The 71,520-nt window shown below is 45.6% G+C and overlaps 4 protein-coding genes across 4 annotated transcripts; 3 read left to right on the top strand and 1 right to left on the bottom strand.

Moving 5' to 3' along the window:
- The first annotated feature begins 31,870 nt into the window (after positions 1-31,870).
- Positions 31,871-33,556, top strand: LOC133915828 (CBL-interacting protein kinase 7-like). The gene has a single exon (XM_062359166.1). It carries the CDS (start codon positions 32,027-32,029, stop codon positions 33,320-33,322), a length of 1,296 nt encoding a protein of 431 aa, XP_062215150.1. The 5' UTR covers positions 31,871-32,026; the 3' UTR covers positions 33,323-33,556.
- A 13,283-nt stretch (positions 33,557-46,839) lies between these two features.
- On the top strand, positions 46,840-50,221 carry LOC133915831 (sec-independent protein translocase protein TATA, chloroplastic-like). Its single transcript, XM_062359169.1, has 2 exons — positions 46,840-47,280; positions 49,846-50,221. Exons 1-2 carry the CDS (start codon positions 46,912-46,914, stop codon positions 49,984-49,986), a joined length of 510 nt encoding a protein of 169 aa, XP_062215153.1. The 5' UTR covers positions 46,840-46,911; the 3' UTR covers positions 49,987-50,221.
- A 218-nt stretch (positions 50,222-50,439) lies between these two features.
- LOC133915829 (protein OSB2, chloroplastic-like) lies at positions 50,440-55,748 on the top strand. The gene is made up of 5 exons (XM_062359167.1): positions 50,440-50,877; positions 51,450-51,588; positions 51,702-51,783; positions 53,219-53,370; positions 55,299-55,748. Exons 1-5 carry the CDS (start codon positions 50,522-50,524, stop codon positions 55,503-55,505), a joined length of 936 nt encoding a protein of 311 aa, XP_062215151.1. The 5' UTR covers positions 50,440-50,521; the 3' UTR covers positions 55,506-55,748.
- Positions 55,749-57,059: 1,311 nt separating this feature from the next.
- On the bottom strand, positions 57,060-58,244 carry LOC133915830 (auxin-responsive protein IAA12-like). The gene is made up of 3 exons (XM_062359168.1): positions 57,895-58,244; positions 57,475-57,807; positions 57,060-57,382 (listed from the first exon to the last, which is right to left on the bottom strand). Exons 1-3 carry the CDS (start codon positions 58,104-58,106, stop codon positions 57,295-57,297), a joined length of 633 nt encoding a protein of 210 aa, XP_062215152.1. The 5' UTR covers positions 58,107-58,244; the 3' UTR covers positions 57,060-57,294.
- Positions 58,245-71,520: the final 13,276 nt, after the last annotated feature.

Consider the following 71,520-nt stretch of genomic DNA (forward strand, 5'->3'; position numbering starts at 1 on the left):
CCATAGCTTCGGTTATTATTTATTCCTGTGCTATAGTCTCCATCAAACTAGTTTGATTGGCCATTACAGCCACAAGATCATTGGCCGGTTGTGGAGGTAGTTGAGTATGCGGGCCACTATGGGCACTGTATTGTACTACTTGATCGGCCATATTTTCGCGAAAATACTCAACATCCATTTCTTCTGGTTCGTGATTATGCGGATTATTGGTGGCTTTGTGTTTTTAGTCGTATGGCCTTGTTGGTTAACTTGGACTCCACGGCCTGGTTGGCTTCTTCATTTTGTCTTTCTGACATTTTCTGTCTCCGCTTCAGCCTCACGGATAGCATTAATGAGGTTTGCGTTGTTGGATGTGGGATGATTGTCTTGCTTGATTCATCTGTTCTCCAAGGTAAGGGGAAAGACAGAGTTGAGCTAAAGATTTTAAACAAAGATCTATAAGAAAGGATATGCAGGTGATCTTGTTAAATTACCAAAAAGTAATTAAAAAGAAACAACAGGGATATATTTCACAATTTATTTTACAAGGTTATTTAACAAAGGTTAAGACACAAACTACTCTATCTATAGCAATCTTCTAAGATTGTGCCATCTTCAGGTGTTGACTGCAGGTTCGTTAATGGCATTGGTGGTGACAAATTCTTGTGAAGCAAGAGATCGATCGTGGTCGTTGACAGGTTCACGTTCGCTAGAATCTTCTTCTTCCTTTTCTTCGATCAGACGTAGGTCTTCATCATCTAATAGTGCGGTGGGTCCAATTCCTCCGGCAACTGCTTGCACCGGTGCTGGACCAATTCTGCCTTCGACTATAGCGGCAGCGATATTAGCAGGAAGGAGAGGTACCCCTGCCAAGGCCAAATGACTAATCTTACTTGGGGGTAGTTGGAATGTATTTTTCCTAGCTGATTGTCTGCTACTGGAACCATATCGGGCGACCAACTTGTTACATTCCATGTTATGTTTCTTACTGACTGCTGCCATCCGCGGCTTGTTCTTTCAATCTTATCTTCTACCCTAGCGGCCTGGTGTCTGACTTGATCTAACATCATTCTTAAGGCATTTTCACATGTTTCAGTGTCTTCGGCTCTTTGAAGGTTTGCTGAACATTGTTGATGATAAAACTCATATAGATGCTCTAATGCATGAATATATAGTGTGCAATTGTAACCAAAGTGGAATCATCCTCTTTCTGTGTTAGGCCAACCATGGTATTCGTACGTTGGCACCAGGCTTCACGTGGTTCATTAGGGCTTGTTTGATTAGTTGCACGGGTGTCGGCCTGGCTCTGCATGTGCAGGTCCGACGTGTTTGGTTGCCTGCGCACATGGGCTGGCCAGGCCACTCGTGTAAAACCGTTGTGTCGGCCAGGCTCGTGGGAAACGGATTCCGATCGTGTTTCTTGCGGGCCTGGCTCGCTCGGTGCAGTCAGTGTACATGTATATTTTTTCAATTAACTTTTAATTTTATTTAGGTACAAGAGTAGTTTAAAAATTGTAAATGTTTTCATAAATAAATTAGAGCTCACTAGCAACTTATTTTAATTAGTTTGATCTAAAAATCTAAGCCAATAATTAATTAAAATTATCTAAATAAGTCTACTTTTATAACTTCTAGCAATATTTGATACCTCAAATAAATTCCTAAAAATCAGGAAACATTCACTAATATTCTTAGCATGTGATGTACTAATTTATAAAAATATTTCCAACCCTATAATATTTAGTGAAAAAGTGAGTTCTTTTATAATACAACATATACTCATGTGGGCAACTAAACATAATCTTTTCTTATCCAGGCTGAGCACATACAGCCAACCAAACAGACCTTGTTGTATCTTCCTATGAAGGGATCTGTAACGTTCTAAGAGAGGGTAAATTATGACACTTAGAATCTTCTCAGCTCCAAAAACTACACAAAATAAATATATATTAATTTATATCTAAATGTGCTCTAGATTTATTTAGTGTATCTATTCTACCGATCAAAACACTTGCAACCTATTTAAGAAGGTAAATTGTAAGAATGTAAATGCGGAAACATAAATAAGGTCGAGAGAGAAAACTTGGCAGAAATGATTTTTATCCTGTGGTATCAATTATATGAATGCCACCCCTAATCCACGTTAGAGCTCTACAAAGGATATGCTCCCGGTCAGTAGCTGGTCACGGCTGTTGAGCCACCAAGTCACAAAGACAAGGCTTTCACCCGGATGAGCCATCAAACCACCAGCGCAAGGTCTCACCACTAGTTTCTCTTCCGGTTCCTTGCCGCCGTGATCACTTCGGAGCTTGAGTTATGAAGGCAAGGGTCTTCGCGTCTCCATACATACTTCTCTTCGCCACTCTACACCAAGTCGGAGGGTTAACAAGCGTGCTGACGAGTCACCAAGACTCTAAGGTGCCAGCATAACGCTTAGTACAAGATTGGATCACTCCTTGATCCACTCTCTAGGTAGCAATCACCTAGCAACACTCTCTCTGAGCCTATAAGCACTAAGCACTCACTAATCTTGTGCTTAATTGCCTTGAATAATCACATTAAGTACTTTGGTGGCTTTGATGTCTTCTAAAATATCTATGAGCTTCCTCTAGACTCCAGCAGCATGCCACTTCTTCAAATAACTAAGTGGAGAGGTATTTATAGCCTCAAACCCGCGCACTAGCCGTTAACCCAACAGCTCAGAAAAATTATTAACACCGGATGATCCGGTGAGAACAATAGTACTAACACCGAAACATCCGATGAGTACGCTCTCACAAACTAGCCGTTGGAACCCCATTCAAGCCTCTGTGAACACCAGACACTCTGGTGTATACTTCATCTCCATAATTGGACTATCCGGTGAGTTATCTTGAACCATCCGAGCCAACTGCATCATCTCTATGTAAATTGCTCCGGTGTAGCATCCGGTGCACATCACTTCATCACTGGACTATAAGATGTCTTGAACTTCGTTCTGCCTCTTTGCACTATTTATCGTCCGGTGTATTATTCGGTGTAGCCTTGCTTCATCACCAGACCTTCCGGCATGTTGATATGGCTGCAACCTTCTCTGGTGGAAATACACCGATGTGTATCTTCCTCTGATCACCGTACTTTTCGATGGGTGTTCCATTCAGCCTTTTGGACAGAAACACTCTGGTGTTGCCATGCTTTGATCACCAGACTATCCAGTGAGGCTTAGCCTTCATTTTTCAGCAGGACACCCTTCTCTGGAAGAATTGCTCTAGTAAGCACACTTGCTAATCACCGGACCTTCCAGTGAGGTCTTCAGGTTTCTCTCTCCCTTTGCCAAATATGCTTCGGCGAGTTCAACATCCAGAGCATTAGACCATCTAGTGAGGCAAATCTTCCTAGGACTTCTTCAATTCGGTCCAACTTTGTCCCGGCTATGGTGGCTTCTTCATGTATTACATCTATGAGATCTACTAACATATATTCTTAACAAACATGTTAGTCCCATTGATTATGTTGTTATTAATCACCAAAATAACAATCATAGCCTAATAGAGCCATTTTCGCTACACCCTTGCCTGGCTCAACTCAGCCTAACTCAGTAGATACGAGCCAGGCTAAGCCATGCAAGCAACCAAATGGGTCTTTAGTGGCTCGGAAGGATCGTCTAGGTGTTTGAGCCATTTCTCTCTCATGTTTTCCACATAGGACACGCAATCCCTCATATGCTGCTAATTGGCAAGTGTCAGCTGACTATACTCTAGAAACTTCTATGAGGAATGGTGATGTTCTAAGAGGGAGATTGAATTATGACACTGAGAAATCTAAAAAAAATTGGCTCCAAAAACTTCACAAGATAAACCTGTATCAATTTCTATCCAAATATGCTTATATATATGCAAGGTCAAATTGGTGTTCCTGTGAAACAGAATGACTAGAGTACCCACGTAAGAGTAGTTGTCCGAAGAATCAGTCATTACATGTTCTGGTGCAGTCTCCACTAGGGATATCAATAAGGACCCGATCTGCGATTCCCCATAGAGAATTCCCCTATTAGGGGACGAGGATGGAGAGATTTTATCCCCTATAGGGATACAAATAGTAGAAATCGTATCCCTGTCAGGTCTAGTGGGGATGGGTATGGGGAAGCATTCCCCGTCTCTGTTTCCCCGCAGGGACCCGTTTCAGCCCGATGGTGACAGCCCAGGCATGCGCGACCGGCCCAGGCGGAAGCTAGGCGCGTGGCCCAGCCTAGGTGGGTGTGCGCGAAGGAACTTGGCGGGGTGGCCCTGGCCGGGGCACTACGGCCCAGCGGCTAGGTGAGCTGACGGATGTGAGAAAGGCCTAGGTAGATAGCTGGCTCTTCAATTGTTAGTGGGGACGGATTCCCGATAGAATCCCTATTTTCCGTGTGAGGATAGGGATGAAGAGAAAATAGTCCCCGTGAATGAGGCCGGATATGGGGACGAAGAATTTTCCTTTATTTAGAGATGAGGATAGGGTACCATTTCCCGATGGGTAATTTCCCGTTGACATCTCTAGTCTCCACTTGATATTTGCTTTCCTTGACAGTCCCTACTCCCTAATAACATTTGTCTTTGTTTAACTGAAATTCAGTCATGTGTAGGCCCAAACACAAATACTGATGAGATACAAAACAACATAGAATTTTTGCAAGAAACAAAGAACAATTGACCCCATTTGCCCGCGATCGAGCTGCGATCGTTTGGGCTCGTCCTTCCTGTAGCAGATCTTTGTCCTTTAGGCATAAGCTAATTAAGTGCGTTCATTAGCAAACAAATCGTAATGGGCTCCACTAGTGGGTCGTGCTAGAATCCTAGATTCAGATATTAGAACAGTTCCTGAGACGATGCGAATCACAAAAATGGCATGATTCTTGCTGTGCAGTGCGTGGACAGTGACTGCATATTGCTACCAAACTATTTTCCAGCTCAAGGGAATTGAAGATTCTACGGGAAATTCTGCTCTTCATAACCATCAAATAGTTAAATCCGAATGTGTCATCTCAACCGTCATTTGTACTAAAAGCTAAACTTAAAATTGAACTGAGTTGGAACAAACAAAAACAGCTCAACAAAACAAGACAAAGACTAGCTTGTTCAGTACAAATCTAAACATAACAGCACATCTACCGGAATGCATCACCCTTCAACAACCCTGAACTAGTTAATCCGGGTGGGGGAATTAATTGAATTTTCATCAGTTGTTAACTGCCATCAGGTCAGTTCCGTTCAATTACAATATCAATTATCACATCAAGTAATACACCCATTGCCCATCGACTTGACTATATATTAAACTAGCATCTTGACAACGAATGGCGAATCTAAAGGTGGATTTTCGTTTCATTGGCGATCATTAGCTGGTGAATGGATGACTTTTACAGAGGTGCTGTTTATGCTTATTCGGGAAACATATTATTTTTACCGATTATCGCTATCTGGCATTAGATTATATCTAGCTATATATGCTGTTTTGCCGTTTGTTGATTTAATTTTATCGTTAAATATAGAAAAGTGGTCGTTTCGAAAAGGCGTATATACAAGAATATGGTGTTTGGTCGACAATGTTTGATCAAATGTGTTCCTGTGAAACAGAACGGCTGGAGTATAGAACGATCGAGAGTACCCAAGTAAGACTAGTTGTCTGAAAACTCAGTCTTTAGGTGATCAGGTTTAGTCTCCAGTTGATCTTTGCTTTCCTTGACAGTCCCTACTCCCTAATAACATTTGTCTTTCTTTAACTGAAATTCGGTCCTGTGTAGGCCCAAAAACAAATGCTGATGACACAAAACAACATCCGATTGACCCCATTTGCATGCGATCGAGCTGCTATCATTTGGGCTCATTCTTCCTGGAGTAGATGTCTGTGCTTTAAGCAAGAAAAAGTGCGTTCATTACACAAGCATAGGAGATGGTGCCGCCGCCAAAAGCCGTGGCGAGGACCCCTCCCGAAGCCGCGGATCTCGCCGCCGAATACGCGGGGCGATTCTGTTGCCCACGATCTCCGCTCGAGGGACCGTGGCTGGATCTTCTGGCCGGGAAGAACGTTAAGGCTAAGTCTAACGGATTCCCTTTAGGGATGAAAATCCTGTCGTGAAGGGATTTTCGTTCCCTTCAGCGTTCCAACGGTTTTCTTTCACGGTTCTCTTCACGACGGGAGTCTCAAGTCATTCCCTTCAGGACGGGATTCTCTCTCCTGTCCTTTCGCGATTTCTCTCGAAAGAAAACTGTTAGAGATAAGAGAAAATAAAGGGAATAGAAACGGGGAAGAGAACGAAATGAAAGGAATATGGTTGGAGATGGTCTGGGGCTATCGTAGTCTTCTCCAAAAGCTTCCATCCTAGAAATCAAGGAACCAAACAAGCTCAGGGGCAGAGACGGGGGGCTGGGGGAGAGGAGGGGGCGATTTTCAGGGTAATTAAATGCTTACTCAAGTATTTAATGTGTTGCACTTCTAAGCTTCCTAAGAAAATTAATCTAATTAAACAAGTCTTTTTTCATCGACACTAATTTATGCTAGTTTCGCACCGAATGTTTGATTTCCTCTATTTCTTTGAGACATCGTCGCCCACAGATCGTCCGTCATGTGCTCCACTCACTACGGTATGCTTTGGTAGCTTTTACATGTTGACTTATTTAGCTATGATGAAGAGGCTAAGGACGATCCATAATTTTTGTAAGCCAATTATTTTAAGTTTTAGTTGTGCTAAAAATCTTAATATGATCATTGATCAAATTATTGAACCGGTTGATATACAAATACCTAATTAATATAATTATGCACCACCATAAGAACATTAAGTAAGAATTATAACAACTACATTTGAGTCAATAGATATACAGTACTTATTATCAGATAACTGTTGTTAATATTTACTTAATATGCTATCTTTGAATCCTGGCTCCACCCCTGGTAATTTAGGTATATTCAATAATTTAGTACAAATCTAAACATAACAGCACATCCACCGGAATGCATCACCCTTCAACAACCCTTCAACTTCCGAATTCTGTGATTGCAAGTGATCAAGCAAAAGGAAACCAAGAAGAGTGCCGTGGTGCTCCAGATGGAAAGCAGCACCGGCCGGGTGGAAAACGCTGGTTGGGTATTTTCGGCCGGTTCTGGACTATCTTTCAGCACAATCCCCGCCTCCCAAAGTTGTCGGTGGCTTCAAACAGTATTTCATCCCATCATCATCGGCGTACCTACGCTGAGGTGCTCATGGCCAGCGGCACCAGCTCCAGCGGCCTAGGTGCTTCAGAAAACGACCAAGGGTATGGCGCTAGGGTTACTACTGCAGAAAGGCACATCAGTACCGGTTCAAAAACACCAACAGTATCAGTTTTTGAACCAACACTGATTACTCTGTACTGATACGGAACTCGTATCAGTGCCGGTTGTGCACCGGACACAATTAACATTTTCAACGAATAAAAAAAGGAAAATTGGCGGTGGCGGGCCGGCTCGGATGCTGCTCTAGTCGTCGCCACCGATTCCCATCGCTCAACATCACACAAAGAACTAGATTCAACATCATACAAAACAATTGATTCACATCACACAAAAGAATCGATTCACATCACACAAAAGAACTCCCTCAACGGTAGCATCTACTACAACTACAACCTCCTCCTGCGCCACCGGCCGCCTCCACATCATCGGCGAGGTCCAGCTCCCCATTCACCACTGCCTCCTCGCGCTCACGGGGGTGTGCAAGGAGCTGCTCACCCACGTCATCTCCAACCCGCAGGCGCTCACGCAGTGCAAGCTCACACTCAACCCCATGGGCCTCAACGTGGCGCACGAGGCCTTCGACGATGATGCCGCGGGAGCCGCTGAGTACGTCGCTGCAGCTGAGCTGTAGGGCCTCTCGGCGAGCAGCCGAGCTGTAGAGCCTCCAGGTGCTCATCGACGGCATCCAGGACGTGAGAGAAGGAGCTAAGTGAGAGAGAGACAAAATATGAGAGAGAGAGAGAGAGCCAACCTAAGTGAAAGAGAGAGAGAGAGAAAGAGAGAGCCGAGCTGTAGAGTTGTAGGGCCTCTAGGGATTGGAGGGCACCTCCATTTGCTTCGTGTTCGCGCTTGACAGAGAGAGACGAGATAATTGAGTGAGAGAGAGAGAGAGAGAACGAGTGTTGTACGAGTGGATGAGGACAAGCGGCGAGGAGATAAGAGCGAGTGGACTGGATGAGCCGCACGTGATCGAACGAGCCAAAACGGTCGACTACTAAAATTTCAGGTCCGGAGCGTTTCAATGCTGGTTACGGGATGGAACCGGCACTGATAGTCTTTATCAGTGTCGGTCCGTGGCTGGAACCGGCACTAATACTTTAGTGTCGGTTCCAGCCACGGACCAGTACTGATAAAGACTATCAGTGCTGGTTTTTAGTGCCTCAGTCATTTTTCGTGTACGGGAGTTTAAGAACCGTCACTGATACGTCTTCTGTAGCGGTTATAGATGAACCAGCACAGATGAGGCGCTACATATGACCCGTTTTGTAGTAGTGGGTGAACACAGGAGGGTCCGTACTCCGCTATCGAACCACCTCCTCCACGGGGGCTTTGATCCCTAGGCTGTCGGCTTCATCAACCACGACGACTTAGCAACTGGTCCTCCGGGATCACCTTCGGCCCCAACAACCTCACCAAGATGAATTATGGAGGAACAACTCAACCAGAGGATTTGCGGCTAACCCCATGTTCTGGTGTTCCATTCCTTCGGCAAGGTTGGCCTCCTTGGTGGGTTCAATGCATCATCGAAATTGGGACAAACCCACGGTTCCGCCTTCTCATTCGGAATGTCGGAGCAGCGTCTTCCAACCTCCAGAGCTCGAGGTGGCCAGCACGGTCATTGGTCTAGGGGTCACGGTAAAGGCCGTGGCCTTCGCACAGACTGGCCGACTTCGCAGCACTCCAACACTGGACCATGGCCACCCTCTTCAGCTCATGCTCATGCTCAACATCCCTCCTCTGACAACAATGCCTCAAAACAGAAGGTGCCAAAAACTCCATACTGCTTTAGGTGTAAAACAAAGGGCCATACAAAGGACGTGTGTTATGTGGTGCTTTACTGTGAAATTCGGGATAAGAGAGATGGTCATTTGCCAGCGAGCTGCCCTATTCTCAAGTGACCCAGGTCGAATGCTTTGCTATTCGAATTCAGGATGAGTAAATAGGGGTTCCTGCATATCCCACCTGTCGAAGGATGAACTTCACAAGCGAGGGATTCGGCCGGGGGGATGATTCTGAATCTACCTCGTATATAAAATAAATAGGAGTAAATGAGATGTAGGTGGGAAGGATGATCAGATGCAGGAGGAAATAAATGCTCTGGGGATTTTAGACAGGTTCGGGCCGCACGGAGCGTAATACCCTACTCATGTGTGTATGCTATAAATGCTTTGGAAATGCCTCTCTGAGGATCTCTCGTGTTACAAGGGTTTTTGTCTAAGTCTAGAGCTTCATGCTTCTTGTTCTTCGTCAGCCTATCTCGGCCCTGAAGAAGCTGTTGTCTTCTGTGTGGTCTGCAATGAGCTCGATCGTTCGATCTAGTCTGCTTTACCTCTCCGGGGAGCCCGCCCCCCTTTTATACCCCGTCGAGGTGGGTAGCGTGCCCAGAAAGGATGGCGCGAGTTCCAAAGCACCATAAATGAAAAGCAACCATCATGGGCTGCAGTTTGATGTTACGGGGGGTTAAAAACATGCCCCCGTCCGATCCTATCGTCATCATCCCCCTTTTTCAGCGGGTGCTGCGGGGAGGGCTCACTTGGCAGCCACTGAGCACCCCGCGTGCCCGCTCGGTCAGAGCGAGCCTGACATAGCAGAGCGGCAGGCGATACACCTCGAGCCCTGCGTCATTATCCCGAGGCGCGCCGGATGATGCGCGATGGGACCTGCCGCATTAAATGTCCCCACGCCTCCATGCTAGGGAGTGGCAGGGGATGACAACAGGCATGGGGGAGTGGTTGGAAGTGACAGGCCACGCGCCCTCTTAAATACAGCATCATGCCTCTCACCAATTGACAACTCACCGCTGAGCCCTTGTGGGGACCACCGGCGAAGGACTTCTCGGGTCCTCGAGGAACCGTGAGTGCTCGGGGACTACTGTTCATAGCCCCGAGCACTCTCTCCCGGATATGCCCTTTCTTGGTCCTCGGGGAACTCGAGTACTCGGGGACCACTGTTCATGGCCCCGAACGCCCTCTCCCGGAACTGTGTCTGCTCAGGTCATAGGGGAACTCGGGTGCTCAGGGACCACTGTTCATAGCCCCGAGCACCCTCTCCCGGAACTTGGTCTTCTCGGGTCATTGGGGAACTCAGGTGCTCAGGGACCACTGTTCATGGCCCCGAGCACCCTCTCCCGGGACTTGGTCTTCTCGGACCTCGGAGAGATAATCCCCGAGGGAGGGCGCTACGTGGCACTCTGCTGTCCTGGCCTCGGGACTTAGGGACCGCCGGTTCCCATGTCACCAACACCACCCCTCTTAGAAAAGCAAGTTACGCCGCCAATAGCTTAGACGGCCTCTATAAAAATCTCAGGTGGGAGGCTGATGGCTAAGGTTGTACAGTCAAAACTGCAATGTCTCACCCATCTCAATCAGAAATGGGAGGCGATTCCAAAAGGAGACGATTGCTTTCTTATGTCCTTTCCATCCATGGAAGAACTTCGCAAGATTTCTGATATCAATTTCCATTTAAAAGGCCACGGAGCATCAATCTCGATTGTGAATGGACTACGTCTAAGGATCTGGCACCTTCATTCCAACTGGATAAATGCGGGTGCATGTATCTAGCATTCCTTCTGTCCTTCATCACTTCATGGGCATTTGAGCAATTGGCACAATTCTTGGTGCTCCTCAAGAGATAGATATGCGGTGCCTTCATCGAAGAGGTATTGTTCGACTCCAAGTTGCCATGATGGATACATCATTACTTCCTCTCAAACCGAATGTTGTTTATGATGTCTCAAGGTATGATACCACTTTCACCCTTGAAGGCACAGACTTGCGAGCTGACGATGGTCATTCCCCCCTCCACCAAATATGGACCGTGATTTCGATGAGGATGACCTTCTTGAGGAGGGAGATAATCAAGGGCAACAAGATGATCAAATTAACAAGAGACCAAACAGTACCGCTCAAAATGTAGCTCGCAAACAACAACAAAATTCTGACTCCATGTAGGTGGATGATTCACCACTGTTGGCTCAAGAGGATGTCTTGTGCGAACAGAGTCCGGCGGGAGCCTCTTCTAACGAGGAAGCTCAAGCTTAGGGACAGTAGTGAGCTAAGAGGAGAGAGCGAGAGAAGGGGTGTGTCTGTGATGGACCTAAGAACACAAGAGATTTTACCAGGTTCGGGCCTCCTAGTTGGATAACAGCCCTATATCCTGTGCTTTTGCTTATGGTGTGTATCAACTGGTTACAAGAGGAGTTTCTACATCTAATCAGAGGAGAAAAATCCTTCCCCAGGGGTCTTTCCTTCCCAGATGACCATGACCCCTATTTATAGGGTGTACGTAGCTTAGTGTATAAGTCATCACGATGTACAAATATCTAGGACATGGCCAAATTACCAGGCCAAATCCTGAATAACTACTTTTTACCCTACATAGAAGATAAATATCTACTGTGGTAACTATGGCAGTGCCTGCCTCCTGAGGGGTGAGTCAGTTGCTAATTACGGCCCAACGCCGCTCTGCCAGGGGTGTCAAGTTGACTTTCATCGCGCTGGAGTTTTAGGATAAGCACCACTTGCACCGGCATTAATCACCCGTCACCTCACGTCAGGTCGGCTGCATGGGGTGTCCTTTCTTCCTTGATATTATCTCCGGAGGCTAGCTTCATATTTAGGCTTTGGAAGGTTACACGGGCACCGAAGAGGTGGCCTGAAGGGGTCTGCAACCTCCGGGGGCCCGACCTCCTGCTAGGAGTCCGGAGGCCGAAGGATCTGTAGGGACTTGCTGTAGCTTCGAGTCTTCAAAAGGCCACGTATGTGCCGGAGGAGTGTCCTGAAGGGGTCCGCAGCCTCCAGGGGCCAGGCCTCCTGCTGGGAGTCCAAAGACTGAAGACTCCGAAGGGACCTTTGATAGCGATCGTCAACCAGTATCCTCAGGTTGGTCTATTTTCCCCAATAGTACCCCCTCATATGCTAGTTCCGAGGTTTTGAGGGGTGAGCAGATTCACGATGAATTAGCTCCAGTCTCTTTGAAGTCTGGATGTCCCGAACGGCCCCCATCCTCGAAAAACCTCTCAGTAATAACCACACGTGGTGGCGGCAAGGTTCGATGGAGGAGAGGCATAACAGAGAGTCATCTGGAGCCTGCGGTGATGGAGCCAGAGATGGAGTTGACGACAGGGTTGATGACAAGGCTGAGGTGGCGATGTCGACGATGGGGATGCAGGAGGTAGCCCGCTACCCCTCAGGGGTAGATGCGGAAGCGAAGTCATCGGCAAAGTTAAGGGGCATAACAGAGGTGGAGCCGATGACGAGACTGCGGGAGGTATCCCGTTACACCCTCATCGGTAGATGCTGGAAGTGGAGTCATCGGCGAAGCTGAGGGGTGTGGCGAAGGCGGATCCGTCCAGAGCCCCCGGCGGCGGAGAGCCGGAGGCGAAGTCGATGACAGGGCTGCGGGAAGCAGCCTGTTACCCCCTCAGTGGTAGATGCTAGAAGTGAAATCATTGGCAAAGCTGAGGGGTGTGGTGAAGGTAGATCCGTCTGGAGCCCCTAGCAACGGAGAACCGGAGATGAAGTCGATGACGGGGTGATGTGAGGTGGCCCGTTACCCCCTCAGTGGTAGATGCTGGAAGTAGAGTCATTGGCGAAGCAAAGGGGTGTAACGGAGGTCGAGCCGATGATGAGGCTACGGGAGGCAGCCCGTTACACCCTCAGCAGTAGATGCCAAACGTGGAGTCATCGGCGAAGCTGAGGGGCGTGACAAAGGTAGATCTGTCTAGAGCCCCTGGCAGCGAAGGCTAGAGGGACTTGCTATAGCTTCGATTCTTCGGAAAGCCACATACGTGCCCAAGGGGTATCCCGAAGGAGTCCGCAGCCTCCAGGGATCAGGCCTCTTGCTGGGAATCTGGAGGCTGAAGGCTCCGAAGGGACCTTTCATAGCGATCATCAACTAGTATCCTCAGACTGGTCTATTTTCCCCCAACAGTGCCCCCTCATCCGCTAGTTTTGAGGTTCTGAGGGGCAAGCGGATGCCCGATGAATTAGCTCCAGTCTCTTTGAAATCTGGATGTCCCGAACGGCCTCCTGTCCTTGAAAAGCTCTCAGCGATAATCGCACGTGGTGGCAGCGAGGTTCGATGGAGGAGAGACCTGATGGAGAGTCGTTCGGAGCCTATGGTGATGGAGCCGGAGATGGAGTAGACGACAGGGTTGATGACGAGGCTGAGGTGGCAAAGTTGACGATGGGGATGCAGGAGGCAGCCTGCTACCCCCTCAGCGGTAGATGTGGAAGCGAAGTCATCGGTGAAGTTGAGGGGTGTAACAGAGGTGGAGTCAGTGACGAGGCTGCGGGAGGCAGCCCGTTACCCCCTCAGTGGTAGATGCCGGAAGCGGAGTCATCAGTGAAGCTAAGGGGCGTGGCAAAGGCGGATCCGTCCAGAGCCCCCGGTGGTAGAGAGCTGGAGGCGAAGTCGACGACGGGGCTGCGGGAGGCGGCCCATTACCTCCTCAGCGGTAGATGTCAGAAGTGAAGTCATCAGTGAAGTTAAGGGGAATAACGGAGGTGGAGCCGATGACGAGGTTGTGGGAGGCAGCCCGTTACCCCCTCAGCGGTAGATGCCGGACGTGGAGTCGTTGGCAAAGCTGAGGGCGTGACGAAGGTGGATCCATTCGGAGCCACCAGCGGTGGTGGATGGAGACGAAGTTGACGATGGGGCTATGAGAAGTAGCCCGTTACCCCCTCAGCAGTGGATGTCGAAAGCGTAGTCAATGGTGAGGCTGAGGGACGTAATGAAGGCAAAGTCGTCTGGAGCCTGCGTACTTCAAGTCCCACTCAACTTGTTGGAATCTCCGCTCCTGCATTGTACCTGTAACTATCGGGAGAATAATTACTCCTCTGACACGGAGGTTTTTGCCTTCAAGATGCCAGAGGGTTTTCTACCCCTCCAGCATGGAGGCTATTGCCTTCAAGATGCCGGAGGGGTAGAACAAGATGGTGGAGGGTTTTCTACCCCTCCGGTATGGAGGCTATTGCCTTCAAGATGCCGGAGGGTTTTCTACCTCTCTGGCATGGAGGCTATTGCCTTCAAGATGCCAGAGGGTTTTGAATATAATGTGTTCTGATAAGAAATGGTGAAATTCTGCAACTTGTGCAGGGTCGACTGAGCCCTTTGGCTCCCTGACCATCTGTAAGCATATGTACATGTACATAGGTATGTATGTACGTATGATGCATGAGTGTATGTATGTATGATGTTTGAATGTATGTATGTATGATGTATGAGTTTATGTATGTATGATGTATGAATGTATGTATGTATGATGTATGTATAAGTGGCACACACATCTGCGTAGAGTGCTATACCTCTTTGGCACGGAGGCTATTTCCTTCAAGACGCCTGATGATTTCTTTACCTTTCCGCCACAGAGGCTTGCTAGGCCTTCAAATGGCAGAAGGTTTATGCCTATCCGGTGCGGAGGCTTACGCCTTCAAGATGCCGGAGTGGTCTTTGTTTATCTGCCAAGTAGGTTAGCTAGACCTTAAAGATGGTGGACGAAATATGCCTGTCTAGCACGGAGGCTTAGCCTTCAAGATGCCAGAGCGGTCTTTGCCTATCCACCACGTAGGTTAGCTAGACCTTAAAGATGGCGAACATAATATACTTGTTTAGCACGGAGGCTTACACCTTCAAGATGCCAAAGCGATCTTTGCCTATCCACCACATAGGTTAGCTAGACCTTAAAGATGGTGGACGGAATACTTCTCCAGCATGGAGGCACTGCCTTCAAGATGTCGGAGGTACTTTTGAGATAGGTCTTTAAGATATTTCCATCACCGAGGCTATGCCATCAACCGTGGAGGTTTTTAAGATATCTCCATTTTGCAGAGGGTTTTTCAAGACACTTTTGTCTGGCACCGAGCTTACTAAGGGTGGCCTCCGAAGCAAAGTTGGGTCGGAGCCTGACCTCCGATGCGGCCTCCTGCAAGGATGCGAGTGCGGTGGACCAAAGCGCTGGCATACGTGTATGCGCATGCAAGGGTCGATGTGTGCGATCTTGTATGCACGCATGCAACAGTAGCACGCTATAGAAGGTGCATGGTTGCATGCATCTATGCCTGGCCACCGGTAATCATACGTCCTTGGGTGGCCATTGGCAGGCAGTGGCAGGGCACACCTGGAGATGCAGTCCTTAACGTACGAACGATCTCCTGGCCCGCCGGTCGGCCCTGGCCTGCGGCACAAGGTGGGAGCAGAGATTCCAACTACCAGCGCGGAGAGCAGCCGCAGTATGCTTCTAAAGTGAATGGCGGTTGAAGGCCAGCCCCTGACGTAGATGTGGGTGTGGAGGTGAGCTCCGGCGTGTATCCTGGCCTTCAGAGGAGCTCATCCTTCATGGATGGTGGCAACGCATTCGCGCGCCCGTGGCTGCAGGTTCTGGCCTTCGCCTGCATGCCTTTGTAGGCCTCCGGAGGGGCAACTTCTGGGAGGATGGCGTGTTCGGGAGCCTCTCCAGAGAAGGCATTGTAGGTGTTGAGCGTGACGAGTTCAACAACATCGAGATAGCTGGTTGTTAGGGTCGTCAACAAGCTAGGGACTGCGCGGTAATGTTTCCAGTGATGCTCTAGCCACATGAGGTGGTTCTCGCTTATGTCGAGGAAGTTGAGGTTCTTGAGGGTGCCCATCTCGGCAGGTATGGCATCAGTCAGCTGGCTACCGCTGGGCCGGTGGAGTGGTACGGTTGCCGCTACCCATCGATAGGAACTTGGACAGCTCGTTGTTCAGCAGCAGTAGCTTTACTATGTTCTGGAGCCTAAAGAGCTCCTTGGGGATCGGGCCTGTGAGGTTGTCGGTTCCGCACTTGCTAACGGGCTCCTAGCAGAATGAGTTGTCGTGGTTGCTGTAGAGGCTGGGGCCCTAGTGAGTGGCCTCTAGAGTGGAGTGAGGCCTCTGGAGAAGCGGAGCTCGGTGAGGTACATGGCACACTTGAGCGTCGTTGGCGTCAAATGAGTGCCATGGGACTCGATGATGGGAGCGCGGCATTGATGTCTGTAGTCTGTGAAGCACGTAGTGGATGCCGAAGCCACGCAGGCATGTAGTGTGTCATTTACTCATCCGCAACTGTAGCAGCAACCAGCACACGGAGGAGAGTCGACGCGCTGTTGGGTGGTCCGGAGTACTTCCTCCGGCGCAGAGCTTGGAGGGGCTTCGGTCATGGCATGGAGGGCTCCTGGCAGCTGGATGGAGCTCTGGTCATAGAGCGCAAGGACTTTAGTAGCCGAACAGAGCTTCATTCGTGGAGTGCGGATGGCTTTGTTTGGTCAAGGTAGACGAACAAGGGGGCTCCAGAGCAGATGAGAGAGGAGCACGGCTTTCAGCATGACGGTGTGGTAGCTGGAGTGGTGAAGGAGGTGACCGATGGGCCGAAGAGTAGTCCGGCCGGAGGTGGAGCCGGTAGATGGCCTCTGGAGCCAAAGGTGGTCCGAATGGCAGCCTTCAACATGGAGTTGGCGGAGTGGGGCTCCGCCAGTGGCTAAGCAGATGGGTTCCGGCCATAGAACGCAGTGGTTTGCATAAGCTGGATGTAGCTCCAGCCATGAGGTGCTCCTCTTGTGTGTATGCAGTTGGTGAGCTCCTGTGGGGTGAGCAGTATTAGCTTTGTTCTGGCGGAGAGCGCGGAGGTGATCCAGCATGCGGAGGGGAGCGGCGAGGCCCCCGCTGAGCTTGCAGAGGCTTCAGCCGAGGGGCTTTGGAGTTTGGTGAGGCATGGAGACACCGGAGGTGAGCGAGGCTTCGGAAGCGAAGGGCACTCCGGCATTGAGCGCAGCGAGCTTCATCATCGGGGGATGCTCCAGCCAGGGCGTGGTGAGTATTTCGGCATCGATACTTCAGGCTGCCAACTTCTTCCGTCACAAATTCCCGACCACCATGTCCTCCCTGTACCCATACACGAGCGTACGTGTGCAGGGATACTTCTTCTTCTTTGGATCATTAGTTGTTTGTACGTAGTGTGCGTATGGACCCAGGCCGCCACATGGTCAGCCTTGTGGCACCAAACTACGCTACTAGCTGTGACGACAGGCAGGTGCCTTTCTTCGGTGGCAGTGACGGCGGCGGATGCTCATCTATAGGAGTGTAGGTGGTTGTGGTCGGTTTGGTGGACGGTTCTCAGCGCGGCAGTGCCTGGGCGGTAGTGGAGGTTCACCGGAGCCGGAGTCGGAGTGTGCCTTCGGTGCGGTGGTGGGGCAAAGAGAGCCTCCTGCGCGGCCGTGAGCCGGAGGAGGCCCGGCCTAAGCATTGAGATGCTCTGGCCACTGCTTGTAGAGGCTTCGGTAGTGGACCGAAGGAGCTTCGGCGATTGAGGTACTCTGGTATGGAGAGGATGAACTCCGTGGAGGGCGGAGGTGCTTCGGCGTCGAGCGCTACGAGTCCTGCAGCGAAGGGTGCTCCGGCGTCGAGGCAGCGGGTTCGGTGGCTTCGGGTGTGAAGATGCGGGGAAGCTTCGGACTGACTAGGCTCTGGCCGTGGTGGCGCGGATGGGCTCCGGTCAACGGAGCAGAAGAGCTCCGGCCTGTGCAGTGGAGGGCTCCGGCTGAGGTTGAGGGGAGGCCTCAGGAAGCAAGCAGATGGCTCCGGTGAGGCTCTAATCGAGTGCGCAGGGGCTTCACCAGGCTATCTAGTGCTCAAACTGGAGCTAGCGACGCCCAACACGGTGAAACGCCTCAGGTGTGAGGGGCTTCATAGCTTTTGTAAGCCTGCATGCATGGTGAAATGCCAGAGGCAAACACAACACAACAACGTCCAACTGCATGGCCTTCATAATGCATGTGGGATATAAAAAGCAAGGGACTTCACATAGGTGAGTAAAAAATGAGCACGGCATGCTGTGGAGTGCAAAGTTCTAGGTGGGAGGATAAGAAGCAGCCTGCTGGCAAGCAACCACCTTGAGATATTTTACTTTTTTAGGAGAGGCTAGCAGGTAGCTACTACAAAGAGGAGTGCGTACTCAAGTTGAGTTGCTCCTGGCGTTTAGGGGTGTGTGAAAATATCCGCGCGCAAGTGGGACGCAAGCATGCCAGGCTACCATATTTTAAACGCACCTGCCACCGACAATGCGGTAAGCTTGCCAGAGCAAGGATACACGGGTACCATAAAAAGTCAAGAGCTACCCTTCGACACCATCCACGTGCACCCTCTGCTGCAGACTATAGAGGCACTCGTACGCGGATAGCAATAAACAAATTACTATTTTCTACACCACAAACATAAATATCCCAGGGCATGGTGTGAACACAAGGGCTTTGGTCAAGCCTTGCGGCACATGCCCTATTGTGGACAATGGGTGTGTCAGGTGAGCTCTATCCTAAGAGGTATTTCTAGCTTTTTGGAAAGCTAGCAGGAGTATTTGCTAGCCCACCTGCAGGCTCACCATCCACCAGCTGATACTAGTAACAAATAATGGTATTCTCAACTACTGTACAATAAATGGATGTAAGCTATTACCTTGTGCGTGGAGGTTTGCACGGATTTTTTACCTTTTGCTTTTTCTCTCACCTGGTTTAGCCTTCGCTCGAGGCTGGATGGGCATGGGGAGCCACACTCGTACGTGCTTTGCCTTTGGGCGGCCTCGGGAGCGGCTTACAGCACGTCATGGCTGCCGTTCGCCCGTGCCCAGGCTGATGCAATGGCGGTTTCTTCACCCGCAAGATGCTGATGACTGCCGAAGGGTAGAGGGTGGCTCTGGTAGCCTCCAGACACGTTCTACATGGACCTGTGTTCAGAGGCGTCGTCTCGGCATACAGACCTGAGGACATATTTTGCTCTTTTGATGTCTTCCCAACCTCTTCCCTCTCATGGCTTTTTGTATCTGCATCCCCACAGATGGCGTGCTATTGGCGCAAGAGGATGTCTTGGATGAACAAAGTACGACGAGAGCCTCTTCTAACGAGGAAGCTCAAGCTTAGGGACAGCAGTGAGCTGAGAGGATAAAGCAAGAGAAGGGGTGTGTCTGTGATGGATCTAAGAACACAAGAGATTTTACCAGGTTCGGCCTCCTGGTCGGATAACAACCCTGCATCCTGTGCTTTTGCTTATGGTGTGTATCAACTGGTTACAAGAAGAGATTCTACATCTGATCAGAGGAGAAAAATCCTTCCCCAGGGGTCTCTCCTTCCCAGATGACCACGACCCCCCTATTTGTATCATAGGGTGTACGTAGCTTAGTGTAAAAGTTATCACGATGTACAAATATCTAAGACCTGGCCGAATTACCGAGCCTTATCCTGGATAACTACTTTTTACCCTAAATAGAAGATAAATATCTACCATGGTAACTATGGTGGTGCCTGCCCCCTGAGGGGCGAGCCGGTTGCCAATTGCGGCTCGGCGCCGCTCTGCCGGGGGTGTCAGGACGACTTTCATCGCGTTAGAGTGTCAGGATAAGCACCACTTGCACCGGCATTAATCACTCATCACCTCGCGTCAGGTTGGCAGCAGGAGTGTGTCCTTTCTTCTCGGATATTATCTCTAGAGGCTGGCTGCATCTTTAGGCTTCGGAAGGCTGCACGGGCACCGGAGGGGTGGCCTGAAGGGGTCTGCAACCTCTAGGGGCCCGGCCTCCTATTGGGAGTCCGGAGGCCGAAGGCTCTGGAGGGACTTGCTGTAGTTTCGAGTATTCGGGAGGCCACGTACGTGCCGGAGGGGTGGCCCGAAGGGGTCCGTAGGCTCCGGGGGCCAGGCCTCTGCTGGGAGTCCAGAAGCTGAAGGCTCCGAAGGGACCTTTGATAGCGATCGTCAACCACTATCTTCAGGCTAGTCTATTTTCCCCCAACAGCCACCGACTAGCATGTGTGGTTTGACGGCTCACCTCACTCTGAGGGACCTCGTTGGGGGATCTCGCCTCATTGCGGTGACGCATTTAAGCAACGCATAAGAGGGCCGGGGGCTAGGCATCCTGGGGCTGCAGGAACAATCTTGGGGCGTCCTTCTATTTGCATCGCTAGGTTTCCATCTCCGCGCAAGCACTACTATAGAAATAGTCAATAGTGCCGGCTAAAAAATACTATTAGTGCTGGTTTTTTAACCAGCACTGATTACTCAGCACTAATAGTCAACGGACTATAAGTGCCCATTTTTGAATTGAGAATGATAATAAGTATCATTACCGGTCCATAGTTACCAACCAACACTTAGAATCTTATTATCATTGCTGGTCCATAGTTCTAGGGAGCCAAAAAATAAATGAGCTGGCTCAAAATCGAGCTAGCTCGGCCACCGTTGCCGCCACTATTTTGATCCAATGAGTCACTGACTAAATCGCATAATGGAACAAGATCACACAAATGCAAGCACATGATGCAAGAATAGAACAAGATCGGCATAAACACAGCAGCATTAGTACTGTAAACCAAAAGTTATATTACATTAGATTAGACCAAAAATCTTGGACCTGCATTCAAAGATTTCATAAACAAACTAGCATCTCAAACAGCTAGAGACATCCCAACCATCATTACAAGTTCAAAAGATAAACCAGTGAAATTTCCAAATGTGATTAGTAGTGCTAATGGTTGTATCATCATCACTCTTCTGTTCCTCTTCCTCTCCTTCTCAAATTCGTCATGGCCATCCCCTGCACATGAATAATTTCATCCAGTTGTTACTTTACTAGCCCAAACAAAATCTTAACTGACATTGATAGCAAAACGTGGCAACATCAATTTCAATTCAATAGCAAAGAACCATAACAAACATAATGAACAATTCAAGTAAAAAATAAACAGAACTACTTCTGATCAGAGAAAAAACTATAACGCGCATATCACCCGATCAGAGAATAAATAGAACAATTCTAACCATCCTCGTCATCATCGTCATCGTGATCATCCTTGCGCCTCCACGACGGATGCGGATCTGCCTCGTCTGCTGGAGTGCATGGGGAAGAGCTCGATGGGGGATTGCGTCGGGCGTGAGGTGGCCCGGGAACGGGTTGGCGATGGTGTTGCAGAAGGGGTTGAGCGCATCACCGTAGGGCAGGGTCGCGCAGCAGAGCAGCATGTGGGGGAGGAGTGGGAGGGGGTTGGGCGCCATGGGGTGCTACAGCCGCGAGCAGAGGATGGCGGTGGGGACTATAAGAGATAAGGGAGAGAGAGGAACAGTGTGGAAGAGATAAGGGAGAGAGAGCAACTGAAGAGATAAGGGAGAGAGAAAGGTGTGGAAGAGATAAGGGAGTGAGAGATCGATCGAACCTCAACGCGCGAGAAAACTAGAGCAAATTTAAATTCCGGGTTTGATCGAATTTTCAGTGCCAGCTGGTAACCATTAGCTGGCACCAACACTAATACTCATTATCAGTGCTAGCTCATGGTTACCAGCCGGCACTGAAGTATCAGTGTCGGTTTTTTCTAATAGCCAGGTATCAGTGTCAGTTCAATATGGCTCAATCATTGATCAAGCACGGGAAGTTATGAACCAGCACTAATACTTCATCAGTCATGGTTTGTCCTAACCGATACTAATAGGGTGGCACTGATGATCTCTGTTGTAGTGAAGGCTGCTAGCATTGCTCCGATCGGGCAATTTGCTGCACCAACCCCAATTGTGTGTGGCTCCTTCTTAGCGCGCTCACGCTAGGAGCAGATGGCACGGACACCTTCATACATGGCATGCATGCTGCTCCTATGCTTGACGACGCTGCTGGCTCGAGAGCCTATCAGACACTGTTGGGGCAAGTGTTCGTCCTGCCCCAGCAAGTACGGCGAGAGTTTCTTCTAAGGAGGAGACTCAAGCTTGGAGACGAAGTTTGAGAAGAATGAACACCACAAATGTATTAATAATAGAAAAATAGATCGGTCTGGGGGAGTATCACAATATGGTTTAACACTTGGGTACCTTTGTGTACTGCGTGTTGCCTTGAGCGTTCTCCTTGTGACCTCCTTTTCCAGATGACTACCACCCCCTATTTATAGGGTGGTACATAGCTTAGTGTGTAAGTTATCACGATGTACAAATATCTAGTACCTAGCCGAATTACTGGGTCTTATCCCGGATAACTACTTTTTACCCTGCATAGAGGATATCTACCATAGCAACTATTGTGGTGCCTGCACCCTAAGGGGTGAGCCGGTCGCCAATTGTGACCCGGCACCGCGTTGTCAGGGGTGTCAGGATAACCTCCATTGTACTGGGGTGTCAAGGCGGCATCCACTAACCTAGGTATTTAATACCGGTCACTTCCACACATGCAAAGGATGACCGGTATTCCCCTTCTAGCCAATCTTTCTTGAGGCTTGATGACTCACTCTGTAGCCTTTGGGAAGCCTGTCAGAGCCCTGGAGATGGAGGCTCTAGGGGAGGTATGGCTCTTGAAAATGGAGGCTTCGGGAGGCATGGCTCCAGGAGATGGAGGCTTCAAGAGGTGACGCTCTCTGGGGTCCATGCTGAGGCTGATTTAGATTCTTCGAACTTTTTTTGTGATGGGTCTTCTCGCCATTTGAGTTTGTTAGAGTCGGGGTTACGTATGAGATCGAGGAATCCCCATGTTCGCCAGTTTGAGAAGGGTAGGATGGGATGTGTCACTGGCACGTTCTGACTGGATAATGTGTCGGTTTGTTTAGGGTCTTGTGCCCATGCAACTGGCATGCGCCGAAAGGAATCTAGGTCATTAACATGACGGGACATTCGTGCAAGAAAAATGAGGCGTTGCCATGGGATGTTACCATGTGTCGGTGGAACGATCGGGATATGGCCACGGGCCCCCAGAGATTAATGAGGGATGCCATGTTGCTACACCGCGTTGGTTTCGCTTCTCCTCCTGGGCATACATGGCTGCTTGGCCTGGATATAAAGTTGGGGTCATCCGGCTGGATTTGCCACCGCCCCACGAGGGAGCACTCAACTTGACCTTGAACATGGCATTGTCCTCCTGCCATCCTCTTTGGAACTGTCGATGATCTTGACTGCTTCTACTAGGGCTGGGCTGTCTCGGCCATCGGTGGTGGCGTTAGTGGCCATCTGGCTTCCGTCCCTACGGGGTGGACATATGCCTGTCACCCCTGCCCACCCCCCGGTTTGGGAGACCACGCTTGTTGAGATAATCGATATTTTCAACGACGATAAGGAGATCGACTAGGATCTCCTGCGGAGGGAGAGTGATGAGGAGGAGCAAGCTTCGACGGTGAGGGAGGGGGCCAAGAAGAAGCGGGAGGAGGCCCCAACGGTGGCTCCATCAGTTTCTTCTTCGTCTTCTGACAAGTCGAGGCCGGCTACTGCATCAGCTTCCATGGCGGTAGGCCACGAATGAAGTGCATACGCCGCTCCATGCGCGGCCCCTGTCGTGATTCGTAGGAGCCGAAGGTGGCCTTCGGGGGTGCTTCGTGGACATCCTTGTCTTGCCATTTGACTATGGCCTTGCCACGGGCCATAATTGCCTTTTGCCACCTTGTACTCTTTCACCCCCTGGTTTGCTCTTTCAGAATCTGTCTCCTCCATAGCGGCCTTTGTACTGTTTGCTTCTTTGTACACATGCTCTGGATGCATGATTTGTTTAATAATATAATTTGGACTTTTGGGGGCGATTGTATCTCTTTTTGGGCCAAAGTGTGAGGGGATCCTTGGAGCAGGTGACCGCATGTCTATGTGCGTTCGTGCCTTCGTGCTGCGCTTCTTCATCCCCTTCATAAGCAATGGCTAGTTTTTTGGATGACCAAGGTACCGATCCTTCGCATAGATCATAGCCAGTTTCGTTCCTTCCAGGGGAGAGGTGTCCTCGGGAATCTCATAGTGGTAGACATGTAGGGTAACTAAGGGGGGCCAGGTGAAGTAGTGGCGACCTCATCGTTCCCGGTCATCGCATACTCCTCGAGTTCGGTGTTGGTAGGGCCTTCTTCCAAATTTGTTCTATATTTCTAACCCAACGAAGTCCATCTGGAACCTTTGGGGACAAGCTTCGGAGGCCATCCGTCTAAAGCTTGGCAACAACGTGTTAGAGGCAAAGCTGAAGGCTAGATGGGAGAGTTGGTCCTCGACCCCCTCCGCCCTTAGCCGTTGCCCGACTCCAGAGGTAATCCGTCCGGAGCCTGGTGATGGCGTGTCGGAGGCGAAGCCGAAGGCTAGATGGGAGAGGTGGTCCTCGACCCCCTCGGCCCTTAGCCGCTGCCTGGTTCCAGAGGTAATCCATCTGGAGCTTGGCTATGACGTGTCAGAGGCAAAGCCGAAGGCCAGACGGGAGAGGTGGTCCTCGACCCCCTCGAACCTTATCCGCTGCCCAGCTCCAGAGGTAATCTACCCGGAGCCTGGCGACAGCGTGTCGAAGGCGAAGCCGAGGGCCAGACGGTAGAGGTGGTCCTCGACCCCCTCGGACCTTAGCTGCTGCCCGGCTCTGGAGGTAATCCATTCGGAGCCTCACGACGGCGTGTTGGAGGCGAAGCTGAAGGCCGGATGGGAGAGGTGGTCCTCAACCCCCTTAGCCCTTAGCCGTTGCCCAGCACCGGAGATAATCCGCCTTGAGCCTAGCAATGGTGTGTCAGAGGCGAAGTCAAAGGCCAGACGGTAGAGGTGGTCCTCGACCCCTCGGCCCTTAGTAGTTGCCCGACTCCGGAGGTAATCCACCCGGAGCCTAGTGACGGCGTGCCGGAAGCTACTGCCCCTTTTACCATAGGTGTTTGAGTTACGCGGGCCATACCTCTTCCTATGGGGAGGGGGATCTATACCCCTTTGATCTATTGGTTGTGCCGCTCGGAGGCTAGTGGTTTCGCACTTCTCCGGCATGGAGGTGTTTGTCTTCAATATGTCGGGAGGTTTTGTTCGATCGGTCTTTATGGAACTTCTCCGTTTAGCGGAGGTTTCTTTGAAATACATCCCCATTTGCAGGGGTTTTTTGAAAACTCTCCATCTTGCGGAGGTTTTTACAAGGCTCTCTGTCCTGCAGAGGTTTTGGAAGTTTCCTCCTTTTTGGCAGAGGATTGGTAAGGCTCTCCATTTTGGCAGAGGTTTTAGTAAGACGCTCCGTCTCGCGGAGGTTTTCGGAAGTCTCTCCATTTTTGCTAGAGGCTTTGTAAGACTCCGTTTTTGCCAGAGCTTTCGCAGGACTCTCCGTTTTTGCTGGAGGTTTTGCAAGTTTCTCCGTTTTTTCCGGAGGTTTTGTAGGGCTCTCCGTTTTTGTCAGAGGTTTTGTAGGACTCTCTGTTTTTGCTGGAGGTTTTGTAGGACTCTCCATTTTTGCCGAAGGTTTGGTAAGATTCCCCATTTTTGCCAGAGGTTTTGTAAGATTTCCCCGTTTTTGTCATAGATATTGTAAGACTCTCCATTTTTGCCGGAGGTTTTGTAGGTCTCTCTGTTTTTGCCGGAGGTTTTGTAGCTCTCTCCGTTTTTGCCAGAGGTTTGGTAGGTCTCTCCGTTTTTGCCGGAGGTTTTGTATCCCCTTTGGCATGTATTAATGCCGAAGGCTCTACACACTATTGGAGCTACTCAATACCTTCCAAGAAACCTAAGCAGTCTTGCCTTCCAGGTGACCTAGGCATGCTACACCCGCGGTGTGTAGGATTGTCGTGCTCCCAAGGAAACGCCCTGAGTGCACCGCAATACTATCCACTAAGGGTGTGCCCTGGCGCGTGGCATTTATACTACCGAAGCTATTCAATACCTTCCATGAAACCTAGGCTTGATGCCTTCACGGTGACCTAGGTGTGTTGTGCTCGTGGTATATAAGCATATTATGCAACGAGGATTCCTTGCGACAGCATTCCTCAAAGCACAACATCCTCACATCAAGGTCATCCCTTGATATGCGGCGTCCACAGTACCAAGGCTACATAATGCCTTCCAGGACACCCTGGCATAATCTGCCCTCTGCTGACCTAGGCACACTGTGCTGCTGCAGGTGTGTGGGCTCCACTGCCTACCAGGGCAAAGCCTACCCTCCGGGAAACCTTTTTAGGTGACTTTAGGTTTAGGCAAGTAATGCTTACAGGTGTGTGGGCGTGTCCCACCTCCCGAAGAAATCCTTTGGGGGCGCCGCAACTACATTACCAAGGAAGTCCCTTGATAACCGGCATCTACATAATATCAAGACTATGCAACGCCATCTAGAAAACCTAGGCTTGATGCCTTCGCGGTGACCTAGGCTTGGTGTGCCCGCGGTGTGTAGGCATGTCGTGCAACGAGGATTCCTTGCGACAGCTTTCCTCAGAGCACCGCATCTCCGCCTCCAAGGACATCTCCCGAGGCGTGGCTTCAACACTACCGAAGCTATGCAATGCCTTTCAGGACACCTTAGCATACTCTGCCCTCTAGGTGACCTAGGCATGCGGCGGGGCTACAGGTGTGGGTTTTTTCATGGTTATGTACTAGTTAAGTTTTGTAGTCTACTGTTAGCAATAAGCAGCTAATTACAGTGTAAGACATAGCTAGGTCAGACGACTATTCATAACTCATGTCAAATGAAGATGTAACTTAAGTTCTACTACTTACTGCTAAACAGGTACGTAATCTAGATTTACCATTTCTATCTAGTGGCTATCTGTTGTAAAAACTTCTAGCAGTAAGGTTGGAGGCCTCCAACATATTTGGATCGTACTGTACGAAAGATAGACCAACTGGGTAAACTATCAATAGGTAGTAGTGGGCATACCTTTTCCAGAATAAGGCCTCTATTATGAGGTTTGAGGGCCTCAAAGCCTACGGCTAGGCTGAGAGACGTGGTCCTCGACCCCCTCGGCCCTTAGCCATTGCCCGGCTCTGGAGGTAATCCGTTCCGAGCCTGGCGACAGCGTGTCGGGGGTGGAGTCAAAGGCTAGTCGGGAAAGGTGGTCCTCGACCCCCTCGACCTTTAGCCATTGCCCAGCTCCGGAGGTAATCCGTCCAGAGCCTGGCGATGGCGTGTCGAAGGTGGAGCCAAAGGCTAGTCGGGAAAGGTGGCCCTCGACCGCCTCGACCCTTAGATGTTCCCTAGCTCCAGAGGTAATCCGTCCGGAGCCTGGCGACGGTGTTCTCCAACTCAGTCCTCGTTGGTGGGAAATTGCACCGTCGATGGCAGAGTTGGTGGCGATGGAGCAGGGTCCAAGGGCCAAGGATTTGCCTAGGAGTTTTTCCCAGGCTTTCAACCCATGTGCCGTCCTTCATTGGTTCCCTCTGAGGCCAAGTATCTTGCTTGTCTTCCGAGGTACTCCTCCCAGAAGGTCGTGAGGGTTCTGCAGTCGTTGATGTTGTGGCTGCACCCTGGTCTATGCAGGATACACCCGTATGCCTCCAGGGGTACCGGAGCTTGTGGTTGATGTTGAGGTCGCTGCCGGGGGCCACGCGCCTCGAAGCCCGTGGTTTCCCTAGGGCCTCCTTTCCTTTGGGGAGACCATCGAGGTCGTCTGGTGTACCAGTTTTCAGATTCGGAGTGGCTCCGACTACGCCTCCCTGGACAAGGTGGACTTGGGGCTCCCTACACACGGTTGGCGTCCAGAGTGCTGCGTTGGAGGCACTGGCGGAGTCTACGCGCTCTGGATCCATGTGCCTCCTCGGAATCCTCTTTCGTTGGAGGGGCCCGAGGAGGCCACCGGGTAGATAGATTCTCCTAAGATGTTGGCTCGCCCGGGGCATCCCAAGTGCTATCAAAGGAGATACCTTGGGTCCAAGTTCAGGCGGGAACATTCCTGGGTTCGACCACCCAGAACGACTGAAAGCGGCATGCCTGGCTGCGACCTCGATCGCGACCTCTCCTAGTGCAGTGAGGTCTTTGCCATGCAAAGGCCGGAAGGCCTCCATGTCGTCTAGAGTTTCCGTACCAACCCAAGGTTCTCGGTCGGTCAAGGCCGAAGGAACGCTGTCCCATACGGTAGCGGGGCTGGAGGTAACACGTGGTGTGCATGGTTGCAACGGTGGATATGGCGGCTAGCGCGTTGGTGGTTTTTCTGGTGAATTCCTACCTCTCTTTAACACTTCTGTGTTCAAGTCCCCACAGATGATGCCAGTGTTGGGGCAAGAGTTCATCTTGTCCCAGCAAGTACGGCAAGAGTTTCTTCTAAGGAGGAGACTCAATCTTGGAGACGAAGTTTGAGAGGAAGAAACACCACAAATGTATTGATAGTAGAAAAATGGATCAGTCTGGGTGAGTATCACAACGTGGTTTAACACTTGAGCACCTTTGTGTACTGCGTGTTGCCTTGAGCATTCTCCTTGTGACCTCCTTTTCCAAATGACTACTACCCCTTATTTATAGGGTGGTACATAGCTTAGTGTGCAAGTTATCAAAATGTACAAATATCTAGGACATGGGCGAATTAGTGTGTCTTATCTCGGATAACTACTTTTTACCCTTCATAGAGGATAAATATCTACCATAGTAACTATTGTGGTACTTGCACCCTAAGGGGTGAGCCGGTCACCAATTGGGCCCGGCGCCGCGCTGTCAGGGGTGTCAAAATAACCTCTATTGTACTGGGGTGTCAAGACGGTGTCCACTAACCTAGGTATTTAATGCTGGTCACTTCCTCGCATGCAAAGGATGACCGGTGTTTCCCTTCTGGCCGATCTTTCTTGAGGCTTGATGACTTACCTTGTAGCCTTTGGGAAGCCTATCCGAGCACTGGAGATGGGGGCTCCGGGGGAGGCATGGCTTCAGGAGATGGAGGCTTCGTGTGGCATGGCTCCGGGAGATGGAGGCTTCGGGAGGCATGCTCCCTGGGCATAGGCTTGCTGAGACATTAATCGCCCATCGCCTCACGTCGGGTTGGCTGTAGGGGGTGTCCTTTTCTTCCCTGATTTTATCTCTGAAGGCTAGCTGCATCTTTAGGCTTTGGAAGGCCGCATGGGCACCGGAGGGGTGGCCCGAAGGGGTCCGTAGCTTCTGAGGGCCAGGCCTCCTACTGAGAGTCCGGAGACCGAAGGCTCCAGAAGGACCTTTGATAGCAATCATCAACCATTATCCTCAGACTGGTCTATTTTCCCCCCAATACACGCCCATCCGATTGCGTCATCGTTGGGCTAACCGGCTGGCGCCATAGTCGTGTCGCGCGAGCATGGTCGTCATGCGGCGACAGTGCTTCGTGGAACCATCCATTGTGATGCTTGGCCTCCTCCAACATCCAGATTAAAGCGCGACTGGCCAATAATGCAACCCCCTCAAATTTTGATAGTTGGTACATACATGAGTTGGTCACAAAGGAGCATCCAATTCCAACCACTGCTACCGAGGAAACCTCCTGACCTGGCTAACTTGACCTGACTGGTCGACCCGGCACGAGTCTAGCTAGGCACGGTCTATCATGCCCGTCTAACTAAATGAACCATGCTGAGCGACAGCGTGCAGCGGTGGCAGGGGGTGGCGCGCGGTGATGGCGGGTGAGGCAGGGCGGGGCGGAGGTGCGGCGGGGTGGTGCTTAGCCAAACTGTGTTGTGCTTGCACGGTGTGCCGCGGCGTCAGCTGAGGCATGGTCCTGCTAGGTATGTCGTGTCAGCATTTACTACTACAGAACAGGTCATAAGTAGCGCCCTATCAGTGTTGGTTGTTAAAAAACCGCGACTGAAGATATATCAGTGCCGGTTGTTAAACACCCGCGCATGAATAATGGTTGAGGTGTTAAGAACCGATACTGAAAAGGACTATCAGTACCGGTTTGTGGCTAGAACCAGTTCCATCTACAAATCAAGCCTAGTGGGATAGATATAGAAGTAACCTATTGAAATTCACAACAGATTTAAGCTACGATTAGATTCATCCATATATGCTTCAGGATTTATAACATGAGTAAACTCATCGACATTCTTAGAATTATATCTAGACACACTATCATCGACATTCTAAAGGAGGTCTGAACTTTTATAAAATCTCGTATTCTACTCTTCGATACACACAACTGATAGCCAGATATTTCTATTTTAAATAAATATTTATATAATCGACTTTACCAATCATCAACAACAACCCGTTCGATCTATCCGAAACGAAGAAGATAGTGCCACAAAGAATTTGTTGTGAGCTATGTAACTTGGTTGTTTTCCAGGACTCTCCTACAGGATGTAATATCCAGTTTATATATTGACATAAACCAACCCATTTCCGAAGAAAAAAAGAACATAGGAATTGTATAACACCGGAAGTCTATAGAGCAGATGAATTATTATCATGTGTTTGATTGCTTCATATATATTTCACAAGAATTCAAAGAGAGATTGTCAATGCATGACAAAGGAATCTTTCCATAAAAGATCGCCATGTATTAGAATTCTCCCAATATTTCTATGAAGCAAACCAATCAACAAACATTTCATATGAGTTCCATCAAATGCTCTATTGGAAGATTTTTCCGTTATAATTCAACTCCTTCAAAATCAATATTCCACTTCTCCCCAACCTTTTGAAATTAAGCGAACAAAGCATTATCCGTACGAAATGCATGTGGTAAAGTAACAACTCCTACACCCCAAGTCGGCCGGTGCTGGTGCTATGGCCGAAGGTTCCTGGTGCCACCGGGGACGGGAACACCGCCGCGTGGTTGACAGACATCTCTCCGACGGGAGCCAGCCCTGATACCATACGCGGAGCCAGCCCGGACACCATACGCGGAGCCAGATTTTCTTTTCCCCGGCCCAAAAAAAAAAGGTTGCAGGTTTGCAACTGGTTCCTCTGATATTTTGGCCCTCCCCTGTCGGTTCGGTTCCTTTCCGCGTCCAGCCGCCAGGTTGCAAAAGGCTAAGGAACAGCGCGGCGTCCCGGGCTCCCCGTTTCTCACCTGCGCACGGCCGGAATCGGGATGCGGAAATCTTCTGTCTTACTCACGCTTTTTAAAAGCACTCTGGTCACGTGGCTCAAGATCTATTTCATCTATATTATCATATATTATTTCGTTTATATTTTTATCATCGTCACCGTCTACTACATCGAGATCAATTTTGACTACTTTATCTTCATAATCGCCTGCTGCATCGACATCATGAGGATTTTTACATCTCATGTCACCATCGGTTACGTAAAATTACAGTCTTACTCCGATACATTACAGTCTTACTCGAGTGTTTAATCGAGTAAACTAATCGAGATACTACTCAAGTATTTTAGTCGATACTTTTCTCGAGTGAACTAGTCAAGATATTTCTCAAATATCTTGTTGAGACTGATTAAGGTTGGTCGAATTCTAGTCAATTCTACTCGAATCTTATCAGATTCATCCGAGCCAGTCGATAATTGATTATCTGTATCTATTCATGTTATATGAGAAATTAAATTAAATTTAATTTAAAAGTGCTATTATTTTTAATAAATTTATACATAACTTTTAACTCTATCTGATAAAATGCATAACATCATTTTCTTCATAGAACTGCACAGATCACAACTACCATGTGCATGCAAATGTGGCATCATGATGAACGCATATTATCAACTAGACAATTTCTTGAGTATGTAGTTTCTCGTACTAGTGTATTATTTTATAAAGAATCAGGGATCAACCTTGGAGAAGATATCCTTTTCTTGGACTCTTAGATTTTTCATGAAGAAAAATATAAATATCTAAATTCGAGTAAAAAAGATTCATATTAACGTTTAGACCATGGCGTCAAATGAGATTAAGAAGAATATTCTGCCGCCAGTGTTTCGAACAACTTCATTTCTTGAAAGTCTATAAAATTTCTGCCGTCCAAATAGGTCTTAAAATTTTGTCACGGACCCAAATATGCAATCTACGGTAACCGTAATTTGACACTATAAATACAAAAGGTAGGGACAAAAGTAACAAAGCCACTATAAACACAAACAACGTACCAACTCAACCACTGGTTGCCTTATAATACCAACCAAACCCCCTCCCCTGTAAACCACACCGCCATCCCGCAAGTCATCAAAGCCGACAGGTGCGCCTGCCTTGGTGACGCGCGCGGCTACGCCATGTCCGGCGGCGCCAAGAGCAAGGCGCCCAAGACCGCCGCGCCACTCCTCGGCAAGTACGAGCTCGGCCGCCTCCTCGGCCGCGGCAGCTTCGCCAAGGTCTACCACGCGCGCTCCCTCGCCAGCGGCGACCCCGTCGCCGTCAAGGTGCTCGACAAGCCCGAGCTCGCTGCCACCGGCATGGCCGCGCGCTTGCTCCGCGAGGTCTCCGCCATGCGCCGCCTCCGCCATCCCAACGTCCTCCGCCTCCACGAGGTGCTCGCCACGCGCTCCAAGGTCTACCTCGTCATGGAGCTCGCCCCGGGGGGCGACCTCCTCTCCAGGCTCGCCTCCCTGGGCGCGCGCAGGCTCCCCGAGCACGCCGCGCGCCGCGTCTTCCTCCAGCTCGTGTCCGCGCTCATCTACTGCCACGCGCGCGGCGTCTCCCACCGCGACGTCAAGCCGCAGAACGTGCTCCTCGACGCCGACGGCAACCTCAAGGTCTCCGACTTCGGCCTCGCCGCGCTCCCGGACTCGCTCCGCGACGACGGGCGCCTGCACACCGCCTGCGGGACGCCCGCCTTCGCCGCGCCCGAGGTCCTCCGCCGCAAGGCCTACGACGGCGCCAAGGCCGACGCCTGGTCCTGCGGCGTCATCCTCTTCGTCCTCCTCGCGGGCCACCTCCCCTTCGACGACTCCAACATCGCCGACATGTGCCGTAAGGCGCAGCGCCGCGAGTACGCGATCCCGCGGTGGGTGTCGCAGCCAGCGCGCCGCCTCGTGTCCCGCCTGCTCGACCCCAACCCAGCCACCCGCCTCGCCGTCGCGGACCTCGGGAGCCACCCGTGGTTCAAGCGCTCGAGAAGCGTCGACTCCCAGCTCGGAGGCCTCCTCGGCGGCCAGCAGGAGCGCGAGCTGGCGTTCCAGGCCCTGCCTGCGCTGAACGCGTTCGACATCATCTCCATGTCCCCGGGGCTCGACCTATCCGGGCTGTTCGGCGAGAGCAGGCGGATCCGTGAGAAACGGTTCATGACGACGGCGTCGCCGGAGCAGACGGTGGAGCGACTCGGGCAGTCGGGCGCGAAGCTCGGCTACTTCATGGTGGGCAAGAAGGGAGTCGAGCGCCTACCTCTGGGCGGCCTGTCAGGACTGGTGGCGATGTCGATGGAGATGTCGGAGGTGTCCCCGGCGCTGATGCTCGTGGAGCTGAGGCTGGAGGGCGGCGACGGCGACGAGGCCGAGGCCTTCGGCTGGGAGGAGCTCAGGGTGGAGCTAGGGGACGTGGTCACGGCATGGCATGTGTGCGAAGAAGGTTAAAAATTTGTGAGAAGCTGCCATGGTCTTTGCAAAAGAATATGGAAGGATTAAAGCTGAAATTCTTTTGTAGGATGGAGGTGTAAGTATAGTATCATGTCAAAGTTGGTAAATTAGGGCGCATTGTATGGTTTCAAGGATTAGATTGTTGGTTCAATCAAATTGTGATGTTTGTGATTAGGTTGTCTCATAGTTGAATCTAGATCTTTTTTAATTGATGCTTCAAGTGTTGAAAAAGTGTTGAAAAACTAGTGACAGTACCATAGTCTCAAACGACACGACTTGAATCTTTACACAGTTTTCTAAGAGGATGTTTGCAGTGCAGTAGTTCCACAAGAATTCTGCTAGAGTTTCACAGGAAACAGCTGGGTTCCAGAACTATGTTGCCTACGGATTGTAAAGCCAGTATACACGGTGTCTCCTGCAAGCACCAAAATGAACTTATCTTCAATCGGTTGCAAAATATACGATGCAGTTTCCAAGAGTACTCCTAGTCCAACCAATCTCTTCATACTTACCGCACATTCCCCTTGTTATATGACTCATTGTCTTCACTGACAGCGGCTGCCAAACTGCAGGAAAACCTGTTGGGACAAGGGTTGTTTAAGCAACATACAGATTAAATTAATCCCTAATTTAAATATATAACTAAAGGCATGAAATCCATATACGAAAATCGCACACATGAACATGAGCATTTCAAATACATGTAAAGCAAAGATTATCCTACTCATATTCAACATGATATTAAATATGGCAATTGACAAAATAAGATAGGAAAACACTGGATACATATTAACAAGTATTTATGCTAATTTTTATTTTCTTCTCAACATAGGTTGATTACCAAATTAATGGCCTTCCAACCACAAATGGCTATTCTTTAGCAAGTGGAATGATCTACACTCCAAATCACCTAACGAATTAAAGAAGAGGCATGCCTCTAGGGCTCTGCAGGGGTGTGGCGCCTAGAGTACCTTTTTATGAGAGAATAGGCCCTTGTTACCGTCTGACCGCTCTCTCAGTCAGACTTTTTTTACCATGTCTTTTTTTTATGAAAATCTTGTATATAACCTCCCATTATTAGTATAACAGGTAGTTCTCATGCGGGTTCTCGTTTCGAAAAAAAATGGCTATTCTAAGTCCTTGGCTAAAGTGTGTCAGTCACATTATCAAGTTTTAGAATTAAATCAGCTCTAAACAGGATAAACAGGATAGAATGCTAGTCACAAGTAGAGACCAATAATCAAGGCAATTAACTGAACAGTAGTAATGAGAACAAGGCTACTGTAGAGATCAGTGATGTTGTAAGAGGTGGTGAATTAAGACACTTAGAAACTAATGGTTTCAAAACTTCATAAGATAAATTTATCTTAATTTTTATTTAAATGTGTTTTAGATTTATCTAGTGTGTCTACTCTACCGTTCAGGAGGATTGTAATCTACTTTAGTATGATAAATTGTAAATTGTAAATGCGTAAACGTAAATAAAGTAGAGAGATAAACTCGGCACAAGATATTTTTATCCCGTGGTACCGGTGGTACACAAGCCACCCCTAATCCACGTTGGAGCTCCACAAAGGATATGCTCCCGGTCGCCAAGTCTCTTCCGGCCATGACTCTTGAGCTACCATGTCACCAAGACAGGATATCAAGCACGATAAGCCACCAAACCACCAAGATAAGATCTCACCACTAATCTCTCTTCCGATCACTTGTACATCGTTTTCACTTTGGAGCTTTAGTCACAAAGACAAGGGCCTCTATATCCTTGCACAATCTTCTTGTCACCGCTCCACACTAAGTCAGAGGGTTAACAAGTTACCGGCAAATGACTCGGCAAATGTCCACACCAAGTCCAATTCAACCAAACTTTATCCCGGCTGCGATGGCTTCTTTATGCATTGCATCCATGAGATCTACTAAAGCATCTACTTAGCAAACATGTTAGTCTCATTTACTATATTGTCATTAATCACCAAAATCATAATTATGGTCTAATAGGACTATTTTCACTACAATATTCCCCTTTTGGTGATTGGTGACAACACAACCAAAGCAAGTGGCAAATAATAAATGATACCAATTGTAAAGAGAAAAAACCTTACCACATTGCTTGGATGCATGTTTTTACCACTTAGTCGCACTTTTATTGTGGTTCTCCTTTCCTCCATTGTCACTATCTCCCTTGATCGATCCATGCTAGAGCTTCTCCATTGCATGCTCTTGATACCAAATGTAGATGAGTTTCCCTTTGTCAACATTGGCATCTTACTTCATTGCTTGTTCTCCAGTAGGCATACCTCTTGTTTTGATCGTCAAACTTCTCCCCATTTGTCAATAATTTTAAAAAGGGCTACAAACACATGTTGAACTCGAGGAAAAGCGTCAGAGCATGAGAGAGAGTTTCATAAATCATGATCTAATGAAATGATACCAATTAAAGGGATACAATTTGTGAGGACACAATTTCAAGAATATGGTACCAATTAAAATAAAAGCACACGGATCAAAATTTATGAAACTCACATAATTTGATTTAAACTTTCCCGATATGTGTGCATACATATGATAAGAGAGAGACATATACATAACTAGACAATATTTCAATGTAGGAAGTTTAAGCTATATTATGCATGGAGGTAGCTTAAATAAACAAGAGTTTGAAAAATAATACCAATTGAAGCTTTTAAGTATTGCATACCTCCGGGGGCTTGTAGATTGCTCCATGAGACTACAAAAGATATCATTTGAAGCACATATTAGTCTCAAAATCACAACCCAAAGGATATACCCCCGTTAATGTATGCATACAAGTATTGAATACTTATAAGAGATATGTACTTGTAATTGATAACAAAGGGGAATTTATCCTATAGATTTATTTATGACACATAAAGGATATCAATTGAAAAACTAGTGCCATATAAAGAATCTACAACTAATAAACCATGTAGATTTCTCAAAAGAAAGAGAGAAACATAAATAACCTAACATATGAAAAACCTACACTAGGCATTGCAATAAATTGAATTGAGAGCATGCAATTCTAGACAAGGCAAATGAATTCATCAATTTAGAGGATTTAGCATCTAGTACCTTTGTTTTATTTACCTTTGGATAGAAATTTAGGTATATGATGATCATGATCTTTATCAATACGTCCAATCATATACACTTGGCTTCTTTACTTGAACATTCACTTCATTTTGTGAGCCAAGACTCCAAATACCTAAGTCAACTTGTGAACTTCAAGTCTTCTGTGGAATCCAAACCGTTTGGGACCCCTTCATGTTGGTGATGACTTCCTTAGGCACCCAAATGGGTTGGTTCTATCCCCGGTCTTTTCTCCCAACCATGTGTACAACCACTTTGTTATTGTTCTTCTTCTTGAGCTTGTAGTGGTTGCTTTTGGTCTTGACCTTGTAGTTAGGCTTGGTGTAGAGCTTGGAGGTCTCGTTGGAGAGGTTCGTCATCTTCTTTTTCTCCTTGGTCTCATTCTTGACTTGCTTGTGTTGGAAGGACTTATGACCTTCTTGATGACACTTGAAGCATGTCACGGTGGACCCCTCCGTAAACTTCTTCACCATGATAGTATGGTTATCTTGAGGATATTGGACATGGTTCTTTCCCTTTAATCTTACCAAGTGCTTCTTGAGCTTCTCCACTTCTTGCTTGAGCTCATCATTCTCTTATGCAATGAGGTTGTTAGGTGATTCTACAATAACATTCTCAACACAAATCTCATTGCAAAGGGGTGAGCTAGATAAATTAATTAAATCATCATAAGAAGTGAAAACATCTACCTTAGGTTTAAAATTAAAGAGTGAGGTAGATTGCTTCAAATGGGCCTTAGATTGAGATTCAATGCACTCAAATTTTGCCTTAAGTTCTTCATGCTCCTTGTTTAGAAATTCGAATTTGCTCAATAACTATTCATAATTAGACACAAATGTAGCATGAATATTATTAAGGGCATTGAATTTCTTTAGTTCTTTATATTGTTTCTTTAAGGCCTTTTGTTGCTTATTGATCAAATAAAAGAGTTCTTTTGAGAGGGGGAATCCTCATTGGATTCATCATCACTTATATCGCTATCCATACATTTGGTCATAAAACACTTGTGTGATGATGACTTGCGTGATGACGACCTTGAGAAAGAACTTCTCTTGAAGGAGTGAGTGGCGAAACTCTCATCATCTGAGCTTGAATCTTCATCTTCACTCACCCATCTTTTCATGCTTGCAAAAGCTTTGGCTCTTCCTCTTGTCTCCCTATTCCTCTTGGTCTTCTTATCCTTCTTGATGCGATCAATTGTTTTTACCAAGTCTTTTAAGGAGTTTCGGCGATCAATCTTAGCATTGATCTTGATGTTCTTCTCCACTTAAGAGATGAGCTTGGTAACTTTAGGATCCATCTCTTCATCGCTCGATGTGCTTTGCTTATCTTCATTGCTCTCTTCATCTTCATCATCTTTGCTTGAGCTTGACTCTTGCTCTTGCCTTCTCATCTTCGCCTTCATGTGTGGACATGATGCTTGCTTGTGAGATAAAGATTCTTAGCGTCGGATGAGGAAGAGGCTTCCACCCCCATGTTTATGGTCATCTCATGGGTGGTGATCTTGCCGAGTACTTAACTTGGAGTCATCCTCTTGATGTCGTTGTTGTCGTAGATGATAGAGACTATCAACTTGTACTTTGTAAGAAGAGCTTAAAGTATTCTTCTCACCACTTGGTCATCTTCAATTTACGTCAAACCTAACCCATTGATCTCATTAACAAGAATATTCAAACATGAGTACATGTCATTAGCATTTTTATAAGGTAGTTGTTTCATACAATTGAGCTTAGTAACTAGCACATGATATTTCTCATTGCGCACATCTTTTGTGCCTTCATAAATTTCAATGAGACTAGTCCAAATATCATATGCATTGGTGAGAGAATAAACATGATTAAATGCATCAACATTTAAAGATGGTAAAATAATACTTTTCGTCAATGCATCTAACTGCCTCTCCTTGTTGGTGATGTGTTGCATCATCCCTTCCTTGGTGACTCTCCAAACATCTAGACCATTGACTTGCAAATAACAAGATATTAGAATTTTCCAAAGAGGAAAATTTGTGCCATTGAAAAGTGAAGTACTATAGGTATCCATCCAACTTTGGATGTCACAACTCACTAGGCGGTGAAGCCTAACCGATCAAAATGAGATGGGGTCTCAAATGCTACTTGAATGGCGTGCCCTTGTGAAAGGAGTGAGCCCCAGCTTTGATACCAATTGTGAGGATCGGTGACGTCCTAAGAGAGGGGTGAATTAGGACACTTAGAAACTAATATCTCCAAAAACTTCACAAGATAAACCTATCTCAATTTCTATCTAAATATGCTCTAGATTTATCTAGTGTATCTATTCTACTGCTCAAAAAATTTGCAACCTATAGCCAATCCTAGCAAACTACTCTAGAAAAGTAAACACACAAAGGTAGATTGCAAGAATGTAAATGTGGAAGCGTAAAAACGGTAGAGAAAGTAAACTCGGTACAAGAGATTTTTATCTCATGGTACCAATGGCATGAATGCCACCCTTAGTCTATGTTAGAGCTCCACCGAGAATATACTTCCAGTCGGCACCCGATCACGGCTCTTGAGTCACCGAGCCACTCTCAAGTCAAATGAGCCACCAAGCTAGCAAGGCAAGGCCTCACCACTAGCCTCTTTCCCGATCGCTTGTCTCCGTGATCACTTCGGAGCTTGAGCCACCAAGGCAAGGGTCTCCGAGTCCCCGTACAAGTGTCTTGCCGCCGCTCCACACCAAGTCGGAGGGTCAACAAGCTTGAGCAACTCCGGCTCAAGTTGCCAGTGAGTCACCAAGACTCCAAGGCACCAGCGTACCACTTGGTACAAGTTAGGATCACTCTTTGATCCCTTCTTCAAGCTGCAGCACCTAGCTACAACTCACTCTTGGTCTATAAGCACTAAACACTCTATAATCTTGTGCTTAATCGCCTTGGATGATCACTTTAAGCACTTTGGTGGCTTGGATGTCTTCTCAAGTGTATACGGGTTTCTCTGGATAGCCACACCTTCAAATAACTGAGTGGATAGATATTTATAGCCGCAAACCCTCAAACTAGCCGTTAACCCAACGGCTCACAGAAACTGTTAACACTGGATAGTCCGGTGACAACAGTAATATAATCACCGGACAATCTGGTGTGTACACCATCAGAAACTAGCTATTGGATCCCACTCAAAATCATCCTGAACACCAGATACTCCAGTATAACTTGAATTCCATCACTGGACTATCTTGTGAGCTGTCTTGAGCCAGACCGCTCTGCTTCAACCCTCTATGTAAATAATGCTCCAGTGAGATGATCTTTAGAGCACCGAACCTTCTGGGTGGGTTGTTCTTCATTCTTCAACACTTGCAGTCGCCTCTGCAAGAAATACTCCGGTGCTACAATCCAATATGAACATTCCAATCACCGGAATATCCAGTCAGATCTTCATCTTCTCCTCTGCACTGGAAAATACTTCGGTGCACTTCCTCCAATGTGCACAAACCAAGCACCAAACTATCCGGTCAACTGTTCTCCATTCTTTAGTACATCACCCTTCTCTGGAAGAATTGCTCTGGTGAGCACACTTGCTAATCACCGGACCTTTCGGTGAGGTCTTCAACATTCTCTCCCCCTTTGTCAGAAATTCCAGTGAGTGTAACACCCTCTTCACCGGATCATCCGGTGAGACAAAACTTCCTGGGACCTCTCTAATTCAACTAAACTTTATTCCGGTTGAGATGACTTCTTCATATATTGCATCCATGAGACCTAATAAAGCATATAATTGGCAAACATATTAGTCTCATTTACTATATTGTTATTAATCACAAAAATCATAATCATGGCCTAATTGGAACATTTTTGCTACACCTATAGATTGGTTCATGTCACATAAAGGATATCAATTGTAGAACTAGTGCCATGTAAGGAACCTATAACTAATAAAACATGTAGGTTGATCATAAGAAAGAGAGAAACACAAGCAATCTACCATATAAAAAACCTACACTAGGCATTGCAATAAATTGAATTGAGAGTATATAATCCTAGACAAGGCAAATGTACAAATTGAAATGATTATGCAATTAGTACCTTTCACCTTTTGATGGGAATTTAGGTATATGATGATTATCTTCATCAATACGCTCAATCTTGTACACATGATTTTTTTGCTTGAATTTTCACTTCATCTTGTGAGCCAAGTATCCAAATCCCCTAGCTGACTTGTGGACTTCAAGTTTTCTTTGGAACCCAAAGCGATTGGGGTCCCTTCATGTTGGTGATGACTTCTTTAGACATCCAAATGGGTTGATTCCACCCCTGATTTTTTATGCCAACCATATGTGCAACCACTTTGCCATTGCTCTTAGTCTTGAGCTTGTAGTTATTGCTCTTGGTCTTGTAGTTGGGCTTGGAGTAGATGTTGGAGATCTTTTTAGAGAGGTTCATGATCTTCTTCTTCTCCTTTATCTTTTCTTGACTTGCTAGCATTGAAAGGACTTGGAACCTTCTTGATGGCACTTGAAGCATATCACGGTGGATCCCTCCACAAGCTTCTTCACTATGGTAGCATGGTTATTTTGAGGAGGTTGGACATGGTTATTACCCTTTAATCTTGTCAAGTCCTTCTTAAGTTTCCCCACTTCTTGCTTGAGCTCATCATTCTCTTGTGCAGTGAGTTCATTTGATGATTCTACAATAACATTCTCAATACATGTCTTATTGCAAATGGGTGAGTTAGACAAATCAATTAAGGCAAAATTAGGTGGATACCATCACAAAAGTGCCCATATTGGAAAATACCATCGCAGTGATGGCTCACATGTCATCCTCACAACGATGGTATTTTCCAACTTTTGCTATGTTTGCGATGGCACCTAGCAAATTGCCCGATCAATTAAATCCTCACAAGAAGTGGAAGCATTTATTTTAGGTTTGAAATTAAAGAGTGAGGTAGATTGCTTCAAAGGTACCATAGGTTGAGATTCAATGCCCTCAAATTCTGCATTAAGCTCTTCATGCTCCTTGTTTAGCAATTCGAATTTGCTCAATAATTCTTCATAATTAGATACAAAGATAGCATGAATATCATTAATGGCATTGAATTTGTTTAGTTCTTTAGATTGTTTCTTTAAGGCCCTTTGTTGCTCATTGATCAATTTAAGAAGTTCTTCTTGAGAGGGTGAATCCTCATTAGATTCATCATCACTTACATCTCTTTTCATATCTTTGGCCATAAAACACTTGTGTGATGACTTGCGTGATGACGATTTATGTGATGAGATGACCTTGAAGAAGAGCTTCTCTTGGAGGAGTGGATGGTGAGACTCTCATCTTTTAAGCTTGAATCTTCATCTTCACTCACCTATCTTTCCATACTTGCAAATGCTTTACTTCTTTCTCTTGTCTCCCTCTTGTTTTTGGTCTTTTTCTCTTTCTTGATATGATCAATTATTTTGATCAAGTCTTTTAATGAGATTGGATGATTAATCTTGACATTGATCCTCTTGATGTTCTTCTCCACTTGTGACATGAGCTTGACCATCTTAGGATCAATCTCTTTATCACTTGAGGTGTTTTGCTTAACTTCTTCATCGCTCTCTTTTTCTTCATCATCATCATCTTCACTTGAGTTTGACTATTCCTCTTGCCTCCTAATCTTCGCCTTCATGTGTGAACATAGTGTTTGTTTGCTTGTGAGGGCAAGGTTCTTGGCGTCGGATGAGGTAGAAGCTTCAACCCCCATGTTCATGGTCATCTCATGGGTGGCAATATTTCCTAGTACTTGGCTTGGAGCCATCTTGCTCCTATCGTGGTTGTTGTAGATGATAGAGACGATTAGCTTGTACTGGGAAGAAGAGCTTGGAGTATTCTTCTCACCACTTGAACGTTTTCAATTTGCGTCAAATCTAGCCCATTAATCTCATTGATAAGAATATTTAATCGAGAGTACATATCATTAGTACTTTCATGGGTAAATTGTTTGATGCTATTGAGTTTAGTAACAAGCACATGATATTTCTCATTGTGCACATCATTTCTGCCTTCATGTATTTCAATGAGATTAGTTCAAATATCATGTGCATTGGTGAAAGAATATACTCTATTGAATGCATTGATGCTAAGAGATGATAAAAGGATACTCTTCGCCATAGCATCGGATTGCTTCTCCTTGTTTGTGAGATGATGTCTCATCCCCTCCTCAGTGACTCTCCAAACATCTAGACCTTTGGCTTGCAAATAACGTCATTAGAATTTTTCAACAGAAAAAATTAGTACTGTCAAAGTATGGAGCACTACCAATATTCATCCCAATCCCGGATATCACAACTCTAGATAATTAAACCTATCAAGAGCACGAGACTCTGATACCAATTGTAGGGCTTGGTGACGTCCTAAGAGGGGGTGAGGGTGAATTAGGACACTTAGAAACTAATAGCTCCAGAAACTTCACAAGATAAATCTACCTTAATTTTTATATAAATGTGCTCTAGATTTATCTAGTATGTCTACTCTACCGCTCAAGAGGATTACAACCTACTCTAGCATGTTAAATTGCAAGTATGTAAATGTGAAAATATAAATAAAGTAGGGAGATAAACTCGGCATAAGAGTATTTTATCCCGTGATATCGGTGGCACATAAGCCACCCCTAGTTCATATTGGAGCTCCACAAAGGATATGCTCCTGGTCGCCAAGTCTCTTTCGGTCACGGCTCTTGAGTTACTAAGTCACCAAGACAAGATCTTAAGCACGATGAGCCACCAAGTCACCAAAGCGAGGTCTCATCACTAACCTTTCTTCCGGTCACTTGTACATCGTCTTCACTTCGGAGCTTTAGTCACAAAGACAAGGGCCTTCGCATCCCTGCACAATCTTCTTGCCGCTGCTCCACACCAAGTTGGAGGGTCAACAAGTTACTGTCGAGTCACCAAAACTCTAAGGTGTCGGTGTACCTCTCAGTACACAGTTGGATCACTCCTTGATCCACTCTCTAGGTTGCAGCACCTAGCAACACTTGTCTCTAGGCCTATAAACACTAATCACTCTCTAATCATGTGCTTAATCACCTTGGATGAATACTTTAAGCACTTGAATGGCTTAGATGTCTTCTCAAGTGCGTATGAGCTTCCTCTGGACTCCAGCAACTTCAAATGACTGAGTGGAGGGTATTTATAGCCTCAACACCGTGGACTAGCCGTTGGTCTAACGGCTCAACTTTACTATGAACACCGGATGATCTGGTGACAACAGTAGTACAAGCACCGGACCATGCGTTGAGTACAGCATCAACAACTAGCTGTTGGAACACAACACGAATACATTCTGAATACCGGATTGTCCGGTATATCCTTCACTTCCATCACCAGACTATCCGGTGTGTTGACTTGAGCCTAACCGCGCCACTTCTTCTCTGTACAAAAAGCTTCAGCGTTCACAATCTTCATCGTCAGACCTTCCAGTGTGTACAACACCATCTTTTCGAGATTTTTCACACATTCTGTTAAATGCTCCTGTGTGTTGAACTCCTCAACACCGGACCATCCAGTGTACTTAACTTCAGTTTCATTTGAAAATCAACCATTCTGTTAAATACTCCGGTGTGCTTTTACTCCCATCGTCGGACCATCTGATGAGGTCAATTTACTTCTGCACAGAATATTAAATTGCTCTGGTGAGTATAATTCTTTCTACACCGGACTTCCGGTGAGAACAATTTTTTTGAGACTTCTTCCAATTCAATCGAACTTTGTCCCGGTTATGGTGGCTTCTTCATGTATTGCATTCATGAGATCTACTAACAAATATTCTTGATAAACATGTTAGTCCCAATCACTATGTTATCATTAATCACCAAAATCACAATCATAATTTAATAGAGCCATTTTCGCTACAGCTACCATCCTAGAACTAATCTAGACTATCACATTGTTATCTTAGTTTGTTTCATCATCGAGCACTACAACCCACCATAGGCATACAATTCTCCCTAATAACAACACACAAGCATACACTGGCACTATTATAGGTAAATTGCACCCTATAGACTTAAAGGTAGCAGTAGACGATGAAGAAACCGAAGACAAAGGTGTTGTCCTAGAAAACAGAGACACTCCTATGCCGAGGTCGACGAGGGTGTTGTTTTTTAGGGATACAATGCCGCTATGCCAACTACAAGGCACACTGAAGAAACCATACCCGAGCCAAGGAGGATGTCGTCCAACACCAGAAAACGAGCAAAATGTGTGAGAGCACAATCACCGCTATAGCCCATTTTTTCTTTTCCTTTTTCTCTATTTTTCTGGAATTTCTTTTGATTCAAATTTGACTCCAATTCAAACTCGAATTTTAAGGGACAACCCTATAAATTCCGACAAAACCGTCCAATTGCAATTTGCAAGTGTACCCACCTAGCTAGGCAAAGAGGCAACAACAGTCTCCCTTGACAGTGCCTCCTCCCATGATGAGCTATCAGGTCATTTGAAGTCAATTCTTTCAGTTCAGCGGGTGGCAAATCATTTCAGTAGTCCATCCAATTAAGGTGCTGTTGCTGTTGAATCTTGCTTTACTGAAGAATATGCCATCCTAGTTATGGCTAATGAAGAACCTTAGCGCAAAACGGTTGGCAGATACGCCAACTAACATGTTGAGGAAGTAGTGGAAGTCGTAATCTCGGTTAGAGGCAATTGAATCTAACAAGGGCCAAGGGGTGAGCACTATCAAATGGAAAAGAAGCATGATAGTGCTCACGCATCATCCTCAGTGACTTTTAGCACCACCAGATACATGATGAAAGATAGCTCTCGGTAAGGAAACAAAGTCATCTTAATCAAACGCGAAATGCAGCTAGCTAGATGCTTCCCCTGAATTCAACTGCTTCAACTTTGCTACTGATTTAAATATCGGCAAATTGCAGCTAGATGCTTTCCATCTTGCTAGCTAGTAAAGTAGTAGATGTACGTGTGTGAGATGCGGACGAAAGCGAGAATGGGCAAGATCCAACGAGCTCGGGAAGAAGGAGTGGTCTTGACATGGACGTCGATCGATGACCAGGAAAAGGAGCAAACAAAACCAGCGGTGACAAAATGACAATGCAAGTAGCACGTATGGCTTTGTAAGCCAACCAGAAGCTACAAGATTCCCGAGTAGAGTACGTCCTCACCAACCAGTAAAGTGGTGAAAGTGAAGCATGCATGCATTTGAAAGTTTTGACTAGAAGGCTAACACGCCGGGTTATGCACGAGGAGAAAGAAGCTTCGATGGAACAAGAAAACCAAGGGAAATCAACATTTGTGTTTGGTCTCCTCATCTGTTCATCAATTGGCCAGTCATGAATCGACAGACATCAAGATATAGGCAAAAGCTAGCAAATCGGTTATTGTTCTTCTCTCACCGGCTCTTCCGCCATGGCCGCTAGTGGTTTTATATATCCATTGGACGGAGTACTAATTGGAGCTTAGAAATGATTAGTGCAGTAGAGCCCTTAAGCTGGATAAAGGATAATAAGAACAGTGATGATAAGTTTTGTAGCATAAACAAAGAATCGACGAAAATGCATGGAAAGTATGAAACACCAATGCAAAGACAAAAAGGCCTAATATCCGATTAGTCGAGAAACCTTATTTGAATTGGCCCATGATGGCCCAACTCAACGCAATTCATTGGGACCCTAAAAAAAGGTTTTTTTATATTTCGAAATAAAAATTGTAAAAATAAGCATTCATTTGAAAAAATAGCAGAACTAGATTATTGTCGCCCTTCCAACAGACGATAGTTTTACAAAAATAAATAGGTCACCCTTTCAATGGGTAACTGCTCAAAAATTCACAACACTATCAAAATAGTAATGAAAAATTCTAAAAAAAATTGGTAGTATAGAGGATACAATGATCTAGCTCTCCTAAAAGTTTCAAACAAAAACATGACACTGCATACAATAATATTTGTCTTTTTTGTTTCTTGTTGTATAGTAATTGTTTGAGTTAAATTTTTTAGAGAGATTGATTATAGTATCCTCTACACTATTAAATTTTATCAAAATTTTCCATGACTATTTCGATAGTATATTGAATTTTGAGAGCAATGGAACGCATCCGTTTTTATTTATAAACTTGTCGCTGTTGGAAGAGCAACATGTTTATTTCTTTAAATCTATTGTCTGTTGGAAGGGCGATAGGCATGGGTGACAGTAGCCTAACTCTTCAATTTTTTTCAAACAAATGCTTATTGTTGCAATTTTTATTTTCGAAATATAAAAATAAAAAAAGCTCCTACAAAAAGGCCCAATATCCAATTGAGACCCCTGTATGGGCCGGCCCATTGAGACCTTGCAAATAAGTATGGGCCACGGCGACCCACGGCCCATTGAGATCGTACAGGCTCCCGGATTAGTAGTGGGGGCCCACGGCGGCGAGAAATCGTGTTGCACGACAAAGAGGGGACCTTGTCCTAACTCCGTCGCCATAGAACGCTATCCCATCTGAGAGAAAGATCCGCCTGACTCCGAGCAGCAGCAGCAGCCATGGGGATAGCCGTGGTGGCTCCAGTCGCGGTCGCGGCGGCCTACTCCTCCTCCTCTCTCGCGGCGCCGCCGAGGGCCACCACCGCTGGGAGGGCGCCAAGCCGTGCCCACGTCGCGGCGGCCGCGATGTCCTCGGGGGCGTCCTCGTTCGTCGCCGGGGGCAGCGGGCTCGCAGTAACGGCCGTGGCGGTGGCCGCGCGGCCGAGGCGGGCGGGCGCTGGAGGCGGCGCCCTCGGGTGCAAGTGCCTGTTCGGGCTCGGGGTGCCGGAGCTCGTGGTCATCGCCGGCGTCGCCGCCCTAGTGTTCGGGCCCAAGCAGCTCCCCGAGATCGGCCGCAACATCGGCAAGACCGTCAGGAGCTTCCAGCAGGTAAGGGATGGAGTCGGAATTTCGCGGGCGTTGGGAAACTAAAGCTCCCAACTCGTAAGGATGACTGTGTGGTACTTGTAGAAATGGTTAGCAACTGCGGAAGTTTGCTTGAGGTGCTAAATCTAGTGCAACCTGCATCTTTACTAATTTACACGGCAGTTTTTTGCTAGCACTAACAGTTGTGCGTGCAATTTTTATTTTTGGGGATTTTGGGACGGCCCTTGCTGTTAGTGAATGTTTAATTTAGTACCTTGTGGGTTGTACACATAGTGATGTTTAGTGCATTCCTTAGCAGTTAGCTTAGTTTGTGCTGCCATGCACTTAGTGGAATTATACTAATAGAAATATGAAAAATTGCTAGATATCTGTCGACAGATACCTTAGGATCCGCTTGGAGATTCGTGCATCATTCTTCTCCAGCGAGCTCACCCATCTTCTCCGGCGAGGCCATTGTCTTCTCTAACGAGGGTTGGATTAGGGCTAGGGTTTCAGGATTTAGGGTCTCTGGCTGTAGAGGGAGCTTTGGGGGAGGCCACCGGCCCGACGGTGGTGGTGGATGGCGGGCGGGACGGTGAGGCGGTGGTAATGGACCACCGGTTGGGCCGGCGATGGTGGTGGAGGTGTCGAGGTTGGAGTGGTTAGTGGTGGCAGCGGTCGAGGGCGGCGGATTCGGTGGTGGTGGCGCCGCCGGAGCCGGTCGGGGAGGCAGTGGCGGCGGGGGAGCGTGGGGAGGAGGGGCGCTGGGAAGAGAGATTGGCGGAGGAGGGATTGGGGCGACGGAGGAGGGCGAGCCACGCTGACACCAAAGAAGGGAGCGGCGGGTGCAACGCGTGGGAGGTGCAATGTTCAGATCTGGCGGAGGAGCGGTGGAGGGAGGGGCGGCACATGTGAGTGGGTCGCGCCGGCGCTGGGGACGGCTTCAGCAAGGTGGCGGGGTGACGGCGTGCGCGGCGGGGGCGGAAGTGAGGGAGTATATATATATGAATCTGAGACTTATCTAGAGCGTCTAATTTAGATCGAAGGGTCTAAAATTCGACAGATTGTAGGTGTCTAAATCTGTCATTAGATAACTAAACGCTCCCTAGAAATATATATGGCTGCATTGTTTGCTCATGTTGACTTTTGTTTATGTGCCCTTTTCTCATTTTTGACTTTAAGAGTTATGTTGTTTGTTATAACGGTGTGAAGGGTGGCGTTGGGTTGAGGGGATGTAAGACTGAGGGATGGGAAAGTCTGCAGCTCTTGTTTTGTGAACGAACGATGGGAATTAGAGGATAACTTCGTCATGTTTAGTTTTTTTTTCTCCTGATTTAGTTGATTCGGGAATTACCTGTTCTTGTGCATTTGCAGTTGTTCATTCTCTCATAAATGCTACACGAAATTATGATGTGTGTGGTATTTTTGTTGCTGACGAAATTTGGTATATACAGTTGTAGCAAAGATAAGAGCTCTTGTCTGTATTATACGTTCTGCAATCTTAACTCAGATAGGCAAATCAATGAACATTTGAATGTTAGCAGTCATTACAACATGCTTTTTGCCTCTTGGCTAAAGTAGATGGTTTCCAGCAGGTAAAGGGTTTTGGACTATAAATTTCCGGCAGCGTTGTGAAAACGAAAAGCTCACAATTCGTAATGATGAGTGTGTGGTACTGCTAGTTGCAGACTGGTGGTTAGCAACTGCAAAAATTAGCGCCCCCTTTTGCTTGATGAGCTAAATTTTAGGCCTTTCTCTAGTGCAACTTGTGCCTTCACCAATTTTCAAGGCATTGTTATGCTAGCACTACAATCGTAAGTACAATTTTGAGGCGGCTCTTGTGGTTAGAGAATGTTGAATTTAGCCCTGTCGCCTGTAAACATAGATGATGTTTAGGGCATTCCTTACCAGTTAGCTCAGTTTGTGTTGTCATGCACTTATAAGAGTTCCATTTTTTTTTCTTACCAGTAAGCAGAATGATATATGGCTACACTGTTTTCGGATTTTGATGTTTGAGTCAAATCTTAAGAGTGTTAGGGTAGTTTTTGTGCCATCAGCTACTTAACTTTGTTGTGGCAGTGTGAGAGTGTCGTTGGGTTCAGGTGATGTAAGATTGAGGGATGTGAAATCCTGTACCTCTTGTTTTGTAAACAACGAACAGTGATAGCTTTAGAAGATTACTTTGTTATGTTTAGGCTTTTTCTTCTGACTTAGTTATTTGGGATGGAATCAAAAGGGTATTACCTGTTTTTGTGCATTTGCAGTTGTACAATCTCTCATAAATGTTACAGTTGTAGCAAAGATAACAGTCAAACAGAGGTGCAACAACCAATTCTTGATTCTAGCTTCCTAACTCCGATAGGTGAATCAATGAGCATTCGAGCCATAACAGTTAGAACATGCTTATTGCCTATTGGCAAGTAGATGATTTTTTTAAAAGAAATGCAAAAGTAGATGTTTTGACCTCGTCACTTGTTTATTCATTGTTATCGGATCAGCTATATCACTTTACCCAGTATTTATAAGCAGATCATTCATTATTTTACAGTTTTTTAACCTGTTTCCTGATCTGTGCAAATTCATTCTCAGGCAGCTAAGGAGTTTGAAACTGAACTGAAAAAAGAGCCTGGGGAGGGTGGCGACCAGCCTCCACCGGCTATGCCCACGGCAGTAAGCGACAGGGACGAGACAAAGGGGCTAGAGGCATCAAGTAGCAAGGAGAGCACATGAGGATCAGTTTAGAGCTGTGAATTAGGGCTGTGTATGTAAAACTGGTAGTCTGTGTTTTTTGGAGTTAGCACATTCCTCTCTCTCTCTCTCTCTCTCTCTCTCTCTCTGGGACCACCTTGCAGTTGCACGGCATGTAGCGATATTGTTTGTACCCGGGAAGAGCACCTACCTTGTCTGTGAAAAAAGTCATGTTCAAATTATGAGGCTAAATGCTGAGCATAATTCAGATTGGCAATTGGCACCTGTAGCATTTCTCTTGTTATTGTACACTTGAGTGGTTCCAATCAAGCAGCCACTGCTTGACTGAGCTGAAAGTCTGACACTAGCTTACTGTAGGCAACAAGAGTACGAGACCCCGGTGGGCATTGGGAGTGAGAAACTATTTAGGGCCCATATGGCAGCCACCACATCCAGGTGCGGGTCCCAGTGTCAGCCACCGCAGCCCCACGTCCCGGGGCCACCCGCAGTGAGCGAAGAGGCGCCCACGCCACCGAAATGAACTCACAACGACAAGGCGAGAGACGGAAATATCGCCATGGCTCTCCTCGCCGTCGCCTCCGCGCCCAAAACCCTAAACCCCAGCCTCTACCCGATCCCCGGCCGCCGCCGCCGCCGGTGCCTCCCCTCTTCCCTCCTCCGTCTCCCGCCGCCGCTGCCAAGATGGCGCCGCCTCCGGTGCTCTGCGCAGTACGACGAGGCCGCCCCGCCGCGACCGGGGGCGAAGACGACGACGCCGCGGCCGGCGGAGGTCCCGTGGAGCAGGGAGCTGTGCAACTCGGTGCGGCTCATCGGGACGGTGGGCACCGACGTCGAGCTGCGGCAGCTACCAAGCGGCGCCGCCGTCGCGAGGGGCCGCCTCGCCGTCTGGAAGTCGGCCACCGAGACCACATGGTAATCATTGGTTTTTAGGAGGCCGGCAAAGGCTTTTCTGCTTACATGGTGAAGTTAGAAAGTGCTAATGAAATCGTCCTTGGTTAAATACTTTATTTTGAAGCACCGAAGATTTAACCATAAGATGTGATAATTAGTAATTATTTCTATTAGGTTGTGTTAGCTAGCTATAAGAATTTCTTGCAACTTTAAAAAAATTCAGTAACCTAATTCTGATGTACTATGGTGACCAACAAATGAGTTTTGATTTGTGATCACTTATTCTATGCATGGTTAGCGAAATAAGCATTAAACTGAGTTGCTGAGCTCACCATGAAGAAATAACCATGCCTCATTTGAATTTTGAGTATATTAGTTTGATAACAAAAAAACCAAAATTTAAGAGCCAGCCCGAACATGACAGCATGCTTTGTCGATATAAACATTTCTTGCTATGCAACTATGTTATACTAATTTTTACGTTCTCTCAGAGTCAAAAATGAAGAATAATGGTTGAGATAATTGAAAAATACATTCTTAATAGTAATTGTTGTTTAAGTGTTTAATGGGGTGATTCTGTTATTGTACTGTAGGGTAACTCTAGCATTCTGGGATGACATGGCTGTTGTGGCCTCTGAGCATGTGAAGAAGGGCGATCGGATATTTGTTTCTGGACGGCTTGTGTCAGACACTGTTGATGAGGGGCCTGAGAAGCGGCAGGTTTATTACAAGGTATAATCTTTGCTGCTATGTTCGTTCTTGTTACCATGATTGCTTTATATGCTTTTTTTCATCATACCTCTTTTATGTGATTGTGATGAATTGATGTGTACACTATTTCACAGGTTGTTGTTCAACAGTTGAATTTCATTGAGTCCATCCAGCCAGTTCGTTTATATGAACCAGAGCCAAGCCAGGATGCCCCAGGTATGGATCTCAGTTAGGCCGTGTCACCTTCTTTTTAAATTGTAAAATTACTGCTTTCGGATCTTGTGTGCTCATATTCCTGTGAGATCATTCTCTATTTGTCTGGTCACATATGCTACTTTTAATAAACATTAGTAACACTTTTTTACTTTATGTTCAATCTGTCAATCCTCATCATGCAATCACTGTGGAACTTGGCTTTTGATCTATAGTATTTTAAGTTGTATTTTCGAAATGCACCAAAGTTATTTCTAATATCATAGCTACAATTTTCCTGCGATACATTTCCATTATGCCTTCTCCTTTACATAGATGTAAAAATAAAAGTCCCTTGTGAGAAGCCCTTCCTTTTAAGCAGTGCTCTTAAGGCGTTAAGGCAAGACGTGGCGACCCACCCCCTTCTTATCGCTTAGGCATTTAAGGCGAGGCGGTAAGGCGGGCGAGGCGGACGCCATGTTAGAGAAAAGAAAGGGAAAATAGGAGCATCAATGGGCCACAACCCCAACAAGCAATCAGCCCACTAGCCTACTAAAGCCCAATCAAAGCCAATAGCCCATAAAGCATCCCTCCCCTGCCCCCTCACGTGCTGTCTCCCGTTACCCTCCACTTCACGCCGCCTCCTGAATCCCCAACACCATCAGCCCCGCCGCCCCCAAGCGTCTCCACCGGCCCTGAATTGTCCCTTCCCCTACTCCTATCTAGATGGAGCACTGCTACCACCACCTTCCAGATGTTGCGTCATAGTTGAACGGGGACAGAGCTGCGCCGGCCATCACCCTGGAGTCAGCGAGGATAGGGAAGGCGGAGGGAGAACTGCGCCGCCTGTTGGTTCCCTGGTTCCCCTCCTGCTCTTCCTCTCTTCTCCATGCTCCCTCCTTCTCTCTGTCCTCCCCTATTTTGGCTAGGTGACGCTGACGCCGAGAACCGCAACTCGCCTGGACACCGCCTAGGCGTTGCCTTGAAAAGCATGCTTTAAAGATACCTATTATACAACATATTTTTCATATCTTTCGTCTACAAATTTTTTAAAACTTAAAGATATTTTCCTGGGCATCTTCTGCAACATGAAAAGTCACTTCTAGAAGTTGTAGATAAGACCATTAGATCTATGTATTGACAAATTTATCCTGGTTTATTGTTATACAACATGCAAAAAATATAATTATCTTTTGCATTGAAATTCCATTTTAGAAAAATAGCAAGGTACTGCATTTGAGTACTCTTGCTGAAACAATTGATTGTTGCATCTGACTTTCTTCATCTTATTAAATGTCGTACTCCGCATTTAATAAAACTTCTTTCATTGTATCATATATGTGTGGTTGTTGGAGACACAAGGACAACGATGCACATAATTTGGTTCTAGAAAGCTGTTTATTGATGTGATAAAAATATATGAAAAAGTAAATATGGACTCTGTCTTGTTGAATCAAAGGTGGAAGACGTGGAGATTATTTTGATTCTACCTCTAGTTCAGCTGAGGATAACAATAGGGATAATACCAGTTCTCCCTCTCGATCAAATGGAGAGCTGTGGCAAGCTTTCTTTGCTAATCCTCTTGACTGGTGGGATAACAGGAAAAATAAGGTTAGATGTCTTATATATTTTCTGTGGGTCATTCTAATTTATTATCGTTACTATTTTCTGTGGCAACAGTTTGTCTTTTATGTAAACCACTTACCCTTTCATTCGGAGTGTATGTCAATTTGTCAAATGGAAAATATAATTTGAGTGCAATACTTGGAGAACTCCTAAAAGTCTAAAACCACTCAAAAGAAGTTCAAAGACCAAGAGAGAGGGATAAATGGTCATTGGAGTGTGGTTGAATGTTAAAAACAGAAGTGATAAACGGCCAAATTTTGTTAGGAAAGAAAAAAAAAATAAGAGCCATTTTTTTAAGCTTTCTGTCGTCCAATTTTTATAGACAGTTAGTGCTGAAGCTTTTCTTTTCTTACTTCAAAAGTTGAGAAGAGTGTGATAGAGTACTAGCAGGGTTCTGCATGTTGTATGGCGGAGATGTCTTCTGAACAAGATATACCTATTGCTTTGTGTTGACCTGTTTTAATCAGAAGAGACTGCACTGAATTTTCTGTACCAGAAGAACAAAAATAAAGTCTAGAAGTCGCAACTCAATAAACATAACATAAGTACAGTGGCGCAGTGTTCCCCGCAGAAGGCGGGTGGGGGGGTGGCCGCTTAGCACTTAGCCCGCCTTAGGACCTGGAATTAAAAGCTGGAAACTAGCCAGCAGGGCCAGTATGTGGTACCTGGAATTAAAAGCTGAGCGCCCAAGCCAATACATGGATGGAGATGGAGGTGAGGAACTGAGGGAGGGGGAGCAGGGGCGATATGCTGGTACCTGGAGCAGCGTTCCTCCCCATGTAGACTGCCGACTATGGAAGAATCCAGGCGGGTGGTAGCTGCTGAGTGCCTACACGTACAACTAGGGAAACACTGCAGTGGCCATACTTCTTCTTGAGCCGTGCACTCGTGCAATTGAGTTTTAGTAGTTTAAGTCCAGTGTTATATGTTCATGCAGAATTGAGACAACCACTTGAGTTCAGTAACCAATGCAAAAAAAAAAAAAAAAGTGACTGTCATCAAGATTTGTTATCGGTTACACAAGAACATTTTTGTTATGTACACCCATTTGGTGCTTTTCTTTATAAATTGAATTTGAATTTGTTGTGCAGAAATGAGTATCTACTTATTATGTATAGTGTGACATATCCAGTTTAAAACTAATAGCTAGATGCAATCATGCAACCACTTTTGTGTCAGGGGCTCAGGGCATCAATTCAACGTGAAAGGTAAAAAAAAAGAATATTCTATAAAATGCTGTTCCCTTTAAATTTTCATGGTCAAACAGACAAACAGGTACTGTTGAGAAACCAAAAAAGAGAAGTGTGCTGTCTCATCTTTTATTTGCACTTTGTTCTTCTTCATAGTGTTAGTTTTCCAGGAATTTCTTCTTTCTCTTTTTTCTTTTGTGTTTATCCTAATATAGATTATATGGAGATAGACTAAATAAATGTTTTTTTTTTACATTTTTCTTTGACCTGTTGCTCAAATCAAAGTCGATTGCATGATTGCTCTCTCCTCTCCTATTTGTTTACACTAGATATGTATCCATGTATGATAAGCTTTCCCCTCCACGTTTTGAAATATTGCGACGCATGGGGCAACTACTAGTTTGGTCCATGTTTATTTTAACTTGAACATCTGCAATAGAAACTGTTTTCTTTTCCCTTGTCTCATGATACCTTGCAAAAGGATCATCTTGTTAGGTTCACCCACATTGTGTTAGGTTGTGAAATTCTGCTCTTTCTTTTCCTGACCCCACAAGATTTATCATGGAAGTTGGTTACATTTCCTATTCATTTATTTATTTATCTGCTTCAACAATTTGGCAATCCTACCTTTTCTTCAGAAGATATAAGTGCTGGACATTTGTTTGATAATGTTAAATATATTTGAGTTATGACCTTAATACCCCTGCTTATGCATATCAACAGAAGAACCCGAGGTATCCAGACTTTAAGCATAAGCACACTGGTGAAGCATTGTGGGTTGATGGGAGGAACAACCCCAACTGGGTTATCTCTCAGTTGGCAGTTTTGGACTCTAGAATGGGTTCTCTGCAAGACTACGAGAGAAAACCAGTGTCTTATATGTATGCAGACGAGTTCATGACATTGGATGGCAATCGATCCTCTCTATGAAGGAGGAAACTTCTCAATCCCCAGTTGTCCAGCTGGACTATCTGTTATGTCAAAAACGTGCTATCGGGCTAATTCGTCCTTGCATTATGGGCTAGTTTTATGTTGCATTTGTCCTTGTCAATTGTACATATATATCTAGGCTCTGGAAGTTTATCAGGGAGGAGGCCGAAAGTATTATGTACCCTAGTATTGTAATGACAAAACGCAAACAGAATGAATTGGAGATAGCCCTGTTGTCTGACATACTGTAAACCTGTTGATATGTTGCATGAGTTAGAGCCTGTTTAGTAGAGCTCTGATTCTGTGGTGAGAGTGATTCTATGGTGAAAGTGGAGTGGGAGTGATTCTGTGGTGGAAGTTATTCTGTTTGTAAAATCGTTTGGTATGCTAATGGTGGAAGTGATTCTTGAGATAATATTGTGTTGAAATCGAGAAGAATCAGTCGGGAATCAGGTGGAAGCTAGTTTTTTCAGCTCTCACTTTGTTATGCAAAACGGGAAGTGATTTCCGTGTGGAATCACTCTACGGTCAGCCCGTTTGGCAGCGCTGGAAGCGACACCTAGAGCTCTACCAAACGAGGCCTTAATGTCATCTTGTATGCAACATGGTCTTCAAACTCAGATGATGCAACAATACTGTCACATCTGTTGCGAGCTGTGACGACTGACTCGTGAAAAACTTATACTCCGGGGTCTCATGTCCTACCGCCCCATCTGATTGTCTGTGATGCAAAGAAGACATCATTCGTGGAACCAGATAGCCAGATGCAAAGTGTGCTGATCTCTGCATCTTGTGTATCGCATTGTTATGGCACACGCTAAGCCACCACGATATACGTTGATATCTCATATCTTGATACCTCTCTTGTTGGACCTGGCCTGAAATGGCACTGAAGAATCTTTGCTGCTTAGCATTCTCTTTACCTCAAGCATGTGGACCTGCCGTATCTTCAGGCGTCATGTACGCCATCCAGCAACCATACATACAACTGCACCATCCTAGAAAGTAGAAGATATTGCAAGACTCCTCAATTTCTTTTGTCTTTCAGGTAGGATATTGACTTGTTTTTTTTTTTGTTCAGGACTTGATAACCAATCAACTGACTGATTACTTAGTTTCTGGTGCCAAATTGATGCTTCGATGCAAGTCTCATGTGCACCCACATGCGTTCTGTCCGCCCGTGGTTCGACCAGTGCATATGTTGACAACAAAATGCAGGCGGGTCGTCGGCGCCTTGCCTGTACTCTGTTACTTGAGTGATCTTGGAGATAATTTTCTTTTCTCATATTGCACATGGTAAACCTATTTTCTGGAGGCATTCTTTTTTGGAGTCAATTTCTTCTGGAACATGCATGGGCCAAAGATTCAGGCACATCAAGTTGAACTTGTCTTGCTTTATTAATTTGAAGTTTTGTGAGGACACAAAAGGGAAGGTGCACTGTTGCATTTTGGTGACTTGATATCTGAATACAGAAGCATCAAATAATAACCAAGGGGGGAAATTATGGGAAAGATCGAGAACTAGCTGTTCACCCTGGTTGCCTGGGAACATGATTTCATGTAACCAACGATTTGATATAACTGTGTTTTGTTTGTACAAAGACATGGAGAGTTAACTGAAATCTTCACATCTCCTTTGCGCTGCTAAAAGCCCTACTTGTCTTAAACAAAGAAAGCCACACACATCCATGTGTGCACTTTGATGCACCAAGCTCATCCTTTGGCTTGGGGAACCAGAAGAACAAAAATAATAAAAGGAAAAAAAAGCTCATGACATGTTGTCCGGCCCTCAAATCTTCATTTGCCTCGGTGATCCCAGGCCTGTGGCTTCAGATCTCTTCATGATCCTCAGCTTCTTGCAAGTGCTAGTGAACATTCTGCAAAGAAATACAAATTACACCGTAAGTACACTTGCTGATACAATGAAAAAGATCTGGCACCTCAAAAGATGATGAACTCGGACACTTACTCGAAGGGCACGTCTCCGACGAGCATCAAGTCTCCGTCCTTGTCCTCGTAGGTGACGGCGAACTCCGACAGGTTTGCGCCGCCGTTGTTGGAGCAGACGAACATGGTCTCTAGGGCCTCCCTGAGCTCCCTGTAGCCCTTGCACATCCTCAGGTCTACCTTCCTCAGGAACGGGGCGCCGTCCATGCTCACTTTCACGAAGGAGCCGCTTGTAGTGTTTGGTGCTGCGGGTGCTGTTTTGTTGCAGGGCGCCTCCTCTTTGGCTGCCTTGCTGCTTGCTTGGAAGCAGCTCTTCCGGTACGACCTCACCGGCGGCCAACCTACCACCTGAGCCCTGCAAGAGTTTGCCATGTAAGAACCCTGGCTACGACAGTGTTCCTTAATGCGATCTGAGAGCTTGAAGAGGAGGAGTGCTACTCACTTGGGCACCGGCGGTGCTGCCTCGACGTCGCCTTTGTTGTCCTCCTCGGCGGCGGCGTCCTCCACGGCGTCGGCAGAGCGCTTCTTGCCCCTGGGCGTCAACGCCTTGATCTGCTGCTGGTCGTCGTCCGCTGTGCCCGGCAGGCCTAGCCTCAGCTCCGTCGCCATGAGGTTGTCAGCCTCGGCGTTCGCGTATCCCACGGCGGCCTCCATCTCCCAACTTATGAAGATCAAGCACCTGCACCCCCGGCCGGTGGAGATGAGTCCTGCTCCGGTTGCAGCTCGCACCTCTAACGCGTCTCTCGTTGATGGATGCGTGTGATCTCTGAGAAGGAGATGAGATGAGCTGGTGTGTTTGGCTCAAGGTGGCCTCAGCGTGCATGTTTTATAGGAGGTGGCCAGGCAGCTAGGGGCAGCCAGCCAGGGGAGAAGTGGAGAGGCGACACGGACGCATGCATGCAGCTGCAGCCAAGTCCGGGCCCGGGGCGTGGGCTAGGCTGCGAGGGTGGCCGGCCCGGGGCGCAGCCACGAGGGCCCTGCCGGGTCAGCCGGCGACACGGATTCCTCGGTCGACGGGGCCGTCGGAGCCGGAGGCAGGTCATGTGGGCGGGGACCGCCAACCACAATCACCGGAGGATAGATACACACATGATGATATCTATAGTGTAGTTTGTGTACGTATGTTTATACGCTTGATTAGTTGGAGCGGATGGCTGGATGCGTACGCGGTTTTCCGGCTCCCGGGTTGATTTTGTATTCAGCAGGGCACATGGCGTGCTAACGGGTTGTCGATCGCAGCGGCTCCAGTTCTGAGTATTTCGACGTTATGCCGATCCGATTAGTAGTCGAGAGCATTGATGGATCTTAAGTCTGTTTTTTTAGCCTTCTATTTTTGGATTTTTTTAAAAAATTATGTTTTTGATTTATCTAAAAAGTTGTTTTTAAAATAGACTGTTGACTTCTACAATAAATTTTTCGCTTTTTAATACATAGATTCTCAATGAAAATGTTTCTCAGCGAGTTTCTCAGTTTTAATTTATTTTCCTCAAAAACAGACTTACTTCTCCAAAACTACTACTGTATAGCCTAATTTATTTTAACTTCTAGCTTTTACCTTCTGACACAGCAGAAGCAGAAGCGAAAAAACAAATATGGCATTAAAATGAAAAGTAACTCAGGTTGCCTGTCCAGATTTCTGAGGTACCCTTGTCAGTTTGCAAATGCGTAACCCGGTGCGGATCCTGTAACCTGGTCCTATAGACGAACCACTATATACTATATAGGATGGTGATCATGGAGGAAAAGAAAACGAGTGTGGAACCGAATGATTACTAGGATGGTAGCTAGCTATGATTAGAGATATAGGGGAGCATCTCTCGCACATTATGATAGAGATATATAGCTGTTTCCTTTCGGCCCTGTCCATCGCATGGAGCATTAACTAATGTGAATATATCGCGGAATATAGGGGCAATGTCCATTGCTTTTGGATGCACATATACACCGATCTCTCTTTCTTCGCTTATAATATCGTAGATCTTTGAGTAAATTGCACCCGATGTATATGTCATTGCGCGTCACTTATTTGGTACGTAGACTTCAAGGTTAGACAAGGGATAAAGGAATTCGCATGATTGCACCAGTTATATCTTAAATACGCGCCGTTGATCGACGGAAAAATGAGATACTATTGGTAGACATAATTTGTACAATAATTATTTTTGTCGAAAATTTTCATTAACCTCTAAATAGTTCCTCGGAAAATAAAATGGCAGAAAACACCCTACACTTCAATTATTCGTTGGAAGAACAACCAAATAGACAGAGAGAGAGAGAGAGAGAGTTCATAATTAACTCTCTGTCCTCTCCTCATTTGTCGTATTTCACTTCCCTCACTCCTTTGGTTACAATACTAAATGAGAGGATTGTTTGGAAAATCTCTCTTGCCGTTGTTATTGCCTCTTTTGGTTGGGTAAAGTTCCAACAAAGCTTAGTGGGAGCTGCTTGTTTCGAAACCTTCACACAAACTAAATCACTACTTTATTTCGTAAATAAAGTGCACTCCTTGATTTGATGATGAGCGCCAAATGCCGACACAGATTTAACTCATAATACGACATCATGGAACTTGGGACTACCTTTTAGGAACCACATTTAGTTAGAACGACTATTCTTGTATGTAGATCAAATCTTGGTAGTATTTCTCTTTTCGCTTTAAGGGTTTGTTTCAATATGAGGGCAGGGAGTGGCCCAATGCCTTCAGACAGTAGGTGAACAAATTACTTCATTTTCCCATTCAGTTCCAAGATAGTACTAATTATCATCCACTCATCTAAACAAGTCATGTATGCGTGCATGTTCTATTCTCCTCCGTTTGATTATATATCATTCGCTGGTTTTGGTAAGTTTATTCGTAACCACAAGGTGATGAATTGTAAGTGTTTAAGGTTTATACACATAATAATGGTCCTTCACGAACTGAGCACAATTGGTTAGAGTACTTGTGGTGGAAGCTATCCATCCAAGTTTGAATTCTAGACTTGCACAAATGCTCGTATTTTTCTAGATTAAATTCCGAAAAAAATAGTACATGCACATATGATACTACTACATAACAAGTTGTCATTGTCGGTTCCAAAACCGACGATGAATTAACGGCTATGGTAATCATAGATTTTCACTACCGATTCATAGCTTGAACTGACAGTGATAACCTAACTATTATTACCAGTTTAAGGTATGAATTGGCAATGATAACACAACTATCACATCCGGTTCATTCCTTGAACCGGCAATGATAATTCATTCACATGTAAAAAAAAAATACTCTATAGGGAGCTATTCGGCATGGTGATCTGTCTTAAGTTTGATCTCAAACTTTTAAGACAGGGACCTTATGTTCCAACAACTAGTTCGTGAGAGTGTACTCACCGGATTATCCGGTGTTAGTACTATTGTTCTTACCAGATCATCCGGTGTTAACAACTTTTCTGAGCCGTTGGGTTAACAGCTAGTGCGCATGTTTGAGCCTATAAATACCCTTCCACTCAGTTATTTGAAGTTGTGGCATGCTGCTCGAGTCTAGAGGAAGCTCATACACACTTGAGAAGACATCCAAGCCACCAAAGTGATTAAAGTGATTATCTAAGGCAATTAAGCACAAGATTAGTGAGTGATTAGTGCTTATAGGCCTAGAGAGAGTGTTGCTAAGTGATTGTTGCCTAGAGAGTGGATCAATGAGTGATCCAACCTTGTACCAAGTGGTATGCCGGTACCTTGGAGTATTGTGACTCGCTAGCAAGCTTGTTGACCCTCCTACTTAGTGTGGAGCGGCAGCAAGTTGATTGTGCAGGGACGCAGAGACTCTTACCTTGGTGGCTCAAGCTCCGAAATGATCACGACGACAAGGAACCGGAAGAGAGGCTAGTGGTGAGACCTTGCCTTGGTGGCTCGGTAGCTCATCAGGGTGGAGACCTTGTCTTTGTGACTTAGTGGCTCAAGAGCCGTGACCGGGTGCCGATCGGAAGCATATTCTTTGTGGAGCTCTAACGTGGACTAGGGTAACATTCATATCATCGATACCACAGAAAAAAAATCATGATGCTGAGTTTACTCTCTCTACCTTATTTACATTTACATATTTACATTCTTGCAATTTACCTTCTTAGATAGGTTGCAAGTATTTTGATCGGTAGAGTAGACACACTAGATAAATCTAGAGCACATTTATTTAGAATTTGATATAGCTTTATATTGTGTTATTTTTGGAGCCAAAATAGTTATAAGTGTCCTAATTCACCCTCCCTCTTAGGACATCAGCGATCCCTTCATCGGTTCAGCTTATGAACTGGCAGCGATACATTATCACTACCGGTTATTACTAAACCGACAGTAAAAGAAGGGCAGGGATGACCATTCTGTAATAGTGTGGATGTGTTCAATGGTCAAAGTATGTGCTCATGCTACATGAGGTTATGCCTCTAATTTTATTTAGATGTGTGCTAGGACACACCCACATGAGTGTATGTAGGTGTGAGTGTAGTGTGCATGCATGAGTACATGTATGCATCTGACTTGTACTCTAGAAAACGGTCCTTCAATAGCTCACCGTCACAATTGGTACAAGAGAGCACGATATATATGCACTTGGCTTGCACGTGTTGTCCAAATTAAGGACATCGATATGAAATCAAAGAAGGATACACAAGTTTCAGAATTGATAACTTCAATGAATAGCTCTATCGCTGATTTCATATCAAACACTTACTTGATTCAATGGTAGAATATCATCGTCAAAATATCAAACACTTACAATTCAAAGAAGGATACACAAGTTTCATCAGCTTAAGTAGGGGTGCATTTGCCACTTTCCAAAAGGAAGTGTTTGATATATATGAACTATTCCGTTATCTAAAACAAGAAAGTGTTGGGATAAATTGGTTGATACGTGAATTCAACATGATTTCTGTGATCAAGATCTGACTGTAATACCTACCTCATCCTAAACATGCTCTAGGTGGAAGTGACTAGTCATCAGGTGAAGCCACCGCTGCTTATTGCCAGGCCGTTGCCTCCTTGGCATTCCTCTAAGCCTGGGTTCACAATTCAATGAATCAAAACCTAACTCCATTGAAGCTAGGCCCTAACATTGCCAGAGTGGAAAAGTGTAGACTGAGGAAGGCAACTAGAGAGAGTTGAATATAAGTCTCACCAAATTCTTGAGCCATCTATCCTAATCTTTCACCTAACGCACCTTAAATAAAAAGCGAAAGCAAGAAACCGAGAGAAATAAGAATAAATCACATCAAACATATCCAAAAAGAACATAGCTCCAACGGATGGATATGAACTCTAGGCTCTATAGAAAACCGTTCCAAGTGTCATAGCTCATAAAAACTTGCAACTCGATGAGGAAACACTCAAATTCAAAGAACTAGGCATCGGGTGACAAAACTCTCCAAGTTGGTGAATCTAGAGATAAGAGATGGTTCATGACCAATTTATAGATGATTCTTATCCCTCTAGCAACAAGAAGAATAACTTCACACAATGCAAAAATTTAGCTCCCTAATAAAAACGAAAAACACAATACAACCGAAAAACTTGAAATTATGCAAGTGAGCTAAGAGAGGGAAACTAGAAGGAGATGAATACATGGACAAGAGAAAACACAATATTCACTACTTGCAGAGGAACACACTATTTTGACTGATTACAAAGTGGTTTTAGATACATAGCTCTCACCTAAACCGTAGGCTAAGCATTCATCTCTTCCTCTTCTATAACCCTAGAACTCAACTCTCAAATGGATGGATCAAAGAGGCTCTCACAGCTCTCCCCTAATATTTATATAGGCCTTGTGAGCTTCCTTGCATCTCAAGTTTTTTAGATTCCTTGTATCCCAAGTTTCCTATATTGCTTGCATCCCAAATAACCTAGCTTTCTTGCATCCTAGTAACCTTCCAGATGATGAAGCATATACTATGTCTTGCGATCTCGACCGTCGGCAAGTCTCTCCTGCTCCTAATCCCTCGAATCGCCTTGTCACTTATATCAACATCCATTTAATTTGACTTTATCAACACACTATTTTCATCCACCTTCTCAAGGATGTACATAGGATCACCATTGACTCCGCCCAACCTCCTTGATGTCCGGCACCAAGCACCTCGCTTAGCCCTCGATCATCTGCTGCTGACAGCCAAGTTGCATCTATCACATACTCATCATAAGACAAGCACACAAGTTTCTCGAACTTCATTTCTATTCATCTCCGGTTATTCATAATCATAATCATGCATTGTAATGTATATATATGCTCATGCAAACCAAATTTAGCTCAACTCAATATTTATCAATGACTTATCATATATAAACCAAAGTACATATCCACTTGGTTTCTCAAAAAAGATGTCATCAGCCAGACACAAGCATAATCGACAGACACTTTTTTAAATTTTCAGTCAAGTGAGCGTTAGAGAATCGGCCATTTTAACAATAAGGGGCAACTGCTGTGGAACGCCGATTGTCAACTCAAAACAAAGTGGTGTATGAGTTAAGTTTTGCATATAATATAATTTATATCCTATGGGGCTCAGACCTCGGCGGCCTCCTAGAGCCTCTCCCTCACTGTAGTTTCCTGTTCCTAACAGGTGGGCCCCGACACTATAGTAGCACTTCGCCAGGTGGTCCTGGCCCTGATCCTAGCACCAACTTCCATCCTGTGAGAGCCTAGAGCACTCCAGCACCTTCCTCCGCGAACTCTAGTCACCGGGCCAAAAATCCCCCCACCTCCTACTTCTGCTTCCACGCGCCATCGCCTCTTGTCTGCTCCTCTTGCATGGCCACTGCTCAAGTCCACGCAACCGCCTTCATATCCGAGCCACCACCACCTAGAACTGCCTACCCCCAACGCCTGCCGTCACCCTTCCTGCCTTGGATCCACCTCCTCCGCCATAGGCCCAAGTCGTCGGAGCCCCCCCCCCCTCCCGACTACCACAGGCTCCACGCAAGCTCTAGCACCTTCCTCTACGAACTCTAGTCGTCGGGGCAAAAAAAACCCCCACCACCTCCTTCTTTCACTCCTGCACATCATCGCCTCTCGCTTCCTCCTCTTCTCGTGTCACCGCCAACTGAATCCATGCAACCGCCTCCATATCTAAGCCGCCACCACCTGGATATGCCTCCCCGACGTCTGTTGCCACCCTTCCTCGCCCGGATCCACCTCCTCCACCATGGGTCCAATTCGCCAGAGTCGCACCCCTACCGGCCACCGCAAGCTCCATGCAACTGCCTCCGTATTAGAGCCACCACCGCCCAGATCTGCCTCCCCGACACCTATCGCTACCCTTCCTCACTTGGATCCGCCTCCTCCACCATGGTCCCAAGCCATCGGAGCCGCACCCCTGCTGACCACCGCAAGCTTCAATCCTTGTCTTACCTTCATGCTGCTCACACCCCATGCCCTGGTCCCCACCATCGTCAAGCTCCTCGATGATGGCAAACAACACGTTCGTGATGTTGCGCGGTAGCTCCTAATACATTGATGGAGGTGAGCTCCCGTCACTGGTGCTCTCATAGCTTTTATTCTCTTCGGAGAAATGTGTGTACCTTAGAAGCTGGAGGTGTGAATTCCAGATGAGAGTTTGAGCATGAGAAGATTGGAGGTTTGGGTAGTTACGGGTGGGGCATGGTACACGTGGTGACGTGGAGTAGCTGAGATGTGCTGAGAAATCCAGAGTTACATCTAGTTGTCCATAATAATTGATTGATAGGTATACCATCTAAAAATGGATAAATATACTAATGTTTGCAAGAATTGTGTGTTCTTGAGCTCGACTGCTATTTCAAATTTAACTTCCAGGGGTCCATCTTATTTATTTTTGGGTGAATTTGGTTATTGCACAGATAAAATTGGGATTCGAGAAGAGATTTTAACTGTGCCTCTGTAAAAATTGGAGCATGTAAATAGAATTTTTTTTATTCCTTTTATCTTCTAGCATTGGAATGTGGAATGCACGTTGGAGCCTTGAATCTTGAGAAAATTTAGTGCTTCAATCTTCGCAATGTCCATTGAAGCCTTAAATTATCAAAAAATTTAGTGCTTCAATTTTTGCAATGTAAACGACTTAGCTGCTTCCCTATATGCAGTTTGATGTTAGAGCATACAAAGATCATTCTTTGTTCTTTTTAGCTTTTAGCATCGGAATCTTGAATGTCCGTTAGAGCTGTAAATTTTTACAGAATGTCTTAATGCTTCAATCTTTGTAATATAAACAACTTCTGAATCTTGATGCCTTTTCCTTTTTACTGGTCAATGCTTAATTACAATGCTAAGTTATCATTATTAAACATTGGTTACATATCTATTTTCATCTACGACTATCAAACCAATTATATGTTTGATTTGTTCTTGAATGATTAGCAATTTAGCATGCAATGTTTTGGCAACTGTTGTTGGGCTATTTGCTTCTATAGAAATCCACTTGCAACGAGTTTTGCTTTCATCTGTAAGTCAACATTTTGAGATGGTTCCTATTTATTCTTCTTATTCATGGATCTAAATGTATCTGTTCTTGTACTTTATAGATAAATGCCCTAACCCCTAAAAATATCTGGCATCACAGGCCTTGCAACTAATGAATGATTCGAACCAAGTGTTCAAGGAGCTGCTATCTCCTGTATTGAGGCTAGTTGGTCTATGCTATATAGACCTGCTACTCCAGCTGATGCTCTTTTTCTTTTGTCCACTAACGACATTTCGTTCTACTGTTCAACTGTATGTTCACTATTTTCTCCTTTAGCTTCTTGGTGTTGTTTAATTCCTCAATAGTTCCATCTTTTTTTACAAGCTGGATCAAACGACAACAGGTCCTGAAAATTCTCAAAGAGTAATTTTAACCTTGCACTACAATATATATTTCCTATTTGCCTATCCTTATATGTATTTCCCTTCAACAGCTCAAATACTTCTGACAAAGAAATACCATCCGTCGTAAGAAAATTAAACGAGCTATAATGTATTATATGCCTAAAATCTGCATAGTTCATATATGTAATTTCCTGCAGCGTCAAACATGCTTATGTCCACCAGTGACAACATGATATCTGTGACTTTCCACACTATCTTTGTTCCATAGTTCTACAATAAAAATTCTTCACTCAAACATTTTTTTCTTTTGGGTACTTTTCTGAGAGAAAAAAACCTTGATGCTATATTTTTGTTACTGCTATTTTAAACTCCCATATTTTTCTCAACAACTTAATCTCACGTCTATCCTAAACAGGCGCAGCGAAGCGCGCAAATCAGCCTAGTTTGTTCTCAACCGTTTAAGCTGCGTGACGTGTTGAGTTATGTTTTTCTTTCGGTGTGTCCTACCTGGATTTGTTTTGCTATTTGTATTTCCTTTAGCAGTGTTTCACTTTTTGGGCGGGTGTATTATCTTTATCTTGAAACTAATGGCAAAACTCTTGCCGTAGTTTTTTTTTTTTTAAAGTTCAAAATCTTTTGGGGAATCGAACTGATAAATGCAAGTCAGCGCAAAAATTTTCATGAAACTTGACCCGTTGACCATCCTCTGTCACTAACAAGAACTACTTGAACACCATGGTGCACCCTAAGGATTTATTCCACAATTATTTTCTTGGGAGGTATTCCTTCCGGTCATAAAAAATTGCAGTTTTAGACATCAATATGGACACTAATACATTATTTTGACTACTAATTACTATTATAAAATATATGCAAAATATAGTAAAGTTGTATATTTTAAAACTAATTTCAAGACAAACCTATGTTTATTACTGACAAAAATTACTCCCTGCAGTCGAAAGTGTTGTTTTGGACATCAACACCGTCCCCAAAAAATATGACTTTGATTACTACTTTCTGTTGTAATATTTTGGTAAGACATAGTAAAAGTATACTATTATAAATATACATTTTGAGATAAATCTACTTGTGATATTTTTAAGTATCAAAACTCAATACGTAAAAAATAATTTGTAGCCAAATTTAAAAAAGTTGATTGCTTATTTTACACTGAAGGGAGTACAACTCAAACAATAATAATACCGATGAAAAGAGAGCTTTATAAATTACTCAGAAAATAATAATATATACATTCCTGATCAATGATTTACTCAACACACAAAGGGGCTTTGCAATCGCCACAGCACACCAGCGTGTGCTTTGTTCGCATAGCCAGCTGAGCTAATTCACGCGCTACAAAATGTTGGCCCCCTTTTCACATGTTTTAAGACACGTAGACTTAGGGAGTGCTTTGGTACTTCAGCTACGTTGGAAACTTGGAATAGTCACATATTGCATAGTTATGAAATTTCATAACTTAAAAGTAGAGACTCTCTGATTTATTGGCTAACTTTTAAAGTCTAGAAAGACCATTTGGATCCTATAGCAAGCTGCTTCCTAGCTTGACGATGAAGGGGTATCGACTGGGATGGAGAACCAATTGCAAATGAGATGCAACGGTATGAAAAGGTACGATGGATTGTAGTTATATATTCAGACGGTAGAATATACATCTTGACATCATGTCAAGAACAGGCGCCAAACAAAAGATGACAAACGTCTCCGGCGTTTGATACAATGGACAAGACCGTAACGTACGGTGCAACAATTAACTAATAAAAACTAAAATTAGTACCAGTTACATAGGTCGACACCTAGTAGCAACTACCGAGCCTAATCTGCGTGTTCTTTAGGTGCTGTGAACTTTAATTAGATCATGCTCCTGATGTCGACACATGCATAGTACTCGATGATGAAAACCGATCGATTTGCTTTTGCAGGTGGCTAGGTCGTGTGTGTTATCCCATATGATATGTTCCTTTTGTCAGCATCAATCGATCCAATGCAATCTATCTAAGGTATGATCAGTTTCTTGGTGGTAACTAATCTAGCTGCCTTGAAATGATCAAGTTGTTTACCTAATTAACGCGCTAGAATCAAGCTTGATTCCCTGTCACATAGCTACTATCTATGATTGGGTGCATGCATTTATGTATATCAAAGCCTCCCAGTAACAATTGACTGTTGGCAGATACCTTCTGTTCCTGCAACCTCCTGCAGGCACAAGAAAAAATATCGCAAGCTAATAACGCTTCTGATAACTGGGAATATAAACTGTGTATCAACTGTACATGATTGAAAATTTATTCTTTTATTTTCAATCGGGCTGTTGATGTCGCACACTGAAACAAAAATCCTTGGATTCCAGACGGTATGCTGCTTATGCACGCAGATGATTCTGACAGCTGCACCGACTAAAGTGCTGTTAAATTGTTATGGATGCAATGCAATGCAATTGGACTTGTTTTGTTCGATGAATTGAGTATTATATCCGGGTTCCCACGATTAGTGCAAAAAGTTCATGGCTTAGTTAGTTTGTCTACTGGAAAGATGCCATGTGTTGCCATAATCTCGTACATCAGGCATATTAACAAATGCATTTGCCGGTGAGACGAACCATATAACTACAATCTTGTTGTGAACAATGTACACAGCCACACATGGAACTTAATTAGCCACTATAATTAATCATGGAGTCAGGTATTCATCTTCTCTCCCTTGTCACATATATCTCCAAGTAATAGATATATGCATTCTCTGTTGATTGTGTTTTTGCATACAGATTTTGGAAAACCGATTGCCATGGAAGTACCGGTCCCCACTACTAAAGGACGGCAACCAAACCTTTCTATTTGTTTTTTTTTTCTTTTGCCAATTTTTCGTTTCCTTTACCATAGATTAGGTATCGCTATTTTCTACATGAGGCGCGGGGAAAAACTGAATACCGCATGCGGTAGTCAGTGGGATTATATTTGTATTCTACACCGTCCCTGCCGTCGGTCTTGTAAACCCGAGCATAGGTCCGGCGACTAAAATGCTTCCAGCTAGCGCACGCGAACCCATCAATTTCCCCAACTTTCAAATGCTATTTCTTTCTTTCATCTCAAATTCAAGTATTGGAAACTTTTGAGCCCAAGAATTTCAAACTTTCAACAAGACAAAAACTTCAAACATTCAATTCAAGCGGCCAGTCTTGCTCCACATCGGAGCTGATCCAACAGGAATTTCAGGATCAAACTTTGAGACTATACTTGTCAGTCAGGTACACTTGGATGGCAAACCTTTATGGGTTGTCTATGGGACAGCTAAGATGAACAGTCCATGTAGCGATCATTGGCCTCTACATCTCAAGACGGGGTGTTGGCAATGATACAAAAGCAAGCGTACGTGGTGTTTGCGATGGCATCATTGAGATGCAGACTCGTAGTGTATCTCCATCTATGCAAGCATGTCGGTAGCCTTCGGAAAAAGGACGGATAATGACAGCAAGATGCATTCATTGTGTCGGCACAACAGATCGATAGAGATGGTGCATGCCTCGATCACTACGCACAGCAAAGGATGGAGATCGGTCGGTGTGGGTCATGCATTCACTACCGCAGAAAACAGCGAAAATCGATAGTGTCATTGACGTTTTTTAACCCGTCACTATCAAAATAATTCTAACTAAATAGTTGCTAAGACATATATAACATGACCTACGTCTAGATATACAAGAAGCATATATGACTTTTTAAATATGTCTGTGTCTCTACGATAAACACAGACGAGTTTCAGAATATTTTTTAAAATATTGTTATAGACAATTTTTTTTAAAATCCATCTGTTTTTCTGTAGACACAAACAGATGAAATAGATAAACTGTTTATACTTAAAGACTATTTGATGAAGGTGAATATATAGATAGTTCATTCTAATAACAGCCTGTATCTCGTAATTATTGGTTTTAAAATAAGGTTCTTTGGCGCGAGTCTTTCAAACAGAAGCACACACGAGTCTTGAGACAGCATACTGACCTTCCCTTGCAGGGCGATTTCTTTGGAGCTGCCTTTGCAGCGCGCGAGCTTCCTCGGTTGGAATAACTAAAGGTTTGTACTATTTATCTTTTTTATCTCCAAATTAATAGATAGATTCACATAACCATTACATCCAAATATTTTAGCTTTTTTTCAACTCTGCAGTGCGAGCTTCCTCTACGGGGTGATTTGTTTGGAGCTTCCTCTGCAGCGTGAGCTTCCTCTGTTGGAATTTATAGAGGTTAGAGTTTATTTTATTTAGCTTCGAATTGGTAGGTTGATAGAACCATAGCGTAAAAATATTTGAGCTTGTGTTCAAACTTATGTTAAAAATACATATGTTTTCTTTTTATAGTTCAGGACCATTATATTACCTCTAAATTGCATTTAAAATAATTCTTTAGGTTAAAAGTTCAATAACTATTAATGTTTGAAAATTACAAATGACTGACCGAAATTAGATGCTACTAAACAATCATACTTGTGATGAGTTCCTTAATGACATATTTGAGTTCATGTGTGTTGTTGTGGCAGATATGTTGAACAAGGATGATAAATTTATGTCTTGTCCTTACATTAATTGTAGAAATTAGAGAAAGTTTTCAAAGTCACATAATGTACTTGCACATTTGATTATGCATGGATTCACACCAAACTATACATGTTGGATCAAGCATGGAGAAGAAGATATGAATGACCCTGATGGCGATATGCACGAAGCAAGAGAGCCTAAGTGTGATGTTGAAGAGATTGTTGGTGACTTCATAGACCGAGTGATGATATTCTTGAAATTTTGGAGTAGATGGTCTGTAATGCTGAGGGCAATGATGAATACAATGACAGAGAGCTTGCTAGATTTGAAGAATTTGTGCAGCAGTCAAATGAACCTTTATACCCCGACTGTGAGGAGCAATACATGTTGCTGCATGTGGTATTCCTAATTTTAAAATTGAAGGTAAGCAACGGGAGGTCTGGTAAGAGTTTCACTGCCTTTGTTACGGCTGTTAGGAGCATCGCTTCCAAACAGGAATATGCTACCCACATCCACGAATGAAGCAAAGTAGATAATTTGTCTACTAGGATTGGAAGTTAAAAGAATCCATGCTTGCAAGGAAGACTGTATAATTTATCATGGAGAGTATGCAAATTTTTATGAGTGCCTAGTATGTGGAACCTCTCGATACAAGCTGCATAACGATAATGGACTGCCTGTAGAACAAAGGACCTCCTGCAAAGTTGA

The sequence above is a fragment of the Phragmites australis genome, chromosome 4 (genome assembly GCF_958298935.1).
Source record: "Phragmites australis chromosome 4, lpPhrAust1.1, whole genome shotgun sequence".
Classification (NCBI taxonomy): domain Eukaryota; kingdom Viridiplantae; phylum Streptophyta; class Magnoliopsida; order Poales; family Poaceae; genus Phragmites; species Phragmites australis.

Excerpts from the sequence above, each read along its gene's own strand:
- LOC133915828 (XM_062359166.1), top strand. The coding sequence starts at position 32,027 with ATGTCCGGCGGCGCCAAGAGCAAGGCGCCCAAGACCGCCGCGCCACTC.
- LOC133915831 (XM_062359169.1), top strand. The coding sequence starts at position 46,912 with ATGGGGATAGCCGTGGTGGCTCCAGTCGCGGTCGCGGCGGCCTACTCC. Across the intron at positions 47,281-49,845 it reads CCGTCAGGAGCTTCCAGCAG|GCAGCTAAGGAGTTTGAAAC; the intron begins GTAAGGGATGGA and ends ATTCATTCTCAG.
- LOC133915829 (XM_062359167.1), top strand. The coding sequence starts at position 50,522 with ATGGCTCTCCTCGCCGTCGCCTCCGCGCCCAAAACCCTAAACCCCAGC. Across the intron at positions 50,878-51,449 it reads TCGGCCACCGAGACCACATG|GGTAACTCTAGCATTCTGGG; the intron begins GTAATCATTGGT and ends ATTGTACTGTAG. Across the intron at positions 51,784-53,218 it reads GCCAAGCCAGGATGCCCCAG|GTGGAAGACGTGGAGATTAT; the intron begins GTATGGATCTCA and ends GTTGAATCAAAG.
- LOC133915830 (XM_062359168.1), bottom strand. The coding sequence starts at position 58,106 with ATGGAGGCCGCCGTGGGATACGCGAACGCCGAGGCTGACAACCTCATG. Across the intron at positions 57,808-57,894 it reads GCAGCACCGCCGGTGCCCAA|GGCTCAGGTGGTAGGTTGGC; the intron begins GTGAGTAGCACT and ends AAACTCTTGCAG. Across the intron at positions 57,383-57,474 it reads GTCGGAGACGTGCCCTTCGA|AATGTTCACTAGCACTTGCA; the intron begins GTAAGTGTCCGA and ends ATTTCTTTGCAG.